At 39.1% G+C, this 72089-nt stretch overlaps 2 protein-coding genes and 1 long non-coding RNA gene across 3 annotated transcripts in view; 2 read left to right on the top strand and 1 right to left on the bottom strand.

Annotated features, from left to right (window-relative positions):
• Positions 1-12525, top strand: part of LOC138150660 (uncharacterized) — a 21978-nt gene extending 9453 nt beyond the window's left edge. The window contains exons 4-5 of the long non-coding RNA XR_011165612.1: positions 12009-12172; positions 12204-12525. This is a non-coding gene — a long non-coding RNA (uncharacterized lncRNA). The remainder of the gene's footprint in view (positions 1-12008; positions 12173-12203) is intronic.
• A 25086-nt stretch (positions 12526-37611) lies between these two features.
• On the top strand, positions 37612-67828 carry LOC138150566 (fibrous sheath-interacting protein 2-like). The gene is made up of 4 exons (XM_069073992.1): positions 37612-47508; positions 49395-49943; positions 52221-52318; positions 67728-67828. The coding sequence occupies exons 1-4, from the start codon at positions 37954-37956 to the stop codon at positions 67735-67737; spliced, it is 10212 nt and encodes a 3403-aa protein (XP_068930093.1). The 5' UTR covers positions 37612-37953; the 3' UTR covers positions 67738-67828.
• Positions 67829-70832: 3004 nt separating this feature from the next.
• The window catches only part of RBMX2 (RNA binding motif protein X-linked 2), an 18522-nt gene continuing 17265 nt past the window's right edge, over positions 70833-72089 (bottom strand). The window contains exon 6 of the mRNA XM_069074063.1: positions 70833-71447. Within this exon, the coding sequence (XP_068930164.1) occupies positions 70945-71447 (503 nt within the window). The 3' untranslated portion in view covers positions 70833-70944. The remainder of the gene's footprint in view (positions 71448-72089) is intronic.

The following is a 72089-nucleotide window of genomic DNA, read 5'->3' as shown; positions in this document are numbered from 1 at the left end:
TAGATTTACTGTTGTACTTACAAAACTTCTGCTACTCACCTGACCTGATTTTGAAATTTGCTATAAAAGGAAATGGATAATCACAGTATTTCACAGCAGTGTCAAAACTCGTCCCTTCAACGGCACAGAATGATCTGACCTGTTAATCAGCGAAAAGCTCTCTTCACTTTGATTCTAAGCACAAGTCCTATCTGAGGCGATCATGTAGTAAATACTGTTCCATATTTTTCACAGGGTACCATAAGGCTCAGAATTAGCCAGTATAGCAGCAAGCACCCTGGCATACCCAGGATGGCTGCTAGCATAGGTTCTTAGATCTGCTTTTTTAAAGGAAAGCAACTCAAAATGGGTTAACAATCTTACTTTAATCAATCAAACATCAGAGAATACAAACAGAAGTTACAAGCAGACAGAGAGACAGATCAGCAGACAGGGCTTCACACTGTCTGACCATTACATCCATACCTAATCACAGTTACCAGAGAGGAAAGCACCAACATCTGGGTTTTCAAAGCCAGGGGGCTCAATGGCTGCCCAGAGTCTCATCTGACCAAATCATAGAACTCTTCCCAAATTGAGCCCCAAAGCAAAACCTCACATCAGGGTATATATAGCCTTCTCCTGGGTCAGAGAATGTCACAACCCTCTTGACCCACTGCCCAATCACAAAGTAACAAGGTATGGGTGTTCCTGAAAAACAAGCCTCCCTCTACAGGCTCCAGGTGAGTACATTCAGACTATTAGGGGGCAGAGTATATTCTCAAATCAAGGAAGGTTCTCAGAGTCACTTAAGCCTATCAAAGGGCCAAGGGGCAGGGAAGATCTTCAGATTCTCATTCCCATAACAGCCAGGTAGGAACACTACCGGTTCAGAAAAGAAACAGCTTGGGTGGCTAGGTGGCCCAATGAATAGAGCACCAGCCCTAGAGTCAGGAGAACCTGAGTTCAAATTCAGTCTCAGACACTTAACACTTACTAGCCGTGTGACCTTGGACAAGTCACTTAACCCCAATTCCCCTGCCTTCCCCCCTGCAAAAAACAAATAAAAAAAGAAAAGTAAAGAAATAGCACAATGGAGAAAAAGAGTCAAGAGGATCTTACCTTAAGCCATTATCAAGGCCGTCACCTCAACTTTTCCCAGGGACAGATATCCACCTGTAGTAGACTGCAGTCCATGCCATTTTCTCCTTTACTGATGGACTATTGATTTAATGGACACTTCAGACAATCATTCCTGTAATGAAATTATAGCCCCAACAGTTTTTACCTCATATAGCAAAATTATACTAATCACAGCTTAGGACTTGAATATTATTAGTTTTCCCATGTTTCTCTAACATTTACACGAAATTATTTATAAATTATCCATTACTTATAATTTAAACTAACCACATTCTAGAGTTTCATACATACAGCAAATACCTGATACCTTCAATACATATTAATGTATTGAAGCCACATCTTTAAACCACATTTTCATAATTTTTATAAGTGACAGCCAACAATTTTCAAATGAAAACTCATTTTATTATAGTAAACTTGTGAATTCTCCACTTTGACAAGGGGTGGGAGAGGGGATCCTATTTTCTCAGTTATATAGTTTCTCAGACTTTAGTCATTTAGATTTTGAAACATTCAGTCAGTACCGCTGATAAGATCTTACGACTGACTGCCTGAATCCAAAGTCTCAAGGGACCTCACAGATAAGAATATCTCAAAGAGTCTTTGCAACTTTTTTCTGGTCAATTATGATTATAACTGTTTGTTTTTAAACAAATATGCATCATTAAACATTTAAAAGTTTTCAAATATCTATTTGTATCACATCATATCAACAGCTCAGTTTGTAATCTAAGGGCACCCAGATGAAAAGAGGAATTATTTGTCTAACAGCATTTCTGATGCAATGGTTTCACACAACATTTCTGGTTCAATGTTATATATTTAAAACATGAAACAAAACTTTTTACCAGTCAGATGACATCAATTCAGCCAAATGCATTTCCAGATTATCTTATACAGAAAATCATTAAGCTTTTTACCTTTGGCATTTTGTATTAGTCACATCCAAAACCTGGTATAGAGTTATCAAGTATGGAACAATTACATCCAATGAAAGAACAATAGTCAACTTTCTATAGTACTTACCATATACCAGGTACTGTGTTCAGTACTTCACAATCCTTAGATCATCTGATCCTTATAACAACCCTGGAAGGTGGACTCCATCATTATTTTCCTCTCTATAGATCAGGAAACTGAGGTAAACAGAGATAAGATAACTTTCTTAATATCACACAGCTAATAAATTTCTGGAAAGGAGTGTAACTCAGGTTTCCTTTAATTTTTGCAGCATTTTTTTTGCACTTGATGCCACAATTAATATGAGATCACATTTTACCACACCATAATTTAGTTACAGGACAAATTTCAACCAAATCAAATCTGGATTTACAACCACAATATCAAAATCTCAGTTTTCCAGGACTATGATAAGTCATCTGTGCTTTAAAATTTAGAGCTCAGAGTTAAAAGCTCATTTACAAAGGTTCATGGTAGCACTTTGATATTTCCATAAACTTTTTATTTATTTTCGCTCAGATATCACCCAAAGAGCCAAACAAGTTCCTTTCATGTTCATAACCTGGCCTCATCCTCCCTCCCCCTGAGGATTTTCAGTTTTAATGCTGAGCAAAAGATAGGGAGAGATTCCAAGTGGCAGCCTTGCATTCCCATCCTGTTGTCTTGGAGCTCACGAGATTCTAAAAACTGCAGAATATGCTCCCAGAATAGTCTTTCATGAGTAGCGTGCTGTATTTCCTAACCATATCCCAAATTATTTAAATAATCTTTATTTTATAGAATTTCTCCTTTGCAACTCAGCACAGAATTTTTCACAATCCCAATTAATTGCAATACCGTTACCCTTTTAGGTTCCTGAGAGCTTACAAATGGTTTCTTTCTAATTTTCTTTGGTGATTTTACTTCTAGTTTACCTAAAAAATTCTGTTATGTAAAGCTTTGAAAGTTCTACCTCAGCCTTCCCAAAAGATATTTCCAGTTCCTGGTCATCTCCCTATTTCCCATCACTGTGAATATCTATCCAGGGTCTAGGCCCAGGCGATGGTGGGGGTGGAGTAAGGGGTTGTTCCATACAGACTCTTCTTTGGTTTAAATCACCTTTTCCATTCCTTAGTTAAAATTTACTCATTTTTAAGTTGCTCCTTGATTTAAACAGGATTTTCTTTTTTTTATAATCTCTCTTTTTTATTTTTTAGTTTACATCATTCATTTCCACAAGATTTTGAGTTACAAATTTTCTCCCCATTTTTCCTTACCCACCATCTCAAAACAGCGATCCCACTGAATATCCCCTCCCCCAATCTGCTCTCTCCCATATTTTTCCCCATCTCCCCTCAGACTTTCCAGTAGGGCACGGTGGATCTCTATGCCCCAGTGCCTGTATATCTCATTTCCCAGTTACATGTAAAATAATAATAATAATAATAATAATATGTATATATTTTTAAACATTTGATTTTAAAACTTTGAATTCCAGATTCTTTCCCTTCCTCCCTCGTTACCCACCCTCACTAGTAAGATAAGCAATTCAATATAGGTTGTACATATGTAGCTATGCAATACATTTCCATAGTGGATATATTGTGAAGGACTGACTATATTTCCCTCCACTCTATCCCACCCCTCACTTGTTCTATTCTCTACTTTGATCCTGTCCCTTTTCAAAAGTTGGTGCTTCCAAATTCCCTCCACCCAGCCTCCCTTCCTTCCATTATCCCGCCTCTCTTTCCTCTACTTCTACTCTGCCGTAGGGTGAGATACTCTGTTTAGTGTGTATGTCATTCCCTCCCTAAGCTGAATTTAATGAGATTAAGGTTGACTCATTCCCTTTTGCCTTCCTGTTCTTCCCCTCCATTGAAACAGTTTTCCCTTGCCTCTTCTATATAAGATAATTTACTCCATTCTGTCTCTCCCCATGTCCTCTCATTATATTCCTCTCTGACCTCTTAATTTCACCTTTTAAGTATCATCCCTTCCTATTCAGTTAGTCCTGTGCCCTCTATGTATACCTGTATACATATATACACACACACTCACATATGTATTCATATGCCCATATACCCTCCTATATAGATATATATATGTATGTATGTATACATATATACATACATTTCTATTCCCTTCAACTATTCTCATACTGAGAAAAGTTTCATAAGTTACAATTATTGTTTTTCCATGTAGGAATATAGGTAGTTCAACTTTGATAAGTTCCTTATGATTTCTTTTCCCTGTTTACCTTCTCATGCTTCTCTTGCTTCTTGCATCTGAATGTCAGATTTTCTATTCAACTCTGGTTTTTTCATCAAGAATGCTTGAAAGTCCTCTATTCCATTGAATGACCATATTTTCCCCTTAAACATAGTACTCAGTTTTGCTGGGTAGGTGATTCTTGGTTTTAATCCCAGCTCCTTTGACCTCTGGAATATCATATTCCAAGCCCTTCGATCCCTCAGTGTGGAAGCTGCCAGATTCTGAGTTATCCTAATTGTGTTTCCACAGTATTGAAATTGTTTCTGCCTGGCTGCTTGTAATATTTTCTCCTTGATCTGGGAACTCTGGAACCTGGCTATAATATTCCTAGGAGTTTTCTTTTGGGGAGCTTTTTCAGGAGGTGATCAGTAGATTCTTTCAACCTCTATTTTGCCCTCTGGTTCTAAAACATCAGGGCAATTTTCCTTGAGAATTTCTTGATGGATGATTTCTAAGTTCTTTTTTTTTATCGTGGCTTTCAGGTAGTCCAGTAATTTTTAAATTATCTCCTGGGTCTATTTTCCAGGTCAGTGGTTTTTCCAATGAGATATTTCACATTGCCTTCTATTTTTTCATTTGTTTGGATCTGTTTAATAGTATATTGATTTCTCATAAAGTCACTAGCTTCCATTTGCTCCAGTCTAATTCTGAAGGAATGATTTTCTTCAATGAGCTTTTGAGATTCTTTTTCCATATGGCAAATTCAGGTTTTTAAGGTATTCTTCTCCTCGTTGTCTTTTTGATCCTTTTTTGCCATCTGAGTTACTCTATTTTTTAAGGTGTTATTTTCTTCAGTCAGGTCGTTGACTCTCATTTCATAATTTTCTTGCATCGTTCTCATTTCTCTTCCCAATTTTTCTTCCACTTCTCTTATTTGGTTTTCAAAAACCTTTTTAAGCTCCTCTATGGCCTGTAACCAACTCGTATTTTTCTTGTAAGCTTTTGGTGCAGGAGTTTTGATTTCATTGTCTTCCTCCTGTTCCATGCTTTGATCCTTTTTGTCCCCAAAATAGGAGTCTGACGTTGGAATGCTCTGTTTGCTTTGCTTCCTTTGCTTATTCATGTTGCCACTCAATTACTTGACTTTTGAGCCTTTTGCCACAATAGAACTCTGCTACCAGAAAGGTGAGATTTATGCCAAATACTGGGGTTTTTGCAGCTGCTGGAGGTATTAGTTGGGTGACTTCTCTGAAGCCTCCACACGCTCTGGCAGACTGCTCACGCACCCCAGGACCTCCACCCTAGACAGCAATCCAGATCCAAGCAGGCTAAAGCAAGAGTGATTAACCCTTAGACTGGTTGCTTGATCCCCCTACAATCTGCAGACCAGGAGCTCTGAAGCAGCTAAAAGGCAGGCAGCTGCACAGCCGCAGTGCCTCAGCTGCTTCTTGCCCTGGGGGCAAAGGCTGAATTTCACTCCCAAATTCCCAGGTCCCAAAGTCCACACTGCACTGACCTCTCACTTTGTCCTTAGCATCTATGTGTTGATAATTCTGGAAAACACCACAGCTGCTGGTGATCTGAAGTCCCTCCAGCCAGTGGTTGGTCAGGCCACCCTGAGGCTAAAACCTCAGGCTTGAGTGGGGCTGGGGTGCTTCTCTCTGTCATATTGTGGGTTCTGTAACTCCAAAGTTTGTTCAGAGTCACCTTTTACATGAATTGGAGGTGGTGGAAGCAGGAACCCCATGGAAGTCCTGTTTCTACTCTACCATCTTGACTCCACCCCTTTAAACAAGATTTTCCCTTTTCATGGTCAAGAAAAGGTTCATAAGACATGACTATTAAGTTCTATCTAAATTTAAAATGCAAACTTCATGCCTAATTTTTTTCTTCCCTCTGGGATTACTACCTTCCTTCATTACAGTAAAACAATAGATTTATCATCATCAGAGAAAAAGTAGTCTAAGCACTGTTTACTCCTAAAACTTTTACATAATTCTTATTTTTCCTTAAAATAAATTTTATAAAATGGGACCCCAAAACTCATTAAGATATGTTTGGCTTCTGCTAAATGACTTATCAGATAGGATAAAGAGAATCGAATGAGTTCCTGGAATTACCCTAAGTCCCAGGAGTTCTCCCCTGCAATCTTTTTTTTTTTTTGCTTTTTTTTTGGAAGGCAATTGGGGTTAAATGACTTGCCCAAAGTCAAACTGCTAGTAATTATGTCAAGTGTCTGAGGCCAGATTTGAACTCAGGTCCTCCTGACTCCAGGGCCAGTGCTCTATTCACTGCGCCACCTAGCCACCCCTCTCCCCTGCAATCTTAAAATGATTAATCTGTATTATTCTCCAAAGTCCTTAGTGATTAATCTGTAATCTCCAAACCTCTAAAATCTATTAAGATGTTTTTAGCAGTTACTACAATTTGCAGTCTTAATTCATACATAATGCCACAAATTCCTACAAACTAGGAAAAAGTTCTCCTTTCTTTATCTAACTTTATCTCTGTAACTCCATGCTGACCAAAGCTGAAATAAGAGAGAAAGTATATTGAAGGGCTTTTTTTCTTAGTAACCTAATCTTTGCCTGAAAGTCTAAAGTGGGAGTTAGTCCTGCTTACTGGCATCAGATTACAGAAGTTTGGGGAAACTGCTTCAATTATGAAACTTCATTAATCTTCTCCAGTATACTAAACTCTTTGGCTGCAACCTTTCAGCAGTTTTTCTGGCTGGCTGCATTTTCCCCTAAGAAATGTTTTCAAGCTAACAGAATCTACAAACACTAAACATGATACAATTCAAAGATTTTTTTCTGAGAATTTTACAAAGACATAAAAGCAGATAAAATGATAAGACACAAAAGGTTAGTGTGCACAGTTTTCCAAAACTTGCAGTAATTAAAGGTCCCTTTTTCAGGTAAATATTGGGACCCATTTGGATTTTATACATTTTAGTATAATTTGAGATTTCCTTGTCCCCTTAAACAGAATATGTCTTCCCCAGCAGTGTGGGGCTAAACCTTACCTTAGCTCAAAACGATTTGAAATCAAGGGGGAAGTCTTACCTCTAGGACAGTCTTCTGTAAAACTAAGATGCAATCCTGGAAGTTGGAGTTCTTTCTCAGTCTGACTGGCTTCAAAAACTGTCATGGTGAAATCTGAAATAATTGAGAAAACAATGGTTCAAGCTTCAGAGCATATCAGTTTATTAATATTAAGCAATGCATACTATTAACCTAAAAGTTTGGTTAAAGGAGATAGGCTAGGAGATATGCAAATTCATATTGTTTATTCCCTTGAAGCTAGACAAAGCTAGCAAACTTGCATGTACAAGGAGCCCAAACCTAAGTTCCGACTGCCTGAACAAAAGAATGAGAAAGCTTAAATACATTTTAGAACCATCCCAATTCATGGGATCATCATAACTCAAATTTATGATCTCCATAAGTGTTTAATCATTATATGAGAAAGGAATATTCTTAATTGAATAGATAATAAATACAATAAAATAAGAAAGTTGACAAAGTGTCAATTGAAATTATGCCTCAGGATATCTGTTTTCTTTACCATTAACATGCCATAACATGGTATATGTCCAAAAATATTAAGATAAGAAAAAGTCCCATTATTCAAGTTAGTGTCTCAGGTTAAGGGTCTCATCCTTAATGGCCATAAAGTCAGCTCCATCTGGCTTTGTTGACATAGGAAGAGTTTACTCAGAGAACAAAGAAACTGTTAGGTTTAGGCTCTTCTTCTGGTTGATTAGTTTAGGCCCTGGCTTTTATTGAGGTTATTAAATTGATATTAAATGATTTTCACTACCAATGACATAAATCGGATCCAGGCCTCCTCAGCTTTGTACTGGACCCTGAATGCAGGGGGAAACAAATTTTTATGTGTTAAAAGAAAATAATTAACTTCAATTAACAGGATACAAGAAATCTGATTTCTACTTGGAGGAAAGATTAGGAGATTTTCTAGTTGGGAGTGGGATGAATGAGTTTCAAGAGGAGAAGCAGGGGAGAGCAAGCAGGAAGGCTTGTCAAGATGTGAAACAGGATATCACTCAATTTCCATGATTAGTAAGCAGGTAGAATTTACAGGAAAATGAAACTGAAATCTCAGAATGGAATCAGTTTCATAAGATGGAGTCATTCTGGCTCACACAGTTCCCACAGTCTCTCACTTTAACAATAGTAGTCCTCTTTGTGTTTGGTAAAATTCCCATCCTTTGTGTGCATTCTCTCAGAATGGTGGAGAAGATGAATTTTATCTCAAATACCATTTGCTCTCTTCTCCTGTGAAGTTCAGTGCCCTCTTACTAACCTCATCACAGCCCACTAGCAGAGTCTGGGCTCCCCAGGTAGTACACATCAGTATCTATTCCCTTAGTTTCACTAAAACTTAATTCTCTTATGTCTCAGTCTCTCCCACCCCTTTCCTTTTGAGATGATCATTGCCAATCTCAGATAAATTCACTCATACTGAGGTATTAATGGTTTAAGGTACTACCTTCTAGGGGGAAAGTTGCATTTTTGCTTTAACCTAAAATCTCAGCATTCTACTGGTAGGAATTTTAGCAGTTGAAAAGTGTGGACCATACCAGGTAACACTTGCTGATGCCCTGTTATCTAAAGAAAATTCAACACACCAACAAACAAAAACTCATTGGTTCACCTGTGAGAGCCCAGTTAGGGGAAAGGGTTAGGACTATAATTATAAACAAATCATTGTGGAAATTGTTATGATATGTGCAGTTTGGTGGTAGATGAGAGCCAGAGGGCAAACCTTCCAAGAGGAGGATATAGGGCTTAGTTTGAAAGGACTGAAGGGAAGTTGAATGCCCAAGTAAGCACCAGCTCCCTAGTGGTCAGAGACCACAGGGTGTAAACCATTGTGTAGATGCAGAGGGAAGGCTCAGACTCAGCCCCAGCTCTAGGAGACAACTTGACCTCATCTGAGCTGGGAGTCCTTTTAGGAGCAGGGAAGGATTGGTACTTTTTCCTGTCTGGAATGTTTAGCAGAATAGTGAGAAAGGACCCCAGTTAAGCTATCTAGAACAAGGGTGTAGGTTAAAAACTGTGGTCAGAAATGCAGATTTGGTCTGTTAAGTGACAAAGAACCTATGATTTTGAGGAAAGATATGAAGCAGTCAAATGGTGGTCTATTTGATTGGCAGTTGGGAAGCAGATTAGGAGGCAGAAGAGGCAGCAAGCAAAAAGCTCCTTAAGGAGAAGTCTGGAATGAGTTAAAAGTAGCCCACAAAATGGCAAACATAGGGAAGAATGGGTACCTCCAAAAGATGCAGCTAGTAATGCTTAGTGGGATTGGGTAAGAAGTGGAAGCTTCAGCATTACTCCAAGGATGTGGATTTGAGGTAAAGCAAGAATGTGATGTTGCCAATAGGAATAGGAAGACCAGATGATAGGGTCTTAGATCTAGAACAAGAAGGGGCCCTGGAAGTCATTTAATCCAACCTCCTCATTTTACAGAGGAGGAAACTGAGGTCCAGGTAGAAGAGATTTGCCCAAGATCACACAGTTAATAAGCATCAGAAGTGTGATTTGAACCCAGATCCTCTGATAGCAGAACCAGGGCTCTTTCCACTGTATCACACTGGCTCCTTAGCAAAAGGTGGATTAGTAGAAAGGGCAGAAGTTTGGTCTTTGCCAGTTTGTTTCCTCATCTGTAAACTGTGGATAATAATAGCACGGGCCTCCCAAGGTTGCTGTAAAGATAAAATGAGATATTTGCAAAATGCTTAGCATAGTGCCTAGCACTTAGTAGGTGCTCAAAAAATGCTTGTTTAAAAAAATCAAGGAAAGGTAGCCTGCAGACAATGGGGACATGTGCTGAAGTAGGGCGTGGAGAAGACAAGCTCAGAGCTTGATTTATGGCTATATACACATACATAGGGATAGAAACTGCAAAGAAGTCCTTCTCCCCTTTCTTTGAAGTTCTAGGGGTATTGTATAAATTTGCATAAAGGGAAACTGAGGCACAGAGTTCTGAGCATAATCAATTTATTAGCAAGACTAGCAATTGCCAATAAAAGGGATCCAAGGCTTCTTAGTAGCCAAGGATAAACTGAGGGGTTTATCAAGAACGTTTTTAGAGTCAACCAAGAGGAACAAATCAAAATGCACATTCATGAGATTAATGAATATTTATTATATTATTGCATATTCATAAGATTTATAAGAATAGGGAAGTAGGTTGATTTGTAACATTTGGGCTCTAGGCATTCCCAGCTCCATGTGACTTTAATTAAATCAAAGCTCAGCTTTTTCATTGCCTTGGGTATCTTTGATTAATAAAGCAACTCATTGATTATGAAAGCACGATGGAGTGTTTTCTAAGTTTTCATGAGTCTAAATGAAGAATTAACTTGCATACAAGAAGAGGAACTTGAACTCACACAGAAAGAGGGAGCTCTTACAAAACAAGGAACTTGGGTTCACAAGAGTGGAGAAGTACAACACTAACAACTTACTAATCAAAGCTAACTTAATTAAGTTTAATAATTCATAGCAGGCCTTAGTGAAAAATCAAGTCCGATTATAATGATTGAACACAATTCCCAATTTGCATTTCTCAGGCAGTAGGGGTAAAAGAGTACATCAGTATATATGATCCTACAGGCAATGAGGAGTCCCTGGAGCTCCTTATATAGAGGAGTGACTTGCTCAGATGAGGACTTTAGGAACATCACTTTGGCCTCTATGTGGAGGACAGAGTGGAAAGGGAGGAGGCAAGGCAAGGCAAGGAGACCAAACAGGAGGCAGTACAATGATCCAAGGGAGGGAGGAGGAAGGGCCTGAACTAGGCCTGGGGCAGAGTGAGTCATCTGACACATGCTGTTGGAAACAATATTTGGCAACTGCTTGAATCTGGAAAAGCCAAGAGTCCAGTCATAACGCAGAGTAGCAAACCATCTAGAAAGCCAGTAGTGATCTCTACAGAAGAAGGAAGCTTCTACCTGATTCTCAGCAGCTGCCACCCACTGGGGTAAAATAGAATAAATCTAATCCAGCTTCCACACAACAGCTAGCCCTTCAAATGTCTGAAGACTGCTGTCATGTACTCCCTTCCCTTTTCAAGCCTAAACATTCCCAGTTTCTTTAATCTGTCCTCATGTAGCATGATCTCTAGACTCTTCAATCCTCTTCTTTATTGTCTTTTGGACACTTACCAGCTTATCCATAGCAAAACAATCCCATTTAGCTTATCAAATATGGATTTGGACAGGTTGGGCTCTGAGGTCCCTTCCTACTCTGAGATTCTATAATTTTATGATTATCTTGAGTCTGGTTAAAAATTGGATACAAGGTAAAAGTTATTGTGTTCATCAAATGCTATGGTGGAACCCCATGGAATTTAAGGGAATATCTCATCCCTATGGCAAACCATTTCTGTATGTTCCTAGTTGGGGTGGGGGTCAGGGTGTGGCAGTTAAAGGGTGACTGGATGCCCCATACTGCTTACACAGTGACCTGAACAACAGTTGTCTACCACAGAGACCCGAATCTACTTGAAAGGGCACCCAAATCTACTTGAAAGGGCAAGAGGGACCTTGAGAAAGAAGATTTTTCTCTTCTTTGTGAACTTCTAACACTCCCCCAAATATAAAAACAAGCAAGCCTTAGATTCAACAATGAGGACCCTGGAAGGAAGATGTCTAGCGTTTTGGTCGCTGAAGCAAAAAACTCAACAATGATTCCTTGTTTGTTTTTCAGGCAACATCACCTCCTGCAAAATGGCCTACAAGAAAAAGTATGTATGAAAGGATGTAAGGGGAAAACAAGGTGGCAATTTGATTTTCTGTTGGGTTATACTGTAAAAAGCAATGCAGCAGATCACCTCATTCATGACAGTCATTTGATCACCCCTCTGTCCAGATGTCACTCTAGTCTCTCTCCCTCCGTTCAGAGCAACTGTTGCTGCTGGAGAGAGACAAGAGGTTTGTTTGCCAAGGACCAATATCATGTCTAGGAAAGACACATGCCACTTCCTAAGAGAAGCCATGGGGTCTCTAGGAAGGTTTAAGGGACCAGACAGCCACCAGATGTCCAAAGCCCACCCTGACCTCATGCCAGGATGCCAACAATGTCTTTGTAGACTGTAACAGCAACTTGGTATTGGATGCTCAGCCTCTCCTGGGGAATTCCCTGACAAATGGGCAGGATGCCCAGGTCTGCTCTGATATCAAGTTTCAGAGGGGTAAGGGCAAGATTGTCCAGACAAGGCAGCATCTAATAGTGGAAAGAGAATGTCAGATTTGGAGTCACAAGAGCTGGGTTCCAGGCCCATCTCTACCATGTTTGTGTCATGTGACTAGGTAGGTGGTTAACCTAGACTCTCGAAGCCTCTGTTTGAAATCTGGGAATAATGATACTTATATTACCTATCACCCAACACTGCTGGGAGGAAATGATTTTGTAAACTTTAATATTCTCTATAAATATGAACTATTGTTTCTTGAAGTTGGGACTAGGATCAGGATGATCCCTAAATCTTGAATTAGGAAAGAGGAGGAGAAACAAGGGAGCAGCATCTACTCTGACATCTTGACATACCCATCCTCACACACACAGACCTGATATAAACATACAAGGTATCCTTAAACAATGACAGATGCTGGTGCCAGAAGTCTAGCTTTTATCTTTATGGGAATGCATAGCCATCAAATTTCATAATGGTAAGTCAGGGGGAAAGAGAATTCTTATTTATCAAATTTCCTTTCACCCACAACTTTTTAGGAATATATCTGTTTCATATTGCTTTCTGTATAGCCAATCTAAAAACATCAGTGTAGGTCTGCCCTCTGTTGCCTCTGGAATTTAGAAAACAATATATCTTTAATTCCCCAGGTCTAGTAAGAGTAGATTCCTACAACCATCTGGCTTTATCCATGCACTTTTCAGATTTATCTCTAGGAATTTTCCTTTTAGAGTACATCTATACAAGACAAGTATATTGGCCCACAGGGTTCTTCTATACACAATACATCCAGGAGCACAGCAGATGATAAAATGCCCTGGGAACTTTTGGTTCACAGCCAACCCACATGACCCTATTCTAGGCCACTTATTAGTCATAGCTGCTATGTGCCAGTTTAAGATTTACATGGTGCTTCCATCCATTAGCTCATTTGGTCCAGAACAGGACTAGGAAGGTTCTTAATCTCCAACTTCTACCAACTCAATTTTCCATTCTCACAAACTACCAACTACCTTCCATTCAGAAAACTTGGACTGCCTTTTTGATCTGCTGTTTGACCCAGAGGCATCTGGCCTGGTTCAGATACACCTATAGATACATATGAGTAGAAATCTAGCTACAGATGTAGATGTATATGGAGTATACATGTATAAGTACATGTGTATTTAGTTAAATATTCATCTACAAATCTACATATATAGACATATATGAGTGTGTGTGTGCAGAACACAGGCAGACAGAAGGATGCCAGGCACCTGGCTTCAGAGGCCACTGAGCCACTCATCGAGGCACTCCTGTCTTACCTCAGCAAGACAGGCTCTTAGCTGCAAGTCACTTTACCACATGAGACATCTCTGTGATGGCCAGAAGCCTCCCCAGTATGCTAGAACTTACGTTGAAAAGAAATGTCCTCCTTATTTATATTTTCAAGTGAAGTTTGGATTGTAACTTTAAGAAGTATTGCCCAGGCCAGGCACCCTACTTTCTTACCAAGTCCTTTTTTCCTTTTTTTTAACCACAGCAGAGATGCAAAATTCATTTTTCCCTATTCTTTTGCCTTTAAAAGAACCCAGTCAAAAAAAATTGAAGTCTTTTACCCAGAGTAAGTCTTTTTCCACCTGAGTGAAAAAACTCAGCTTTCTTATAGGCCTGGAGATGGAAGATCTTTATTTCTTCTTATAACAGTGTCCCAAAAAATTATAGTGAAGTTTTAAGCTTTAAGATTTAATATCTTAAAACAACACCAAGACTTTTGGGACACCGTGTATAATGACCATACTAATGATAGCTAGCATTTATATAACACTTTAAGGTTTACAGAGCACTTAAGAAATATTATCTCATTTTTCCTCACAACAGACCTGAGAGATAGGTGCTGTTATTATTCCCAATTTTAAAGATGAAGACACTGAGGCAGACAGAGATCAAGTGATTTGCCCATGACCATACTACTACTAAGTGAGGCCATACTTGAATTCTGGTCTTCCTGACTCCAGGTCTAATGCTCTATCTACTGTACTACTAACTACATTGTAATGGCAAAATTATGATTTGGTAAACATTGTATCTACTAGATACTTGGCTAATAATAGTGTTTGTTCAGTAATTTGAATGAATTGTAATTTTACTTGTTTGAGTACTCCCTTTACCCATACAGTTTACAACTTTCTCACACTGTAGTAGATGATTTTCTGAGTCACTTGTAGCCCAGATCTATCATCAAGTACTTGATCTCTTGGTGATGAGTGCCAATGAACTTGGTCAGCCTGATCCTTAGACAACAGCCATGCAGGCCATCACTAGCCAGCACTTGAAACCTTCCAGCTCAGTATGACCTGACAGAGCTGGTACTCTGCTGTTATAGTCTTTGAGGACCCAGGGTTACCTCTGAACCAAGAAGAGGGACTTTAGTGGAGGCATTCTGGGTAATGAAAATAGAGGAACTGTTTTAAAAATAGAGAAAATGATGGGGCAGCCAGGTAGCACAGCGAGTAAGAGCACTGGCCTGTATCAGCAATGCCATATTCACAATGCCTATGGAAATTACAGATATGCTGATATAATTATCCATCACAAAATACATCATGCTTGCCATATGGGGGAATAAGCTAGAAAATTTATTAAAATACCAAAAGACTGAGTCCCAAAACCAGAAAGTGAAAGCCATTAGAGTAGTTATGAAATTGGCACAGGTAGATAAAGTAGAAAGCACCCACATTCTCAAGCCTTTAAAACAGAACAGGCTACCTCAGGCAAAGGTCCTCCTCTCCCCACTCACAGCAACCACCCAGCGTCCCGGAAACGCGCTCCCAGCAGCTCCAGCCCTTGGTAGTCCTCAGCAGGAGTCCTTAGCAGAAATTCTGGCTGACTCAAAAAGGGCTTCGCGCTGCCGCTGCCTCTGCTGCTGCTGCCACTGTCGCCGCCACTGCTAGCCACCACAGGAACTCTAGCTTGGCTTCCGCTTCCTCTTGCTCCGCCCCTTCCTGCTACATCAGCAAGTCCAATGGGGCATGGAAGATCTTTAAATCCCATAACCCTTACATGGCCCCAGAGTCGGGATGACCTGGGATCGAATCCTGGGCTCAGACACTTAGCACCCACCCAGAAACACCTGGCCGTGTAACCTTGAGCAAGTTACTTAACCCCAATTTCTTAGGGGCAGCCAGGTGGCTCAGCAAGTAAGAGTACTGGCCCCAGAGTCAGGATGACCTGGGATCAAATCTGGGCTCAGATACTTAGCACCACACCCAGAAATAACTGGCTGTGTAACCTTGAGCAAGTTACTTAACCCCAGTTGCTTTTAAAAAAAATAGAGAAAATGAGGTTCAGAGAAGTTACCCAGCTAGTAGAAGACAGAGCCAGAACTCAGACCCAGGTCATCAGACGCAAGTTCAGTCTGTCATGGAATAGAAATCATAGATTACTTAACAGGGAGATTCATTTTAGAAAATGCAAGTAGAGCTAACTTGAGTCCAGGCTCCAGAGTTCCTCTTCCATGATTCTCTTCAGACTGAATCCTCTTCTAAACTGTGAATTTATTGTAGCTTCTTCTAGTGTGCCTTCTGTGATCAGGAATGTGCAAGGTAAGTGTAGCAGCAAGCACCCCAGCGTCCCCAGGGTTGCTGCCACCACAGGTTCTTGGATCTGCTTTGATAAAGGAAAGCAACTCAAAATGGGTTAACAAGCTTACTTTAATCAGTCAGATATGTATCGTTCACCTAGTTCAGGGGAAAAAGGTCAGCACCCCGAACTTCAGAGTATACAGACAGAATTATCAAGACAGAGAACAAAATCAAGTAGACAGTTTCCAAACTGTCCAACCATTACATCCATACCTAATCAACATCTGGGTCTCATCTGATCAAATCACAGAACACTTCTCAAAGTGAGCCCCAAAACAAAGCTACACATCAGGGCTTATATAGCCTTCTCTTGGCTCAGAAAATGTAACAACCTTATTGATCCACTGGCCAATCAAAAAGTATCTACTGAAAAACAAGCCTCCCTCCCCAGGCTTCTGGTGCACTTTAGCCTAGGGGCAGGGAAGATCTTAAAAATTTACATTTCCATTACAGTAAGTCACTTTGTACACACGAAGCCCATGAATGTTTTCATTCTCTGTCCATTCCTATCTGCTTTCTTTGCAGATATCTGCTGAAGAATTAAATACCATACTTCAAAATGTAATGACCTGGGTTGTAGCTACGGTGACCAGTATTTTATATCCAGCCATCACAATGTATGAAGAAAGGTTGCGTACAAATATATACCCACTCTCTGATGACTCGGTTCTCTCATCGGGGAGCTCAAGTTTCTGTAGTACTTGCAGTGACGAATTTCCATACAGAGCTTATTCTGCGGCCACAGCTAAAAAGATCAGCTGTACAGATGTCAGCTCAAAGACAGTGAACTTACCTACAGTGCCAGAAGGGCAACCCATGGTAACAAAAATATCAAGACCTACCCAAATTGAAACCACCATCTTGAAAGGAACATATTCCAACAAGAAGGGACAAACAGTAGCTCAGTTTAAGTATAACAAAATGGGAATGAGCTATGATGTCCCCAAGGTAAGAAGCTGTAAGTCTGACAGTCAACTTTTCTCTCCAGTTGAAGTAGGAGAGAAGAAGGATGCTGCTACAGAAACAGAAGAATTGCCTACAGAAGAAAAAGAAAAACCTGTTACTGAGATGAATGAATTAAAAAACGTTTTTGTTAATTTTAAATGTCACCTAAAAGAAGAAACAGAACTGATTCTGGAAAACATTTTTCAAGAAATACTATCTGATTTAGCTCAAGCAATTCCCTCTCTCTCTGCTGTTACAGCTGAAGTTTTTGTTGACCATCTTGAAACTGGCAAAGAAAGTGTGCTCTCCAGTGTAGATGTCAGCTCGGCAGCAGCAGATATTGTTGAGAATATGCTTGATAAGCTGCAGTCTGCAGTTGAAAAGAAATGCATTGAAATCTTTTCACAAGAAGACCTGTCAGTCACCTTCAAGCCAGGTTTGTCTTCCAGTGAGGAATATTTTTTTAGCAAACCAGAAGAGCCTTTTAAAGCAACAGTCTCTGGTTCTCTGGAACCAATGTGTGACATTGCAGAGGACATGGTGCATGTTATTTTAGAAAAGTTGATGACATTTGCAGCTTCCAGGACAAGTAGATTGCCTCAGGAAAAAGAAACAAAAGCAACAGAAGTTACTGTTGAGAAGCAAGATGTTGAAAAGTCACCCGAAAAGTATAGTGAAGTATCCACACAAGTCAGTACTTGCACAGTGACTATTCCTATGCCTATGTCTGTGCCCATGCCTGTGCCCGTGCCCATGCCTGTTCCCATGCCTATGCCCATGCCTATGCCTACACCTAGTCCTATGCCTATGCCTACACCAATGCCTGTGCCTATGCCTGTTCCTAGTACTGAATCTGATGTTGTTAGTGTAATTGTAAAAGAAGAAATCCAGAACTTAGTGTCAAACATTTTTTCACAGTCTTCTGTGGTTCGTTATGTTGAAGAAGCCATCAGCACCGTATTGGGTTATATACAAACTGAACTTGACAATGAAAGACTAATTGCATCTGAAGAAACCATAATGGTCCTGAAGCTACTTGATGAAATCTTCACTGAACTGAATGAGGAAGAAGGAGGAGGAGAAGAAAAAGAAGAAGACAACGACGAAGACGTAGAAGTGCACATAGATATTAGTCAAAGGAAACGTCCCAGACTGAAAAGCCCTACTCTTCTTAAGGAAGAATACAGGCTCACAGGCACAACAGTGTCAAAGGTTGGTCCCCGGTCTGGAAAACCATTTCTACCTGTTAATGTTCCTGGCATGGTCTTTTATTCAGAAGATGATAATGAAGAAATAGACAAAATGGTGGAAAGTGTCCTTGTGTCATCTTTTAAAGATCAGAAATCACTATTGCAAGAACAGGCTATGAAAGAACAGTTTAAGAGGGAAGTTACCAATCTTGGACACAAGAGAAAAGTCAAATCACCTACAAAACCTGCTTCCCATGGCAAAATAGCATTTCGTAAGTGGGGAGTAGAGTCTGAATTACAAACTTCTTCAAGTGAAGACAAACTTTCAGAAGAAGTAAAGCCAAAAAAACAAATGTTCGGTTTTAGCCAGGATGAAAAACATCAAATACAGAAAGCATCAGAAAATATTGTTGCAGACATTCTAACTGACATACTCATAGAAATGATAACCATGTCCCCTAGTCAGATGAGCTATAGCAATGTTAAAGAAACTTCATCTTTTGCCTCTGAAATGCCTCAGGAATTGTCTCCTGAAGAATGGATGGACCAAGTTAGGAATGAGATGTTCTCCACATCAGAAATCAATGTAGTGGCTAATGACATGACAGATGCAGTGTTAAAAATACTTCATACAGCTTCATCATGTCAACTTTCAGATGTTAACAAAGATTCCAGTACTACCTCACTTTATCAGTCCTCTGTAGATGCTGCAGATACTCCCCCTGAGATCAGAGAAATATATGAAATTCCTCAGATTGCCCCATTGGTGCCCAAAGAGCCACTGAAAATATGGTTTGAGAGTGAGAAGAAGATGAAATCTCTTTTCAGTATAGAGCAAGCACAACCTCTCTGGTTTGAATCTCCAGCAACTGAAGAAGCACCTGAAGCTGGTAATGTTAGTAAAGAGATCATCCGCACAATCTTTAAAAAGCTGAAATCATTTGTTTTTCCAAAATTGCAAAAGTTCTTTAGGCCAAGGCACTTTGAAATAACTTCAATTTTCCAGAGACCTTCAAGCAGAGACCAAACACCTGCCCCTTCATGCTCAAAACTGTTCTCACCCTCAAAACTTCAATCACAGCTTAGTGCTTATACAACAAAAGTTGTGAACATTGTTTTAGGTGCTATTCACAGTGAATTGGAAGCCAATAAAAAGAAAAAAAATGTCAGGGAAACTGAGCCCCCAATAACCTTTGTAGAGGGAGGTGATTTTCCTCTCTCTGATAAAGAACTGGAATCTGTAGTATCAAATCTCAATGATGATATTATGGCAAGTTCATTAGTAACATGCATTTGTGAGATGTTATCTGGTGGAAGTACTGATAAAAAGGATCCTGTCTTTCCATCAGACATGCCAATGCCTGACACTTTTGTTGAAACTGATTATATTGATGATGTACAGGGACGATCAACAAGTTGTCAATGTAAAAAAACAATTTCCTGTCATTCCTCTAGTTTTCAAGCGAAGGTTCCTTTTCAATCTCAAAAATGTCCAGTTATTCCTTGTGTCCTCCATAGTGCATTTAGTGGGAAGAATTTCAATGAGGCAGCCAGATCTCAAGTATTAGAAAGAATTGGTAATGCATTATTTGAAATGTTGAACAAAATAATGGGAGAACCTCTGCTCCCTAGTTTGAGTCATTTATCTGTTCATGAAGAGTGTACTGATGAGAGTTTGAGAGCAGCCCCAGCACTGCATTCTAATATTCAGGTAGTTTCTAATGTAATTCTTGAAGACATCCTTGGAAAATTATGTTCTGAGATGGATAACAAACCCCCCAGTCCAGAAATTAGGAGTATCTCAAGTGATCTAGATGGGGACAGCCCATATCCTACTGTAGTGGTGGAGGAAGTGGCCAAGTACACGGATGAAATGTTTTATATGATGTCTGATAACATCCAGGAAGACAGTAACGAGGCATCTAGCCATAAGATAAAAAATGCTGATCCTTCTCGGAGATCAAGCACACTAGGATTCCATAGAAATAATCTGAAAATGGTGGCTTTGGATATTCTTAAAACTGTTTTTAATAAATTAGAGGGCTTTGCCAATTTAAATTTGCGGCCAGGAGGTACTACAAGAAGTGAAAACTGTGGCTGGATGTCACCTCAAGCCAGTACATCAGCCACAGTGGAAACTCATGATGATCATCTGCAATCCACTTTACATATAAATGCCAAAAAGGTATCAAGTGCCATTTTGAAGGCTATTCAGATAGAATTAAATGGAAACCCACCAGATTCTGAGACAAAAGTCAGCAGTCCAACTCAAGAAAAAGTGGTGATCAAAAATCTGGTCAATTTAATTTTAGATGCTGTGTCTCCAGAAATATTTCAAGAATGTGAGTCTGAAGAGAGAGGTATTGAATATTACCGATATAAGCCAGTCTATGGCAATTTTCTTCCTGGGGGTGCTGAATCAGATGCATTTTTGGAAGACTCTGAACAAGCAGAGAAGGAGGAAGAGCCACCAGGTGATGAAGATAAGGATACTGTTAAGCAATGGGTTTTAGAAAAAACCTTAAAAAAGATTGAGGTGGAACTGAAAGAACCAGAGAAGTCACCCCTATTGCCAATCATACGAAATGTTTTAAATGAAATTTTCCAGAATGCTTTAGTTAATCAACTCAACGTACGTCCTCTCTCTCATTCCCATTTGTGTGGCATTTCTCACTCTGCAGGGCAACCTGTCACCAAAACATTCTTTCAATTCATGGATAAAACTATGGGCACTTTGGTGTCTGAAACAGATGTAACTATTGTTGCAAACGACGTTGTTAAGACTGTGTTTCAAAAGCTTTATTCTGCCGCCAGGACAGAAAGGAATACAAACAAAAGTAGGTACAAAACTATCACATTTTCAGCCAATGCTTCTTTTTGTGAACAAAGTAATCAAAGAAAGACATCTGTGTTTCCAACAGCACTGAATAGAGAATCACATCCGCTACATACTTCCTCCAGTGCTGAGAGACTGACTAAAGTCAGTGTAGTTGAAGATATTGTACAAACAGTCATAAGCAATTTGGAATCTTTTGCTACTTCTAAAGTCAAATCTCTCTTTTATCCTCCAGTTAGCCTTACCACCTCCAGGGCTTTACCTACACCCCAACAACCTCCTTCATTACGCAAAGAATTATTACCTGCAAAAGATGTCCATCCTCCCAACGAGGAAATTTCTTATCCCTCAATGGATCTTAGTAGACCAGAAAATATGACCTCAGCTTATCAGTTATCTGTCCCTAAACTAAATAAATATGCAACAGAAGTGGCTAGGAAAATCTTGCAAGGAATCAAGCAAGAGCTAAACAAAGAATTAGAAAATCCTGTAGTAACTCATAACATTGTCGTATCTGAAAATATTGCAAGTCAGGTTGTTAATACTGTTTTAGATATTGTATCTACCAAAGGCAAATCTGATAAACTGGAGAAAGATAATAGCTCAGATCTGCAAGAAGGCATTGTAGAAAAACTGTTTAATAAAACAGAATATCGAAAAGAACTTCAATTTCAAATACAAGGTATTATTGAAAGTATTTTAAGTGACATTTGTGGGAAAAAATTGGATCAGAATTATATCCCATTTTCCCCAGCCACTCTTCATGAGGATAACGTAGGAGCTAAAAATCCAGGAGGAAGCCCTGAAGTGGTAATTGAATGTAAAAATGACAGTAACCCAAAACTTTCAATTCCTAAATCAGATGTTATTATGATTGCTAATGATATGGTAAACATAGTGCTTCAGAACCTCAGTTCTGCTGTTATAGTTGGCAGAAATATAAAGGAGCCCATCTCGGAACATTTACCACTGAAGTCCCTTTGTGATATGATTCCAAAAACAGAAAGTGAGCCTCTTGCTCTTAGGGATATAACAGAAGGAAAAATAGGAAGCAGTCTTTCTGATGTAGGAAAGAAAAAGACCAATGTTGTAAGGGTGAAATCTCCTCATGATGATGATGAGCAAATGCCAGTAGCAAAGACAGATGATGCCAGTCAATCTCTTTTTGACCGATGTGAAGAAAATGCTGATTATATTACTAAAAACATTCTGAATAGATTAGAATCTTTTGCCACAGAAAGAGTAGACGCTTTAATTAGCATTGATTCACAGACTAAAGACAAATTCTTTGTTGTCACTGAACTTTCCAGTCACCTACAGGATGAAGGTCACTTTCTTGCACCAGGCCAAGTCCAGGCAAATATGAAGGCCTTGAAATTAACTACAACCAAAGCTCTTCTTGGCCAGAATCTCAGAGATACTTCACTAGCCAGTTACAAAGAAAATACTGCATCTGCAAGTCACCTGTCACAAACCAATCTTAGGGAGTATGCTGACACAATTGCTAGTACTGTATTAACAATTATTAAAAATGATTTAGACATAGAGATGCAAAAGATGTCTTCTTACCCAAATAATGCTTCATTTCGAGAAAATATCATAGCAACTGAAATGGTAAACAACCTATTAAAGATATTTGGTGATAAAAGAGCTTTAAGAGAAGGGTCATCTTTATCAAAGCTCCAAATAGCTCTGCAAAATGAAGTGCTATTGGAAGAAAGCCATGATAAAAACACTGGAATATCTCTTCTTTCAAAATACCCATTGAAACAAAGCTCATTGGGTTCTGAAAATGCAAGTCAGAGAAGAGTTTTGGAGGAAATATTTATGAGAAATGGTGAGTACAGACAGGAAAAAACTGCCCCAATATTCAGCGCAGTTGAAGATGTTTTAAATAAGGTGAATCAGCGAATAACAGAAGATATGAGCCATTTACCTCCTTTTAATGGACTCTCTCACCTTATATCTGAATCAAAAATGAAAACATCAAATGGGGCTCCCAAAAAATCTTTTCAATCCAATATTAGTATTGTAGCAAATGACATAGTTGATGGTGTATTTGGTAAAATGTACTCTGTTGTTGTGACATCCATATATGAGAATGGTGAAACAGAGAGAGAAGTGACTGCAACTGGCAATAAAGATATATTGGTGGCAAAAACACCATGTTTCAGTGTATCTAAATTGTCAGAAAAAAGGAGTGAACCTTCTCAGGCCTTAATGCCTCAAACTTATCCTCATTCGAGTGTTAAAAATATATTGTTGGAAGATACTTTATTGCACTGTTCTCCATTGAGAGTGGGTGAAGATTTGGTGCAAATGGTTCTTAATAAGATCATATCTTTTGCTTCCTTGAACCTAGAAGAATACTCTTCCCCTGATGTTCCATCTGATGGTGTCCCATCTTCCCAGCAACACATGGCTAAAACCAGCCCCAAACCAGGTCTTAGGAGCAATTTAAAAACAAGCTTGAAACTCAGCTCAGTGCAGAAATGTAAGGCAAAATCCCAGGCAATATCTGGTAATTCTAAGGGGAAAGGGAAGGCCAAAATACCCATAGAAGAAAAAATTCCATTGAGAGGAAGTCGTTCCAAGTCTCTCCTCAGCTTTTCACATGCCTTATCGACAGGAGATGCCAAAACCTCCCCCATGCAAGCAAAATTGCCTATATATGAGCTAAAAAACTATGCCAAATATATAGTGAGTAACATCCTAGAAACCATTGTAAATGAATTCCAACGGGTGAAATGCAGTAAAATGATGATTGATATAAGTTTGCCACATTCTGACCAAATTGCAGCAGCAAGTGAACTAGTTAATACAGTTTTGCAAGGATTGTATTCCTCTGATTCAAATAGCTTCACTTATCAGATTAAATCTGCACACTTGGAAGATGTCAAATTTTCAGAAAGGAAGTTAGGTACAGAGTCTTTTTCCAAACCTCAGGCCTATTTTTTCTTAGAGAATGTTTCTTCACAGCTAGAACAAATTTTTCCTAAAGAAGGTATTTTTAAGAAAATGTTTGATAAATGGCAAACAGAGTCAAATGACATGGAAAATGAAAAATATAAGCTACTAATGTTTGCCGAAAATGTCTTGAGTGAAATCTTAATGAAAGTGAAAGAGTTAGAATGTTCTGTTTCCCTCCTAAAGATGCCCCCTATTGAAGCTTGTGAAAGTATTTTCTGTAATAATTTTAAAAGAACACCTGCTAGTGTTGATGATTGCAAAGCACAAATTAATTTGTTTGGCAGAGAAATTGTTGAAATTCTGTTTGAAAAATTACAATTGTGTTTTTTGACTGAGATGACCATTCTTGATAATCAGGAAACTCTAGCAAGAAAAAAAGAGCAGATTAATAATTGGACTAAATATTTTTCCCCAACTGGACAGCTCTTTAGCAATGTACCTTCCTATAGTACAAAACTGAAGGATCGGATCTCTTTGAATTCTAATAGCAGAATTGCTATAGAGATTGTTGAGAATGTGTTACATACCTTGGAAGCATTTGTAGATTTGCAATTTAAGCATATCTCTAAATATGAATTTTCTGAAATTATGAAAATACCTATTGAAAATTTTTATCCTGCCCAGCAGAGACCACTTAATAGGAGAATATTGCCAAAATTACAACCACTGAATGATTTTCCTGATGAATCAAAGTTAAGTAGTATTATCACAAAGGAAAAGACACAAAAAACACTTTTTCAGGTTCATTCATTCCATTCACAACTGCGTACTTATGCAATTAATACTGTTAGTGGCATGCTAAGTATAATTAAGTGCAAGCTAGACAAAGAAATCGGCCAAGTGGAACAATCTCCAATTACTATCTTAGAAGAAAACATGGTAGCAAGTGAAATCATTAGTAACTTAATGGATCAGTGTGTTCATTTCAATGATTCTATGTTTGAAAATATACCTAAGGAAAGTCCAGTTCGAGGAGCTGAAAATACTTACACTGTTCACCAAGTTGAAGTGGCAGCTAGCATGAAAATGTCCAATAGCAAGTTAAAAGAAGTCACTGTTCGGGAAAGCATTCCACCTTTTCAAGTGCCGGGTACAGTGATTTTTTCAGAGAAAGAATTAGGAAAATATAATAGGAATTCATCTAATCTTAGCTCATATGTCAGATACTCTGCAGGAGACATTTCTAGATCTTCAGGCACAGTGGTCATGCCTGAATCAGAACCAGGACCAAGCTCTGGTAGAAGAGAAGGACAAAATAAATCCTCAAGGAGACACAATTTTAACTATTTTGAACAAGATTCCATGAGACAAGAGAGTTCTCTTCCAGAAGGAAGTGTCTTACAAAAACTGTTCAAGAAAAACAGTGAATCTGTGGTATTGAAAGAAATTATACCATTTAGGGACCTAGAAGGGAATGAGGACGAACCAAGAACATTTCACTGTGAGCAACTAAAACCAAATATTAAGCCAAAGAATATCCATACGACTGTTAGTCCACTAAAAATATGTCTTGCTGCTGAAAATATTGTCAACACTGTTCTGTCTTGCTATGGCCTGGAGACCCAGGCACATACAACAGGGAGCAACATAGAGACAATCAAACCATTTTTCATATCAAAGTCACAATCATTATCCACTATTTCTTTACAATCTATGGACCAGGACGAGAGTGGTGATTTGCTTAGAACATGGGAAAAAAGAGTCCAATCTGCCAATGAAAAAGAATTTAAAAGCCATGAAAATTCACTACTTCGTGGAATTGAAGATTATACTTTACTTGAAAAGTGGGAAAACAAAACATTTCCAAGGGCAGATAAAATGGAAACTTTGAAAACATCTGAAGTCATTACTTTTGCTGATTATGAACTGGGTCCATCTGAAATCAGCCAGATAGCAAGACATGTCACCATGTCTGTGGTCACACATTTCAAGAATCTCCAAAGTAGAGGTAAGTTATCATTTAATTTCAACAAACTAACTAAAGAACTATAACCACATTAGGAAAAAATAGCTAACAATCAGCTTTAAAAAATACTTATCAAGCACTTAGTATGTCCTAGGCATTACGCTAAATGCTGGCAATAAAAAAGAGGAAGGTGGCAAAAGCAACTCCTGCCCCCAAGGAGGTCACATCTTAGTATGTAAATAGTCAGGTACATACATGTACAACTAGGTATAGAGGAGAGGTAAGATAAGCCTAAGAGAGGAAGGTTCTAGCAGCATGTTTTGTGTGTAAGACCAGTGTAACTGGTAATGAACAAGACCGAAGAAGATAAGACAGTGGGAGTTAAATCGCAGAGGCAATCTGTTGGAAAAGATGTAAGGGAATGGGATCAAGGGTCTTTGTAGAGAAGTTAGTCTTATCAAAGAGAACTGGCATCTCTGCATCCAAGACTGGAATGAAAGAGATAGAGGGAAAGCTGTCTAAGTGATATGAAATAAAGATGAAGAGAGAAGATAGAGCTCTCAAAGAATGGCCTATTTTTTCACTTAAGTATAAGGTGAGGTCCTCAGCTGAGATGGTAGGCAAGGGGTACCACTGGGAGACTTGAGAAATGAGAAACTTTATAACAGCTGCTGTGGATTGTGAACTGGGAGAAAAAAAGGACTACCTTGCTATAGTAAGGGCCTAGTTGAAATTAGATAACAAATTTGTAGCATATAATAGGTATTATAATTAGATAATATAAATTTTGTGTAATCAGCATAATTTCATTATTTCCTCCAGCTCCATTCAGCAGCACATAAATATCAAGGAAGGAGGTAGATAGTAAAAATAATCTGGGCTTGGGGTTTGGCGAGGCATGATTAGCAACAGGAGATTCAAAGTGTAGTGTAGAGTTGAATCGGTCCACTAATGGGTTAGGATAGGAAAGGGAGGAGAGTGTAGCCAGTGTAGGGGTAAGCCTGGAAAAGAACTGGAGGGTGGAGGGATTGGAGGTCATGATGAGGACAAAGAACAAGATTAGGGATCCTGAGGCATAGGAAAGATGGAATGATAAAAGATTGTGATCAGATAGAGGAATTTCAGGATTCATGAACTTGGAAGTGGAACATTTGTGGGTGATGGCAATAGTTTACTTAATGTGTCACCTCCCGTTCACAGTCTACGATCTAGCCTAATAGACCTACTGGCTGTTTCCCAAATTTAGAACTTTATCTTTCACCTCTAGACTCCTACACAGGCTGTCAACCATTCCTAGAATGCACTCCCTCATCACTTCCATCTCTTAGAATCAATTTCTAGCTTCCTTTAAGGGTTCAGTTCATATACCATCTCCTATAGGAAGCTTTTCTTGATCTCCTTATTGTTAGTACTCCCTCCTTACTCCCAAAATTACTATGTATATGTATTTATTTAAATGTTGTATTCTCCCGCCTACCCTCCAGTAGACATAAGCTCCTTGTATCCAGGGATTATTTTTCATTTTGTCTTTGTATTCCCATTGTCTAGCACAATGCCTTTGCATGTAATTGGTGCCCAAGACATACTTGTTGTAATGGTCTGGATTGGTGTTGCTTATCTTGTCTAATCCCCTGTGTATTTTTCTGTTTTTAACCAATACAAAATAGTTTTAATGATTACTGCTTGAGTTTAAGCGATTGAGATTTGGTAACCCATGCCCACTTTTCCCCACTTTTCTTCATTACTTCCCTTGAGATTCTAGACTTTTTCTTCCTTCCAATGAATTTTATCATTTTGTCTAATTCTATGATAAAATCAGTAATTTGGTTGGTTTAGTGCCAAATCTGTAAAATAATTCAGTTAGTATCATTTTAAAATTATTTTATATTTTTATTATATTGTCCAAACATGAAAATCTAATATCTCTCCATTTATCTTCCTTTATTTCTTTAACAAGTGTTTTATAGTTGTATTTGCATAAATCCTAAATGTCTTGGTAAGCAAACACTCAGTGTATGCATTTTGTAGATATTTTCAGTGGATTTTTTTCCTAGCATTTTCTCCCAATTTTTGTTAGTACCATGTAGAAATGCTAATGATTTTTACAGATTTTGTAACCTACTTCACTGAAGCTATTAATTATTTTGATTAGTTTCTTCACTGATTCTCTGGGGTTTTCTATGTAAATTAATATATCATCCGAAAATAAGGTTAATTTTTGCCTCCTTTTTGCTGACATTTTTACTTTTCCTTTCTCCATCTTGTCATATTCGTGTAGCTAGCATTTCTAGAACAATGCCCAAGACAATAGGGAAATAGGGCAACCTTGATTTGATAACCTTGTATTTATTGAGAAAGCTGGAAGTACTTCTTCATTTCAAGTAATACTAGTCCATGGTTTAAGATAAATGCTTTTGGTCATATCTTTTACAGGCCCTTCCATACCTATATGTGTTGTGTTTTGAAGATTTCTTCTTTCACATGCATCCCTTTCACTCCCTTCCCATAGCCATCACCCTAATTACCTCTCACCAGAAATACTTCAATAGCCTGCCGGTTGGTCTTCCTGCCTCATCTCTCCACACCCTATCTTCCACACAGTTGCCAAAGTTATTTTCCTAAAGCACAGGCCAGACATAACACTCCTCTACTCAACAAACTCTGTTGGCTTCCTGTTACTTCTAGGACCAAATATAAAATCCTTTGTTTGGCATTTAAAGCTATTCACAACCTGGTCCAGTGGAACACCATTCCAGTATTATTGTATGTTACACTCTTCATATCCCACTCATCTATCTTTGCTGGCCCATTTGCTATTCCTCCACTTCCTGGCCCTGTACCTTTCTTTGTGCTGGCAATTCCCCTTGCCTGGAATGTTTTCCCTCCTTATCACCACCTCTTAAAATCCCTGCTTCCTTTAGGACTCAACTTAAGTGCCACCTCTTCCAGGAGGACTTTCCTGGTCCCTCTAGCCATGCTTTCCCTCCAAGGCTACCTTTCATGTGTTCTATATTTATCTCCTGTATACCAATTTATCTATTATGTTATCACTTGCATTAGAATGTAAGATCTTCGAGGGCAGAGATGATATTTCCTTTTTCTCTGTATCCTCTACACTTAGCACAAGACCTGGCACATAGAAATTTTTAATAACTGCTTGTTGAATAGTTGTACATTATGATATAATTCTTCTTTTGAGGATTGCTTTAGCTGCATACAAAAAATTCATGTGTTGTCTCGTAATCCTCTTTAATAGTTATTTATTGTTCATATGATGTTATTACCCACTTGTTATTCAGAATGTTGGTACTTAATCTCTACTTAGACCTTATCTTTTGCTTATGTCCCCATATTAATTGCTATTTTATTGTGTTATGATCTATAAAGAATGTGTTTATATTTCTACCTTTTCATATTTATTTATAATTTCCTTATACATGATCAGTTGTAAGCATACTAAATGATGATGTGAAATATCATATTATTTAATATTCTCATTCAAAGGATAACAAAAGTCTTTCAAATCTATTTTCTAACAAGCCTGTTCAGCAGTTTTCCCCTTTCTTTTTCTTTTTTTTTTTTTTGCTTTTTGGAAGGGGTAAGGCAGGGCAATTGGGGTTGAGTGACTTGCCCAAGGTCACACAGCTAGTAAGTGTTAAGTGTCTGAGGTTGGATTTTAACTCAGGTCCTCCTGACTCCAGGGCCGGTGTTCTATCCACTGCACCACCTAGCTGCCCCTGTTTTTCTTCCTGAAAACTTATCCAGCTCAGAAAGAGGAACACTATCTGACGGTCGTATTACTATCTATTTTTTGCCATTTAAGTCAGCTTTTCCTTTAAGTATTTATATACTATTGTACTTGTTGCATTTTTTCCCAAAAAACTGCTGCCTTTTTGTTCTAGTCTTTCATTTTTACTCTGCCTTTATGTTTTTAATGTGTTTCTTATATGTGGCAAATTGTGAAGTTTTGTATTCTTCCATTTTCTTTCATTTTTATTAGGAAATTTAAACCACTTGTATTTGTTTATTATTGGTAAGCTTTTGTTTTCTGCCACTTAATCCTTTTACATTGATTCTCTCCACTCTTTTTGTACTTCTTTTAAGTTCATAATTAAGCTGTGAGATTAGTTTTGCGTAGAGTAAATTGATTCTAGTCTTTTCCTACAGATTCCTCTCACTTTCTTCCCATTACTCTGACCCATCTTAAGGTCCTCAAATTTATTTTCATTATATTCTTTTCTTTAAAAAAATTTTTCCAACAGCAAAAATCTACCTTCTTTCCCACACACACACACACACACACACACACACACACACACACACATTGAAAAAGAAAGAAAAAAGCCTGTTAACAAATAAGCAAAACAAATTTCTTTATTAGCCAGGTCCAAAACAAAAAATTGTCTCATTTTGCATTCTGAATCTTTCACCTCTCTAAAGGGAGGTGAGTGGCATATTTCATCTTAGTCCTCTGAAATCATGGTTGGTCATTACATTGACAAGAGTTCCTACTTCTTTCAAAGTTGTTTGCACTTAGCCTATTGTTGTCATTACATAAATTGTTCCCCTGAGTCTGCTCATTTCACTTTGCATCAGATCACATAAGTCTTCCCAGGTTTCTCTGAAAACACCCCCTCTATCATTTTTTACAACACAATGTTATTGCATCAAATTTTATACTGTAAGTTGTTCCATTATTCCCCAGTTGATGGGTACTCTTCAGTTTCCAATTCTTCGCCACCTTAAAAAGAGCTATGAATATTTTTGTACATTAATATTTAAAGTTTGTTTTGCTTAGGAATAATCTTATCCCTTCATCTTTTATTGTTGTTTACTCATTTTCAGTCATGTCTGACTCTTTGTGACCCTATTTGGGATTTTCTTGGCAAAGATATGGGAGTGGCTTGACATTTCCTTCTTCAGCTCATTTTACAGATGAGGAAACTGAGGCAAACAGGGTTAAGTGACTTGCCCAGGGTCACACAGCTAGTACATGTCTGAGACTAGATTTGAACTCAGGTCTTCCTAACTCTAGAGCCAGCACTCTACCCACTGTACTACCTAACTGCCCTTATCCTTTAATCTACCTTCCCTCTAATTCTCTTCTCTTCTTTCCCTCCTATTTCCTTGTTGAGTGAAAGGTATTTCTGTACCCAACTGTATATGTTTATGTGTATGTAATCTTCCATCCTTTGACCAGTTAAGAAACGTGAGGTTCAAGTGTCAGCTTCTCTTACCACCCCTTTTTCCTTGTTTGTATGGGCTTCTACTTGCTCATATTGATTATGTGAGATACATGTCCCTAACCTTCCTCTCCCTTTCCACCCCATTGTATTTACTTTTCTCCTTCCCTTTTCATTCTTCTTTTTTAAAAATAATCGATGTCTTTATTTACTTTTAGCTTACAACATTCAGTTTTATAATCTCTCAAGTTTCAAATTTTCTCCTCCCCCTCCCTCCCATAGCAGCATGCAATCAAATATAGGTTCTACAAATACCTTCACATTGAACATGAGTCATGTTGTAAAGGATTATAACCACTGGCTGAACAATGAAAAAGAAGGGATAAAAACAAAACGAAACAAAACACAAATGAGAGAGAGCAAATAGTTTTCTTCAATCTGCAGATCTGTAGTTTTTTCTCTGGTTGTGGATATTCCTTTCCATCATGAATCTTTTGTAGTTGTCTTCTAACCTTGTATTGCTGAGAGGAGCCTAGTCTATCAAAGTTAGTCATCACACATACAATGTGTCTGTAATTGTGTACAAAATTCTCCTGGTTCTGCTCTCCTCACTCAGCATCAGTTTATATCAGCCTCTCCAAGTTATTATGAAATCCGTCTGTTACTCATTTCTTATAGCATTATAGTATAATAGTATCGTATAGTATATCTTATAGTATTCCATTACATTCATATACCACAACTTGTTTAGCCATTCCCCAATTGATGAGCATCTCCTTGACTTCCAATTCTTTGCCACCACAAAAAGAGCTACTATAAATATTTTTGTGCATATGGGTCTTCTTCCCACTTCTGTGATTTCTTTGGGATACAGCCCCAGAAGTGGTATTGCTGGGTCAAAGGGTATGTGCTTATTTATAGCCCTTTGGGCATAGTTCCAAATTGCTCTCCAGAGTGGTTGGATTAGTTCACAACTCCACCAGCAATGCATTAGTGTTCCAATTTTTCCATATCCTCTCCAGCATTTATCATTTTCCTGTTTTGTCATCTTAGCCAATCTGACCGGTGAGATGTGGTACCTCAGAGTTGTTTTGATTTGCATTTCTCCTTTTCATTCTTCTAAGATCAGAAAGACTAATAAGACCAATCCTAAGTCCTCTGTCTAAATTAGACTCACTCTGTGATCCCTGATGACAGTCAGATTGGTCACATGTATCATCTCCCCAAATGCAAGCAATTTACGCTTGTTTAGTCCCTTATGGTTGTTTGTCTATGTTTACCTTTTTTGTGTTTCTCTTAACTCATGTGTTCATACTTCAGAGTATATACCTTGCCATCAGGAATCCTTGGAAGTTCCCTATTTCATAAAAGGCATATTTTTCCCTTGTAAGGTTATATTCAATTTGCTGGATAAGTTATTCTTAGCTATAAGGCTACATCTTTTGTCTTCTGGAATATTGTAATCCAAGTTCTCTACTACTTTGTTAAATCATGTGTGATCCTGTGACTCCCAAATACTTTTATTCTTTCTTTTTTTTGCTTTTTTTTGAGGGGCAATTGGGGTTAAGCGACTTGCCCAAGGTCACATAGCTAGTTTTTGTGTTAAGTGTCTGAAGCTGTATTTGAACTTAGGTCCTCCTGACTCCAGGGCCGGTGCTCTATTCACTGCACTACCTAGACGCCCCTTACTCTTTCTTTTTAGCTGATTTTATAGTATTTTTTCTTTGACCTTTTTAGCTTTGGGTTATAACATTTTGAGGAGTTTTCATTTGGGGGTTTATTTCAGGAGGTGACCAGTGGATTCTTTCTATTTACACTTTGCTCTCTGGCTCTAAGACATCTGGGCAGTTTTGTCTTAAGATTTCTTGAAATGGTCCAGGGTGGTGGGCCCAAGATGGGGGAAACTCCCCCAAGACTCAGGGACTCCCCTGAGCTCTCCACAAAACTCCTCCAAACAACTTTAATGCCTCAAAACAAATTCTGGAGCAGCAGAACCCATCAGAGGATGAGATGAAACAATTTTCCAACCCAAGACAATCTAGAAGTTCAGCAGGAAAGATCTGTTGCACTGGGGTGAGAATGGAGTGCAGTCCAGCACAAGTCTCACTCCAGCAAATAAACAGTAGTCCTTGGGAGCAACTGAATCAGAAGCAGTAGGGCAGTTTCCAGAACTCTCAACCCACAGATGGTAAAGGGATCAGACAACTGGATAGAAGGAGATTACAGGTCCCTTTGCTGGCACCAGGGGCAGGACTCTGTTGCATTGACCATACTTGGATCTGGGTCATGATCCTGATTCTTTGGCACAGGGTGTGGAGAAGCACTAGCATACCAGAGCTTGTAGCTGCAGGAGAGCTAGGACCCTACTCCCAGCTCCAGGGCAGAAAAGAACACTTATGGTAACTCACAGACCAGAGAACAGGTCAGGAAAATAGTAGACACCTCTGCTTAGATCATACCACCTTTGAAGAACCAAAAACTTACAGGTTCCCAGAATTATCTCTGAAAACCACTATACAAAAAACCCAAAGTTTGAGAAGTGCTGCCTCCACTTCTGAAACAGAATGCCACTTTAGGAAAGAGTTAAAAGTCAAGAAATAGGCTGGAAAATTAGTAAACAACAGAAAAAACCTGACTAGAGAAAGCTACTGTGGTGACAGGGAGTATCAAAAAACAAACTCAGAAAAAGACAACAAAGTCAAAACTTCTATATCTAAAGCCTCAAGAAAAAAATATGAATTGGCCTCAAGCCATGGAAGAGATCAAAAAGAATTTTAAAAATCAAATAAGAGAGGTAGAGGAAAAATTGGGAAGAGAAATGAGAATGATGCTAGAAAATCATGAAAGAGTCCAATAACTTGGTAAAGGAGGCACAAAAAAATATTGAAAAAAATAATACCTTAAAAACACAGAATAGGCCAGATAGAGCACAAAATGGAGCACAAAAATCTAAGGAAGAGAATTGCCTTGTAAAGCAGAATTGGCCAAATGGGAAGATACACAAAAATTCACCAGAGGAGAACTCCTTAAAAATATTTCTTAAAATATTACATATAGGCTTTTTTGGGTCATGCCTTGCAAATTGTACTATGATTCCTACATTTTTTTCCCCTTAATCTATTTTGGGATGAGTTGGTTTTGCTGTGCAATACCTTATTTTTCTTTTATTTTTTTCAATCTTTTAACTTTTTAAAAATATTTCTTATTGTCTTCTATGTAGCCCATTCTAATTTCCAGGGAGTTTTTCTTGGGAAGGTTTTGTACCTCATGTGCCAAGGTGTTAATTCACTTTCTAATTCTTCTTCCTTAGCATTTCTTTTCTCATTATTTTTTCCAATTTTTACAGGAATCTAGTTGACTCTGCCCAAACTGTATTTTTCTCTGAGATTTTGCATGTAGATGTTTTGGAGCCATTCTTTTCTTTTAGATTTGTGTCTTGAGCATCCCTATCTCCATAATAGCTTTTTATAGTGGGATTATTTTTTTCATTCTTCCAGGCCTATTTCATGATTTGTTAGGGACAGGGTCTACAAACTTCTGAAGGGAATGTTTGGCTGGTCCTACAGTTGCTTTCTTAGGGTATAGAACATCTGCATGTTTTCAGTGCTCTGAAATATTTGCAGGGCAAAGTTTGATTGCCCCCCACCCCCACTGTGAACTCTGCAAGTTCTGATGTGGATTCTTGTCAGAGCAATAGGCCTGTGGACTTGTCCTTGTTTGGAAGTTTCAGTAGACTGCTGCTGGACTCAGTCACTATCAGCTAGCTGAAAAGTTCTGCTGGTTCAGTGACAGAACTGTAGGCTCTCCTTTGGTCTGAGATTCCTGTCCTGATTATTTCACTGAAGTCTTCAGATTAGGCTGGATTGATATTTAACTGATATTTAACTGCCTTCCTAGGGTCTAAGCCACACATCTGCTTCTTGCTTCAGAATTTAATCCTTTCTTGGTACACAGCCTGGGGCCTCTTACCACTCCTCACTCTAGGCACAAATCCCCTCTTCAGTCTTCCCTGGATCTATGACCAATATTACCATATTGGGTAGTGAGCAACAAAGCTGCCAGATGGTACCTGTTCCTACACCATGCACAAGTTTAAGTCCCTACTGGATTCAGGACCTCTTTTTGCCCTGGTGCAAAGTCTTTACCTGTGTTGGAGTGCTCTGCATCACATTACTGGTCAGGCCTTGTCTCCAGTATCCTTGTCTGTCAGCCTACACTGACCTGGGCTGGAAAAATTACTTACTGTGATTTTTTTCTTTGATGTTCCAAGAAGGATTCTGTATGACACACTTTCTATTTATTTGGAATTTTTTTCTAAGGGGTGGAGGCAAGCTTGCTGCACTTCTTCCTGCTACTCTATCATCTTGGTTTGGCTCCTTCTTTTTTAAAAAATATTTTTTAATTAGCTAAGACAGATGGCTTCCCACCCTCATCTCATACCCTACCTCCAATTGAGAACATAAGAAAAACAAAACCTATGACAAATGTGTATAGTAAATCAAAACAAATTTCCAAATTGGCCATGTCCAAAAAATATCTGTCTCATTCTGTACTCTGTGCCTTCGCCTCTCTTTCAGAAGGTAGGTAGATGCTTCATCATTAGTCTTCTGGAATTCTGGTTAGTCTTTACACTGATAAGTGTTCAGCACAATAGTATTCCATCACATTTATATGCCATAACTTGTTCATACATTCACCAATATATAGGTGTTCCTTCAGATTCCTGTTCTTTGCCACCTTAAAGAGATTCATAAATATGAGTGTTGTGTATCCTTAGAGTTTGTTTTGCTTAGGGTTAATACGTCTCTTAATCTACCTTCCTTCTAATTCTCCATTCTCCTCTTTCCCTCCTATTTCTTTTTTTGACTCAATTTTTTTAATGTCAAATTCTCTTCCCTTCTCCCCTACCCCCCCACCCATTGAGAAGAAAAATAAAAACCATTATAAATATGTTATAGATATGCAAAAAATCACTAATTAGCCATGTTACAAGAAAAAAATCAAGAAATAGAAGAAAATGTGCTTTAATCTTCACTCTAAGCCCATTGATTCTCTTTCTGGAGGTATGTTCATGAGTCCTTTGGAATTGTGATTGGTCATTGTGTTGATCAGAGTTACTAAGTCTTTCAGAGTTGATTACCTTTACAATACTGTTATTACTATTATAGATTGTTCTTCTGGTTCTGCTCACTTCACTCTGTATCAGCTCATAGAAGTCTTCCTAGTTTTTTCTGAAACCATTCCTTACATCACTTCTTACAGTATAATAGTATTCCATCACATTCATATACCATAACTTCTTCAACCATTCCCCAATTGATAGGCATTCTCTCAGTTTCCAATTCTTTGCCACCACAAAAAGAGCTGCTATAAATATTTTTGTGCATATGGGCCATTTTCCTCTTTCTTTGATCTCTTTGGGGTATAGACCTAGTAATAGTATCTGTGGATCAAAACTGTATATCTTGCATGTACACTTTAATAGCTTTTGGTTTCCCTCCAATTTCCTTATTGAGTGAAAGCTATTTTTGTACCCACCTGTTTGCATCTGTGTATTCTTCCTCCTTCTGACCAGCTCAGATTAGGTTCCAGTGTCAACCACTCCCCTCCATCCCCTGCTCCTTGTTTGTATAGATATTCATTTGTGCACTTTGATTGTGTGAAATCATTTTCCCTAACCTTCCTATGGTCCCCTCCAGCTTATCATCATGCATTTATTTAGTACCTACTATGTGCTACGCACCATGCTAAGCAATGAGGGCATAAAGATCCTGTGATATCTAAGGGTCTTCCTTGCCAGCTCCAAATTCTATGATTTTATTCTACCCAAGAGGTCCATATTAAACCTTACCACTTATATTCTGTAGGTGAAAAAACTTGAGGCACTAAGCAGTTATATTCTACTCTATAACTGGAGATCATAGAATGTCAGATCTGGAAGATGGACCAGACTTAGGTTCAAATCCTGCCTCTGATGCTTACTATCTGGGCAGTTTGCTTACTCTGCCTGGGTATGAACTTTCTCCTCTGTAAAATTAAGAGATTAGACTAGGTGGCTTCTGAAATCCCATCTAGTTTTAGATCAAGGATCCAATGTATGACCCTAGGCAAGTCACTTCAGTAGTCCCAGAGCCTCAGTCTCCTTCTCTGTAAAGTGAAGGAGTTGGCCTTTTGGTCTCTGAGATCCCTATCAACTCTAGATTCTATGATCCTCTGATCTATAAGGTCTCTTCTGGCCCTAACATTTCCATGATAGCTAGTGATTTAGTGTCCATAGGTACTTGTGAACAGTACCAATACTTGAATTACAGAAATTTTTTATTTCTACTAGCCTTTTTGATTACCCTCTCAGCTAAAAGATAAAAAGGTACAACAATAGAGGGGGAAGCAGGAGGTAAGAAGAGAAATGGAAAATGGAAGAAAACTCATTCATCTCTTTGCTAACATTTAAGTTTTTTTAATAATATACAGTAAACTGTTCATATGTTTAAAAAAAACAATATTTTTGAATGTTACACAATTTCCTGGCTACATGCTAAAAATCACAATGCTTTCTGTTTAAGGTTCCTGTGGTGAAAAGGTACCTGTTGTTTCTTCACTATCAAGAAAAAAACTAGATCCAAAGAGGCCTCTGAGAAGTAGGCAAACTGAATCTTCTTTAAATGATTTTTGTGAATATCTCACTGACTCTGTTATTTTCCATATAATTTCAAGTGTTTCAGATGGTACCGAAGATAGCAGAGCAAAGCTGAAATACCTTGGAAATAAAATTTCAGCATTTGAGAAATTCATTTCAGTTAATTCTGAAATGTTAGGAACCCAAGGATCCAAGAATAGATCAATTCTCATTGATGACATTGCTTTCAGTGTTTTTGAAATTATTATTCAAATCCTATCTAATGGTAACATTTTAAAGGAAGATGTTACTGAGCATGATGTTTCACTGCAAACAAAATACATTTATTCTCCAGATATTGCTACCATAGACATTGATGATCTCTTTCAAGATCTCCTATCAGGAGTGACTCATGTGCTGACAAAAGAAATAGGAATTAATAACCAATGTAATACTAAAGGGAAATCCACTCCCATGTTTAAAAGTCAGAGTGTTCCTATTTCCCGGAAAACTAGACCCATAGAAAGAGAGGTAAGCCAAAGAAGCTGGGACCCATCACTTACTCAAAGAACAGATCAACTTGTCCAGAAAAATAATATCAGTTCTGTGGCATCTAAATTAGACAGTCTACTAAGGAGCCTAAAAAGTCATGAATCTAAAGAAATGGTGAATAAAATTTTTAATATTGTCTTAGATTTATTTTTGCCAGATGAATGCCAAAGTGGGGTTTTGGACTCTGTCAAAGCATCAACAAGACATTTTTTTGACTCTTCAGAGAAACAGCCTAATAACCTAGGCTTATCTCCCAAATCCATATTCCTCCTCAATGTTGTGTGTGAGAAACTTATAAGAACACTTTTGGAAAAATGTACAACCACAGATAAACTGACAGGTAGCCCTATTTCTGAGGAATTGTCTACTGCAGAACAGCAGCTTTTTAATGTAATCCAAAGTGTAGATGAGGAAGGTTATAGAGAGGGAAAAGTGAGCCTGGAGCAAGCTGAGCCATTTCAAGCAGAAGACTACGTGTCAGACTTTGTGTTGCAACAGCTGGCTGAAAGTGAGCAAGAGTTGCTTTCCTCAGAATCAATGCTGAGTGTAATTTCCCATGGCTTGGTAAAATCCCTGATGGAAAAGCTGTCAAACAGCATACAGGCAGCCCCCCCTAAACCCCAATATGCCAATAAGCTTTTAAAGTACAATGCAAGGGAAAGATTGTCCAATGCCCAAGAGGCACCACCAGCAAAAGGCCTCATGCGATCCAGGGACAAATTCACATCAGAGAGTCATCTTCAAATAATCGGCTCCAAAATTAGACCACCCTTTAAGCAGTTTTCTGATTCCTCTATGAAAAAACTGGGGAGGAAAGAATTAAAAATTAAAACAGTTCCCAAAATGCTGCAATCAGGCCAACTCAGTACAGGTGTTTACTCAGCCACATTTTTGGAGGACATTATTTCTGACCTGTTTTCTTCTATTTATACTTCATTGTATGACCGAGATGAAAATGTCACAGAGGAGCAGCTCAGTGAGATGAATACATTAATTATCAATTCCGTGGTGAATGCATTTAATAAGGCTCAAGTCTCTGTGCTCCGGAATGCTGAAGAAAGGTTGTGTTTTCCACCTGTACAGAAAGAAGCTGTGACCAAAATTGTTGACTCCGTTTATAATGAAGTTTTGCAGGAATATGAATCAAAAATGACTTACATTAATGAGAACGATGCAGCTGATGACCTCAACTTATTAGCTGAGCGGACAACCAATGCCGTGCTGGCTGAGATTTTAGACTACCAACTTCCATCATGCTTTGTGGAAAGACTCACTCCTGAATCATACTACCCCCTCAAAGTTGAAAATGTCCTTGAGAAGCTTCAAGAGAACTTGAGGGAGTTCAGTTCCCAAATTCAGCAGCCTTCAGCAGGATATACTACCATGTTGCCTCACTCATTTTTAGAGGATGTTATTAGAAAGCTGTTATCACAGATCATCCCTCCATCATCTAGTGATGTTTGGTCTATGGAAAAGAAATATTTAATGAGCTCAGACTTTAATGAAATGTCTGCTTGCATAATTAACAAGGTTATGTCAGCCATTTCTAAACACAAAATTTGGCTCACCAAATATGATCATCAATATTTATATTCAGAAAGAAATCTCCAAACGATGGTTGACTCAGTATACAATAATATTTTGCAAATCTCAGGATCTCACTCATCAATACAGAAAAGTATAACAAGCCAAAGTCCTGTCATTGTTGACAGAATAGCCAGTTTTATTATTCAAGAGATTACTGAAAGTCATCTTCAGCCCTTTTTGTTTGGGGACAGTTCCTCTCAATCAACAGCTGCCACTGACAAAGTGTCCACCATGGTTAAGAATATTCTCAATGAAGTGACAGGGCTGCAAAGACCCCCTACAGCATCCTCTCTAAGCATGGGGGTTTACCCTGCTGAATTTGTGGAAGAAATTGTCGCTAGACTCTTATCAAAAATCTTCAGCCCAAAAGTGAAAACTAGAGCAGAACTAAACAATGTGACACACAAAATTGTAGATTCCATAAATGCTCACTTTGACCGAGCCAAAGTCCGAGTGGTACGCCATGATGAAGCACAGCCTTTTCCACCTCTGAATATCGATATTGTGGATGAATTGGTAGACTCTGTCTACTGTAATGTCCTGAAACAGCATGGACTAGATCCTACAGGTGAGCAAGAAGAACCAATGAGGACTGACATTTTTGTTGAAAATCTTACCAGTTTAATTGTAGCAGCAATTTCTGATTATCTTCTTCATCCCCTTTTTTCTGGAGAGCTCTCTGCTTCTTCATATTCTGCTTTGACAGCAGAAAACATTGTGCAAGAAGTCCTAAGTGGAATCAGCAAAACTAGCAAACAAAGCCAGAGCCTGTCTCCATATAATACCTTACTGCCTTACACTTTCTTAGAAGACATGATAAGAGTGCTCCTATCTCGAATCTTTCCTGCAGCTTCTGGGGTGGTTCCATATCAAGAAGATCTAAAAGATACATCTGGAGTTAATTTCAATGAAGTTGCTTCAAAGCTAATCAGCGATATCCGCAAGAAAATTTCAAAGCACGAAATTCGATTTTCCAAAGATGCAGAAGAACCACAATATATTTATTCAGAAAATGATGTCCAAAATCTTGTTGACTCTGTTTTCAAAAACATCTTGCAAAACTCTGGCTCTCAAGAAGCAATAGAACAAGAGATAGCAAGTAATGACAATGCTTTCATTGATCGAGTAGCTGGTTTTATCATTAGAAATATTTGTCAGCAACACCTTCAGCCATTTGTGTCCAGAAAGACATTTCCTCCACCTCCAATGTACCATGTTGGTGGGCGAAGGCAGTTGTTACAGTTTTATGCTGGTGTTTATTCTGCAACATTTTTGGGAGAAGTAGTCTCTGGGGTTTTATCCAAAATCTTTTACAAGGTAGTGGGTGTTGCATATGCCAAAATAATAAGAGAACCTGAAAGTGAATTGGAGGAGACAGCTATTCAACTCATAAATTCAGTAGCACAGGAGTTTGAAAAAGCAGAAGTAAGAATTCTAGGAAATGCTGAAGAGGAATTAGGTTTGCCACCAGTAGATAGGGATGTCATCATTAAGATAATCGACACAGCTTTCAACAAAGTTTTGCAAGAATATGACTCAAACCTAACACTTGAAAAAGATTTTTTTAATGACACAAAGACCTTGGCAGAAAGGATAGCCAAAATCATTCTGGCAGAAATCTTTGATTTTCAGCTCCAACCAGACTTGGTCGCAAGGCTACCATTCAAATCTCTGTCAAATCTCGATGCTGATGTTTTGCTTAAGAAAGTTCAGTTTGAAATTAACCAACCAAAATCTCAGAGACAGACTTCGACAATATATACAACTATGTTATCACATACTCATCTGGAAAAGATAGTCACCCAGCTTTTATCACAGATGTCCTCACACTCCAGCACAGAAGATACAGTTACTTCAAAGCCTGATTTAAATAAAACTGTTGTGAAATTGATCAGTGAAATCATGGCCATCATTTCCAAACATGCTATCTGGATTACAAAGCATGGAAATGAAAAACAAAGTATGATTTCAGAAACAGATATTGAGAATATGGTGGAATCCATTTATGCTGACATTTCACGTTCAAATCTCTACCAGTCTCTTACAAAAGATAAAAAAGACATAAGTAATATACCTGTTTCCAAAATAGCAAGCTTCATAATCAAAGAAATTTTTAACCATCATCTTCAGTCATTTTTATCTCAAGAGCAAACCCTTTCTCAATCTACAGCTGACTTAACTAGGAAAGAGACTTACAAAGATGTAGAAATTGACCCCAAAGAATTGTCTCTCATTATTAACTCAGCTATATTTTTGGAGGAAGTAATTTCTGAGCTTTTATGCAAAATCCTTTATGCATTCTCACATAATTTCATCTCATCTGAGGATCCAAAGTCTAAAGCCAAAGTTACTGACATTGTTACAAAATTAGTACAATCAATTGTGCTCGAGTTTGCGGCATCTCAGATTTTGGTTGCTGCAAATTTTGATGAAAATCTGTGTTTTTCTGAAGGGTATAAAGAAATGGTTAGTAAGATAGTCAACTTAATTTATGAAAAAATAACAGATGACTATAAATCTCTGGATCTCCTTTATACAGACATAGAACATGACACTAATAATTTTGGACGGAAAATATATAATTTACTTTTGGGAGAAATTTATGATTATCAAGTACAGGGATTAATTTCTGGGACATTATCTTTGTCCACCTATTCTTCACTTAGAGCCAAGAACATTATTCGAAATGTGTTAAATGTTATTTGTAAAGAAAGCCATTGTTTGCCATCTTTCATTACTGTGTTACCTCGTTCTCTTTTGGAAGATATGGTTTCCAAACTTTTAGGTCATATTTTTCCTTCTTCTGAAGCTAGGGTTCAAATAAAAGAACAAGAGGCACCACCTGATGATTTTATGTCTGCAGCTTCGAGACTGACTGATGCTATTATAGCTGAAATTTCTGAACACGAAATTAGACTGACCACTGCAGAGGAGAATGCCTCACATATGAATCTGGAAACTATTGAAAGCATAGTCGACTCAATTTGCAAAAATATTTTTAAGAAAGCTGAATTCCAAGCTGAAGTCCAGAAAGAGGAGAGTGAGAAGGGAGGCACATTCCTCACCAAAATAGCTGGCTTCATTATGAAAGAAATTGTAGATCATCATCTCCAGCCATTCTTACATGAGGATGACTCTGATTCTGGTGAAGCTTCTGATAAACAGTCTGTTGTTGATGTTCTTGAGCAAGAAAAAGACCAACCATGCATACCCCAGCCTTCCCTCTACTCAGCAACATTTTTAGAAGATGTTATTTTTGATCTTGTTAGAAAATTGTACCCTATCCCAAAAACTCCTGAGTATGATGAAGACGAAAGCACAACAGAGACCAACCTTGTGGGCATGGCTATCAAATTAGTAAATTCTCTAATAGGTGAATTTCGAAAAAGTGACATTAAGGTTCTCCCCAATGCTGAAGAATTGTTTTCTTTTCCACCAGTAGATAAAGAAACTATTGATAAAGTGTCTGGTTCTGTGTATGATGAGGTTGTTAAAAAATTTAGATCTGAGGATACTCATCATGATGAAGAAGAAAGCAATATTTGTATTGAAATGATAACCAACATAGCAAAGAAGGCAATCTCAGGTTTCAAGGTTAAGCCTCTTTTTTCCGGAGACTGGTTTTCCCCTTTCTTTTCATTTCTAGAACCGGATAACATCACCCAAAGAGTCCAGTATCTGCCACCAAAGATTTCATTTGATAAAGATATAGGGGATGCTCCTATCAAAGATTCTTCACTAAAAGATTCCATTGCAGTTGTAAATCTAGCTAGAAATATAAAAGATGAAACAGATCTGGGCACAATAAGTGCAAAGAAGTGTGAAGAGAAGGTTGAAACTATACCTAGAAACGATGACCAGGATTCAATGTTCATTTCTTTAGCTAGTACAATGAAAACTAAAATGTGTGCCCTGGAATCTGCAGACTGGGATATAACTGACACAATGGAAAGTGAGAAAAAGACGAGTAAGAGCCCAACTAGCAAAGATGAAGACAAGGATTCAATAAAATTCATTTCTGTAGCCACAGGTACTAAAAGTAATATAAAACCTCACCAGGACCATGGTTGGAAAACATCAGATCAAAAGAGTGATGAGAGTTCAGCCAAAGAAGACAAAGTGGATGAGTACAAGGAAGAGTCAATAAAAGTCTTTGCAGTTATGAAAAGCAGAAAGGGGATCCCAGAACCAGATTTCAAGAGAACACCTAAGAAAAGCAGTATAAAGAAGAAAGAACACCATTTGGCTGCTGAAAACGATGAGGAGCCAATACGATGCATTTCTCCCGTACAAAGTAAGAAAACACCAGAACCAGTTTTGAAATCACCAAGTAGTAAAAAGTTTGAAGAAAAGAAAAAAGACATTTCAGTTGGGACAGATGATGATGAAGTGGCATTTAAGCTCACTCCTGCAGTCACTGCAGTGAAAAGTGCTTTACACGATCCAAATTTCAAACCATCCTTTAAAAGCAAGAAAGAGAGTTGTGTTCAAACAGATATTGAAAATGACTTAATAGTGTATTATGAAAATTTTGACAAAGTGGATGCGAATATTTATGGTAATGTTTTAGAAATGTCTACTCAGACATCACTGGATGATGCCCGGTACACGAATGTTATTCCTATCCAAACAGCACATGCTGAGAATCTTGGCCAACCTTCATCAGTGGCTTCATTGCAACCAGTTCACCAGGATGTTCCTGACAAAGGCAAAGAGGTGAAGAAACACCCTCCTGTTGATACCAAAACATCATCCTCTTCACCTGAAATGAAATCGGGTATTTTTTCAGCTAGGTTTTTAGAAGATGTTGTCACTGAGATTGTAAACAAACTGATCTTTTCTTCTTCACCAGAAACTTGTGAAGAGTGTAAAAAAGTTCAGGATGACGTAAATCAGACTGAGCTCTATGAAACAGCAATGAAACTGATTGATTCCTTATTAAAAGAGTTTTCTGAAGCCCGAATTAGGGTGTTTAGACCCACTGAAGAAAAGCAACCTTTGCCCCAGGAATCTCAAGTATTGATTGAGGAGAAAGTGCCAGACGAGCATAGTTCTTTTACATGGGAAGGACCAACTGTCCAGAGAACACCCTCACCGCCTAAAATGCCACCTGTGCCCCAAAAAATCTTGGTTGATAGGGGATCATGTACAGACACACAACATTACATTGATAATATGCCACCGGTGGATAAAACATTGGTCAGTAAGGTCGTACACTCCTCTCTCTGTAATGTTTTGCATGAATACAGATCTCAAGACTCAATTTGCAAAGACATCAATGATAGTGATAAGTTAGCCAAAAGATTAGCTGGTGCTGTAATAGAAGAAATGTTTCAGCATCAGCTCAGCCTACTACTACAGGATGAATTTCCCACTGAAGTGTGCATCCCTCTGGAATCTAAGGATGTTGTTACAAAAGTACAAAGAGTCGCCAAAAAACACACCAAAGAATGTCAAACTTCCTCACCATATACCATCATGCTGCCTCATGAATTCTTGGAAGAGATGATTTCATCCCTTCTAGCCAAAATTTTCCCATCAGGAACTGAAAAAGGTCTAGATTCAGAAGGTGACAGTCTTTTTACCGAACTGAACTTCATTCAAATGAAATTAGTCAGCAGGGTTATGACAGAGATATCAAAAGATGAAGATATGATAATACAATATGTTGAGTGCTTACACCCCAATGACAATGAAGTAATTCAGGTAGTGGTTCAGTCTGTTTACAGTAATCTTTTGCCACAGTTTGGCTCTCAAGAGGTTATACAGAATTGTGCAACAAGTGGATGCAGAATGCTTTCTGAAAGCATAGCTGACCTAGTTATACGAGAGGTTGCTGGCAATCAGCTGCAGACATACTTTTCTGGAGAGTTAACACCCCACCAATGTGCCGAAGTTGACAATGTTGTTGAAAATATTCTTAAAGATATCTCCAAGAGCCCAGCAAGTCTTCCAGCTAAACAAACCTATGATCATAAATTGCCTTTGAACATCCTAGAAGAAATTGCTGTACAGTTTTTATCCCGACTTTTGTCTGTGTTCCCTATGATAGAGAGGGAAAGAACTAAGGCTTTGGAGGCTGAATTGGAAAAAATTACTAACAAAATAATAACATCACTGAAAGAGTTTATATCGACAAGTCCAATTAAAGTTGTACAGCAGCCTGATGAACCTCCCACATTGCCTAAAGAAGATAACAAGGCTATTGAAAAAGTAGTTGATAATGTTTATGATAGTGTTTTAAAACACTCTGGCTCTCACACTTCTATATATAAAGATTTGCTAGGGAAGAGCAATGTTCTAGCTGATATAATAGCCTTCTTAATGGTCAAGGAAATTTCCAACCCCGAATTTCGGTCTCATGTGGAAAAAATCCCTTGTGAGGAAAAACGTTCTCTGGGAGAAAGAATCCCTCTTGAGAAAAAAATTTCTGGGGAAGAAAAAATCCCCCATGAAGAAAAATTCTCTCCAGAAGAAAGAATCCCTCGGGAGGAAAAATTCTTTCAGGAGGAAAGAATCCCTCGGGAGGAAAAATTCTCTCATAAGGAAAGAGTCCCTCTTGGGGAAAAATTGTCTCATGAGGAAAGGATGTCTTGGGGGGAAAGGTTCCATCGTGAACAAAGAATCTTTTCTCGTGAGGAAAGAATCACTAATGAAGAACAAATCTTTTCCTCTCATGAGGAAAAATTACCTTGTGAGAAAGACACATCAGGTCCTCAGCTGGCACTAGAAGCTGTCAAAATTATGGAAAAAGTCCTTAAAATTCTTGATGACATTAAGTCACGGAAGAAGCCTTCAACCCCCAAAACTCCAGTGTTGAATGCCTCCTTTTTGGAGGAAACATTGGCATTATTTCTAGCAAAAATAGTCAAGTTGCCCTGTGTTGCAACCAAAGAGGCAAAAAGCTTATCCAAACCTGAACTGAATAAAATTGCATCTCAACTGACAAAATCAGTGGCTGCTGAAATTTCTAAAAGTAACATTAGTCTTGTGGCTGCTGACCCTGAAGTGCAATTCATGAACCCAGAAAATATTGAAATGATTTCTCAGGTTGTTGATTCAGTTTATAGTAATGTTTTGCGACAATCTGGAACCCAAGAGGAATTCTTTCATGATGTAAAAAGTATGAATGGATTTTTCCCCAAAAAAGTAGCTAGTTTAATAATCAGTGAGATTTCTCATTGTCCCCCAGAATCTGTTAGTTCCCATAGTTCATCCACTGATGTCTTCAGTGACCTGGATGTTGACCGAATTGTTGAAAAAGCCAGTGAGCATGCCACAAAAATGGGCTCTGTGCTATCAAGAGAAGAGAATATTGAGGGAGATGACCTGCAAGTTAAAATTGTCCCTCACCTTGGAAATAAGCCGATCAGAATAGATCCAGCCATCGTTTCTCAACACTTGGCAGTAATTTCACTCAAAACTCAGCCACTGGAAAAACTGAAGAAGCAGTGTTTGTCAAGAACTGGACACAGTCTAGCAGAGCTAAGAAGAGCTTCAATAAGTGGGAAGAGCTACTCCTCAGAAACGGCTGACATAGAATCAAGGAAAAAGGAAAGACGGATCTCTTTGGATAAAACAGGACGGTTGAATGCAAGGCCCTTTGAGGTAAGCAAAAAAAGCAATGGCCAAAAAAAAATATGAGCAGACATTGCCACTGCTATTGCTTTTGTTTGTAAATTACAGTTGACTATGTAACTTGGCACGGTCAGAGAATGAGGTGTTTAGGTAACCACATATTCTGCTTAAGCCAGAATTACTACAACCAAGTGTGATGCTGAAGTAACAAACTTGGCTTCCAGAAACCTTGTGTGAGGCTCACTCTTATTACTTTAGCATCAAACCATGTACAGTGTGGCCTTCCACTTTTCAAAGAATGGAAACATTTCAATAAGATGTAACACTCAAGGGGCGGCCAGGTAGCACAGCGAGTAAGAGCACTGGCTCCAGTGTTGAGAAGACCTGGAGATCAAATCCCGGGCTCAGACACTTAGCACCCACCCAGAAACACCTGGCCGTGTAACCTTGAGCAAGTTACTTAACCCCAATTGCTTAGGGGCAGCCAGGTGGCTCAGTGAGTAAGAGCACTGGCTCCAGTGTCGGGATGACCTGGATCAAATCCGGTCTCAGATACTCAGCACCACACCCAGAAATAACTGGCCGTGTAACCTTGAGCAAGTTACTTAACCCCAATTGCTTTAAAAAAAAAAAAAGATTTCTGTTTCAGGAGCAAAGTAACAAGACTGGAAAAGTAAGTTAACCTCTCTGAATGTCAGTTTCTTCATCTATAAAATGGGACAGAATACCAACAGCACTTAACTCACAGGGTTATGATTATCAAATGCAATAATGTATTAAAACAATTTGAAACCTTAATGTGCAATAGAAATGCTAGTGATGATGATTATTACAAAAGATACTTAGGGCACCATTTATCTTAAAGCTAGCTCTTGCTGCTACAAAGTGGTACTAAGAGCCAGAATTACATTTTTAAGTAACTTAGAGGTTCATCATCAGCAAAAATCCATGAAAGTAGAACAAAATTAGGTGTTAGGAGCCTAGACCTAGAGCTGGAAGGGTCCTCCAAGACCAACCCCCTCATTTTACAGAGGGGGAAACTGAAGCCCAAGGAGCAGAAGTGACTTTCCCAAGATCACACAGAAGATCCTAGCCCTAGAGTTAATAGGGATCTCAAAGGCTACCAATCTAACCTCTCATTTTACACATGAGCAAGCTAAAGCTCAAGGAGGTTAAGCAACATAACTCTCATTTCTATAGTGCTTTAATGTTTTTGAAGTGCTTTCCTCAAACAATCCCAGGGGACAGATAAAAACAAGGGAATTGGGGCAGCTAGGTGGTGCAGTAAATAGAGCACCAGCCCTGAAGTCAGGAGGACCTGGGTTCAAATCCAACCTCAGACACTTAACACTAGCCCTGTGACCTTGGACAGGTCACTTCCTCCTGCAAAAAGCAAAAAGAAAGTTTTAAAAATGTAGTTCTTTCTCTGACAGAGGATAGCATTTTTCACCATAGGTTCTTCAGAATTATCTGACAATAAATTGTGCCAGATCTACATTGGTGACAGCAATGACAGGAACACTGGGAGTTCCCCTAATGAGATTAGAAGTGCAAAACTTGAACTAGGTGATCTCTAAGGTGCCTCTAAGCTCTTATGCATAGCACATATCTTGGTTATGGACAAGATAAAAATTAGGAGAAAAAAGCCACAATTCATGTTAGTACTCTGTGTATCAAACAAATTAATAAATTAACATTATCATGAATATGGAAAAAATGTAGGAACATGAAACATTCTTTATACATGTCATGTTTCTTAGAAATACTAGTGTACTAGTAAACATTATTTGACAGTAAATCATTTTACTAAATTAAAACTAGAACTCATGTGCAAATCACTGTATGGCAATAAAAGCCTGAGGGGAAAAATACCCTAAGACATTTATTTGAAATATTCACAATCTCTTTAATTTCAGGCCGCTTGCAGGAACTCATTTCAGAATATAAGAAAGCCTGATATCAGCAAAGTGGAACTCTTAAAAGATGTCCGGAGCAAAAAGGACCTCATTATTCGTCTGGTTGCCCATGATATTGATGAAGAAGAGACAGAGAATAGAGAGGATGATGGCTTAATCTCTAGTGAGGAAGAACTTGGTTTCCGAGAAGTTGTTTTAAAAGAAGAGTATGCCTTTGATCTAATGGATATGACTATAAAAGATGAGGAAGAGGAGAAAGTCCCAGAAAGTGAAGTCAGCTTACCCAAGTCTTCACTGAGCTCCAGTAGCCTGAAGAAACTATTATCCATAAGCAAGTGTTGTCAAGCTACTTCTACTACCACACCAGAAAGTATTAAAGGCTCTCCAAGTCAAATCAAGGAACCAAGAACCCAAGAAGTGCCAGAGGAGCCAAATGAGCCAGAAATCCCAGAAGTGCCAATAACTGTCGCAGAAAATGAAGTATTTACCCAAGTAACATCCTTGTCAACGATCAAGTCTTTTGAGTTAGAAGAAAAGTCCAAGTCCTCTGTAAGTGACAAATGTGACCATAAGTTACTTTAGCTGTCTTATAATGGTGGTCAGTTCTTTGATTTTGGAGAACTGAAGCCTCTCAATCCTAAGAGGGGCACCTTTGAATTGGCGGAAGTTAATATGTTCCTAGGCAACCTTCCCCTGATTATGATCTCCAAGGTTCCTTTCATGTCTGAAATTTAGTGATTTCACAATGTCACCCCAGTGCCAATTATATTATCATATTGTAAACAATTCCTTCACTAAATCCTCCTCTGATCCTTCACTGGGACATGAAGGTACAAGCCCAGTGACAGATGGGAAGTGACTGTTGTCTGAGACCTAATTTAGATAATTCCTAGAGACTCAGAGTCAGGTTGGCCACAGAGGGATGACATTTTATCCAAAGCATCTCCCAGAGAAATCAAAATCCATGTCAGCAAAAGGAGCCCCTTACCCTTATCCCCAACAAAATCCTATATCCTTAAAGTAGTGAAGTAAGCTGTAGATGCTTAAAAGATGAATCGACACTGACCTTACTTAGCTGGAGAGAAAGAAACATGGAAATTGAGGCCTTGAGAAAAAACAGCAGGATGTAGTAGATAAAGCTCTAGCCTTGGAGTTAGGAAGCCCTGGGTTTAAATCCTCTCAGACTTCACTTCTCTGTGCCTCATTTTCCTCTTCTAAAGCTGTAGCCCTGTGATGATCCTAAGAAGCATTAGAAAAATAGAAAATGGGGTTGCCCTGAGCCAAGTGTAAAAAAATCATCTCCAAGAAGGCCTCCCATCCCACTTGGGCTCCACTCTGGAGTTGTAGAGTGCTGAGTTTTCTGGACAGGAATTTTCTGCAAGACAGAGTCAGGAGGGTGGAGATCTGTTGTAATGTAATGCCAAGCAAAGGCAACTTCCCAAGGTTCAAAATACCAGCATAGGTGCTCTCCATTTTATTCAGTGACAAATTAAGAACAGAGGGAATCAAAATATGACATCATTCAAAATACAGCATTTACTAAGTGTGATTAAATAATCTCCAAGTACTACCCTACCCCAGGACCTTACATTCATTTAATCAATCACAAAGTCCCTGTTCTACTACTCCACCCCTAGGCTGTACCTTCATTTAGTCCATCACAAAGCCCCTCTTCTCAAATGGAGATTAGTTTCCAATCATAAGTAAAGTACATTCATTTGTTCAATCATAGAACACAAAAAGGTCAAAAGTTCCCCACCCCTGGATCACAATTGAATCTACCCCAGAGTTACAACAAGTTTAAGCACAGCCCTTAATACCCAAATGGAGGTCTTTTCTTCATCTAGACATCAGGCAAGTTCTCAGCAATCTTAGTTCCTGGGGAGACAAAGCTTAGCAAGGCCACAAGATACATTGCCAGTCTCTTCATTAATTCATCCTCTGTCTGCAGAACAGTCCTAGGACCCCTGAAAACATTAGCAAAACCCTCTCCCAGGATTTCTGTAAACATACAACAAGAAAATCCTTCTTCAGGGCTTCTGAACCAACAGAAAGGTTCCCAGACCCCTGCAACAACAGCACTGTCCTTCACCAGTGGACAGTATTCACTCTCTGTCTGCAGGACAGTCTCAGGAGCTCTGAACCAACAGCCAGGTTCCAGAACTTCCTCAACAACAGGACTGTCTTTCACCAGTGGACAAATCTGGCAAAACAACATCAAAACAGACAGACAAAGTACCAGCAAAACAGCCATGTCTCCTCAGTCCTTGGCAGCTCCGGGGGCAGGTCTCAAAAGTCCAGGGTGATTCAAAGTGGCCCTCAGCAATCCTCTCAGTCTCTCTCTCTGGTTCCATGAGGGTGCTGCTTCCAAAAAGTTCTTCTGCCTCTCTCCTGTGTCTCTCCAAATCTATGTCACCAGCTCCTCCCAATTCAGGACTTTCTTTTCACATCAACAAATCCATCCCACAGTGGGATTAACAAGCTCTGGGTTTTAACACAATCAAACCAAAAACCAAGCCAATACAGGGGAATCTTTAAATGCCATTGCTATTACATCTGTCTAGCTAAGCCCCACCCCAAATCCGATGCCCCAGACCATTCATCCTTTTTCCCCATTTTCTTGCCCTCCTCATACAGGGTTTATTTTGGTCTCTTGCGCTTTTACCTTTTCTGTGTTGTTCCCACCAGTATCTCACATGACTCAATAACATTAGAAGTGCTCAGAAGGGCTAGAGCTATCTGGGCAGTTAAGGGTATTTCTATGATAGATTTTCATTTGACTTGCTTAAAACTGCTTTGACGCTTTTCTTGTCCTTTTTTTTTCAGAAAGTAGATGTGGAAACCATTGTTGCAGAACCTGCACATTATGTGATACACAGAACTATGAGCTCATACTCGTACAACCAAGACATGCTTTTCGAAGGGTATGGTATTCAGGTTTTTTTTTTTTAAATAAGTTTATTTTGACCTCCTGTGATAAGCACAAGTCTAATGTGTAAACAGCATAAGAAAAAGACATTAGAAGAGCAAGCACAAGGGAATCCCCCAAAGAGATTGTAAATCAGCCTAATGTCCCTCACCTTCTGTTCTTTAGCCTTTATTAAGCTCATGTTGAAAGATATCCACATTGCCTTTAGCCCTCTAGTGACCAAATCATCTTACTGGTTTCTGTGATCCCCTTTGAATGTCATTTCTCTTTCATGTGAACTTGCTGCTGTTATTGCTGTCTCTAATTACATAGTTGTAGTCAGTGTGTACACTGATTCATCAGTTGGCATCACTTTATACCTTTCTATATGAAAGAAATATGAAATACAACTTGGAAATATGTTGAAGGTAGATTATGGAAGGCTTTAAATGGCAGGCTTTGTATTTTATCCTAGAGGCTAGAGGGAATCATTGAAGACCTTTGAGCCAGACAGTGATATCGGAAGACTCCTTTAGCTGAAAGTCAGAAACTTTTGTTCTCTATAATATAACCATTGAACCTATCACTCTTCCATCTAGGACTCCCTATTTTGGCTACATTGTGGTAGTTTACTGTTTTTGTGTTTCTGTGAAGGTAGCAGAATTTGTTTTCTGAATTTATTTGGGGGTATTTGAGTATTTATTGAGTATTTTTAATACCCAAATGTGGACTGTTTTTGAGAACATTCCATGAAGGTTTGGCTAAGTGAGAATTCACTTACCTAAACTTGACTAATTTTCCCAGACTCTGTTCATGTCTATTATTCCTTTCCTGTTTATCAGTTACCTTCTTTTAAAATGTACTTGCTATGCTATGCTGTTAAGTGGATAATATCAGTATACTTTCCTTACGAATGGTGCATTTCAGCATGTGGTCCCCATGTTTCTATCTCATAATGCTTAGTCATTTGAATTCAGCCTTGCCTGATTATCATGATTAGAGCTTCAGATTTTCTGGAACTGACAGAAGCACTTTTTGGAGCCAGGCCTGTGTCTTCTCCAACTTCTATTAGAGAGCTAATGGTAGCTAGGGAAGCTCCCTCCTTTAATGTAACTTTTTTTGCCATTTATAATCTCGGAGGGTTGTTTGGGGACACTGAGAGATTAGGGACTACTCCTCCAGGGTCATACTGTTGGTATATGTCAAAGACAGGACTTACCTGAAGCACAGAAAAGCTTATTCCAATTTTCCATATTAAATCTGTGTCTTTTGGTGTTAGGTATGTTTTCCAAATGTACTCTATGGTTATCTTGGATTTTTTTGAATCGATTCTGTTTAATAGCAGAAGTCAATTCATTTATAGTCAAAGTTATAATTGCTAAATATGATTCTGCCATAATCTGCTAAATTGTAAGTTTTTATAAGTAAGGAAGGTGCTCTCCCTTCATCCTCTGGAGTTAGTCTAAATCTGTGTAAACATGTGCATGGGAGAACATGCTCATTGATCACCAAACATGGACCCTAAATTCCTACTACTTCCTCTCAAAGTTTTTTAGTGCTCTCAGTCTTTCCCCTTTCACTCCTTTCCTAAACGGAAGTGCTGCTTTGGCCTTATCTGCTCTTTCCTCTTCCTCAATTATCCATTTTTTTCTAACACCTGCAATAAAAGAAGTCTATTTTCTCATTCCTCTTTGCCTTTTACTTTGATGCAATTGGGAATTCTGTTGTAATATATGTATACATATATACATGTGTATATATGTATATATGCATACTTCCACATATGAGTATATCTATCCATTTCACCAAACACACATTCATATACCTATACTTGTCCTTTACTCTTTCTTCCCCCCCAACCCTCAGCCTGTTGGTAGCCTTTAGTTGTCAGTTGAGACAACCTGGCTGCTGCCTTGCTATTTGTTCATTGAGCCAAAGCCACTGTTTCCTAGATGATGATGATGATGGTGATGATGATGATGATGATGATGATGATGAAAGGGGAAGAATATTCAATTTTATTATCTATCATTCTAGTGACTCTGCCGTTTGTTTCCTTTTACCCTGAGACAACTATAGATCATGCCACTCCCTACCACTTGTGTTTTGCTAACCCTGTATAATATTTAAATCTAAACCTCATTTTTAGCCAGCCCACCCCGAAGTTCATAATTGATTTGCACATCAAAGGTCCTAGCTAAGGGTGTCCTCCTTTACCAGTAGAAGTTCTTGGTTGATTTGCACATCAAAGACCTTATTGTGGCTTCTTTTTTCCTGTAATTTTTTTTAATCTTAGATGAATAATTGGTGTTCTTTGATGAGCGATGCTTTTCATCTGATCCACTTGTAAAATCTTCTCTTTGTCAGGGGAGCCCTAGTGTTACACGTTAGTGTGTTTGGGTAAGATGAATTTGGCATTCTTACCTGTTAGTGTCTCATATGTTGCCTATTCTATAGCCTGTCCTTTGATCTTCCCATAATTGAGGTTTTCCTTGTTATTATTTCAGCCTGCCAGTTATCAGAGAAACATTTATTAAGTGCATACAATGTGCAAGGCACTGTACTAAGCACTAGGGATCCAAAAAAAAAAAACCATTCCCTTCAAGGAGCTTACAATCTAATGGAGGAAGACAACCCACAGGATAAGCCACAAAGCAAGGTGGGGAGGGGAACCAGGGAAGGCACCCCATGAAGAGGCAGAGTGGAAAAGTCAGAGAAGTCCCCAAGTACAGGCACGTGAGAAATGATTTCCTGAAATGTGGTGTCCAGGGGCGTCCTCTCTTCACATTTTTGAGGACGTGTGACGGTTCACCACTTGCCTCTCCACAGTCTGTCATCTTGCTCCACCATCTTTCCTCTTGCATCCCCAAATCTCCCTCCAGATGACTTTCCATCACGTTTTGCAGCCTTTGGGGATTTTAATAGAACAATTCGATTTCTTATTAGCTCCTGAATTTTGTCTATTTTCCACAGGACTGTCAATATTCATTTTCATTATCATTCTGTCTTGTTCCTTTTTTTTGGCAGGGGGAGGGGGAGAATGCCTAATGAGCAGTATCAGGAATTCTTTATTTCCCTTTAAGTGTTTATTATTAAATTTGATGAGTTTTGTGAAATTTGTGAAAGTTCTGGCTTCATTTGGGGACCACTGTTGATACTACTTTGTCCTTTTTTCCTTCTGTTATCTTTTCTTTGAACTCCTTCAATGCAGAAAATATATTCATCATGTTTCTGGGATTATTTGTCGTCCTCGTTCATTTCCTTAACCATTCCTTTTCCCTTTTTGAGAGGCCATTATCTTTGCAGGATCTTTGATTATCCTTTCTTCTTACCTCTTCTCCCTCACCTTTTAGACATTTTGAGATATTTCTGCCTCTATTCTTATGGAGGGTATTGGGGATCTGGGCTTTCTAATACCATCTTTTGAAAAGGTAGAAACTCTCAATTGTACCAGTATTTAAGTAGCAATCTAAGTGAAAAGAAGAATTGTTTAGTGGGAAAAGCACAGGCTTTGGAGAGAAAGGAAGTGGATTTGATTCATGCCTGTGCTATTTACTGGGTCCTCCTCTGTAAAATACAGGGAGAGGATTAGAGGATCTTGAAGGCTCCTTCAAGCTCTAAATGCTCTGATCTGATTTTTATGCCGTCAACAACAGTATAAAGCAGACGAAATTCCATACCATGTCCTCTCAAGCACCAGGCAACCAGGGCCATTTAGATACCTTGGCTATATAAAACCCTTCTCCCCGCTGTGGTTTCCTTTCCTGGTATGCCCCTTCTTCCAGATCTTTCCCTCCTGTCTAGTACCCAGAGCACCTTCTGGGAGGGAGAGAGGAGCTTTGCCCACCAGCTCCTCCTCTGCCAGGCCCCACCCTCCATTCCCTACAGGGATGCAGCCCCTGGGCTGAGGTTTACTTCCTCCGTTTCACCTGGTGGCTGCACCCCAGGTGAGTATCCCCTCCTACTTGCCTCAAGTGCTAAATGCCAAACCACCCCAATGGTTAGCAACTAGGACTTAAAATAATAGTAAGTACTTTGGAATTGGCAGTAACAGAGGTGAGAGAAGATGCAGATAAATCTAAACCAAGGTTAATCCAGGTATCACTGTAATTTGTTTCTACAACATTCTGCTTGGCTTGGGACCTGGAAGGGAACATTTTTGTCATGATTTGACTATATCAATACTTGACAAGTTGCTCTTTTAAATAATATGTAATTCTTTCCTTTACTGACTAAATGGAAAATGAAACTTTCTCTTTTTTTTCTAGAAAAGACAACGCAGGATTGAGCAAGAAAACAACTGACAGTTAGATTACTTTTTTAAATTTTAATTAGAGTATATTTAAGAAACATTGTCAGTGCTTTGATACCTTTTAAATTTGAAGTTATTAAATAATACTAATAATATACATAAAATATTTCAAAATATACATTATTTAATCCTTATTAGTCCTCCCTCCATGCCTTAGTATACTGTCTTCATGATCTGTTATGGCTGAAAACATTGATTTCTGCAAGGTCAAGTTTCTAATGAGGTTTCTCATACTCTTAACTAGGGAAGGTCTTGGAGGTCAGAAGCTGTTACTAAACCTGTCTTTGAAGCCCAAGAGCCAAGTATTACCTTCATGTTATGCTAAAGCATTGAGGGAAGACTTCAGTACAAGAATACTTATAGGAATACTCATGTTTATATAGCACTTGAATGTTTATAACCAAGCACCTTACAAGGAAGGTGGTACATTCGTGATGATTACTATTTTGAAGATGAGGAAATGAAGCCCCAGAGAAGGGAAGGGACTTGTCCAATGTCACTTAGGAAAGAAGGAAGGAAGGAAGGGTTAGAGCCTTGGCTGTAAGATATGAATTTATCTAAATATCTTAACTCGGGGCTTTTACGCTCTAGAAAAGAGTTATTAAGGTAGCAGAGCTGGTAATTTCATGAAACTTAAGTCCAGTAGGGGAGCTTTTGAACTTTCCACTTGACTCACTTCTTAAGGCTGCCAGAGTAGAAATCTTCAGAATGCCAACAGTTTGCCTTTTCAGAAGTGAATAATTTATACACACAACTCACAGTCAACACAGCAGTGGCTTGTTTGTCTGAACCATTATTATGATATGCTAAATGTTGCCACAGTTTGACTTTACAACAACTAAGCTCTCATGGCAAATATTTGAGTATTCTAATACTTGAATGGAAATATTGGAAGTATCATTGCTAGTCTGAGGGTTGTATTGCTTCCCATTGAAATGTAAAAAAATCCAAGAGTTAGGAAGGCCTCTGGAATTGTAGGTATATCCTCTGGGGGTGAGCCATGGAAGGACATGGACAAGAATGGCCTAGGTTGTGAGGGTGAGGCTGGATTAAGATCTGGATTAATGGAGGGAACACATCTGTGGATAAGATCACAGATCCATAGAAAAAGTAGAGAATCAAACATTCAGGGTAACTGTCACATATAGTTTCGCCAACATTAGTGGTGTGGACTTGGAGGCAAGGGAGAAGGGAGGACAGGGGTATAGGCCAAGGAAGAATATCTGTAGTCTGAAGCAGTTAAAGTAGCCAAAAATCAGTAATTGGGGAGGGAGGAGATGAAAGAAGACAGATGACCTCTTTTTTTCTACAGTCAGCCTGCACAGTATTGAGGACCACACCTCTTTAGGCTGCAGGTTTAGTCTGGAGAGATTCCAATTTAACAGACTTAAGCACCCAGTAATTCAGGTTGTGGGATGTTGGGCAATGTTTCTATCACCAGGCGTGATAGAAATTTGGTCACTTTTCAGGCAGGGATCTTAGACTTACAACTTTGTGTTTTGCTCACAGTGTATCTGGAAGAGTCCAAGACACTAGATGAAACAAGCAGCCTTCAGGTATGTATTTCAAAGTCACACCTAAGAGTGGAGGGTGAGGTGAGAACAAAACAGCAGAGTTGGCTTGAAGCAAATACAGCCAATATGACTTGGAGGTCACTGAAAAGAGCCTTCCTGACTCTCCTGTGACCTGAAAGTCCATGATTGCCAAATGCTGTCCCCTGTAGAGAGCCATCCCATTAATAAGAGCTACCATTTGGCCAGGCAGTCCTCACAGGAGCACCAGAGAAATCTCAAGATTCCAGTTTTATAGTTGAAGTAACAAACTAAGGGGAAAGACCTGATGATGGTCATTGCTGATAGTGGAATTTGGTACCCACTCTGGCTGTCATTCTCCTCCGTATATGTCAAGGTGACCTGATTATTTTTACAAGGTCTGCCTTCCTTTTTTGTTGTTTAAAAAGTTTAATCAGGGGCGGCTAGGTGGTGCAGTGAGTAGAGCGCCTGGAGTCAGGAGGACCTGAGTTCAAATTTGACCTCAGACACTTAACACACACAAACAAAAAACCTAGCTATGTAACCTTGGACAAGTTACTTAAACCCAATTGCCCTCCAAAAAGCAAAAAAAAAAAAGTTTAATTTTGGGGGGTGGCTAGGTGGCACAGTGAATAGAGCACTGGCCCTGGAGTCAGGAGGACCTGAGTTCAAATCTGGCCTCAGACACTTAACACAAAAAACTAGCTGTGTGACCGTGGACAAGTCACTTAACACCGATTGCCCTCCAAAAAAAAAAGTTTAATTTTTTTTCAATTGACAAACTTTTATTTTCTTTCCCTCTCCTAATTGAAGAAAAAAAAGGGAAAAACAAAACTCTTGTGACAAATTTTCCAAGCAAAACAAATTCCTCATATTGGCCATGCCCAAAAAGTATCTAGCTGATCCTGCGCCCTGAGCTCATCCACACTGTCAAGTGGGCGGCCTACTTCACCATGGTCTTCTGGAATCATGGTTGCTCATATTTGCATTGCTCCAAGTTTTTAAAGCTTCCAAAGTAGTTTGTCTTTACAATGTTGTAGAAATTGTTTTCTTCAGTTTTCATATTCAATGACCTTGCTTTAGAGTGTCCATGACCCCAGTTAAAGCACCCAGTGTTCTCCCCTCTGTTAAAAGCTGCTCAGAAAAGAAACTATTGTCATTGAGCCCTTCCTATAAATGAGCAGGAAGGTATTGCTTTATCTAAAGGAATTCCCATTTGTACTGTATGTATAATTGGGGAATAGAAGGCTTTATTTATTGTCTTAAGAAAGGAGTTTCAAGCATCAGTGAGTGAAGGATGAGGGCATTTGAGTCCATTCCTGGGCATGTAAGATGAAATATTTGCAGGTAAGGGTAGCCCTAGCTGCTTCCTTTGGACAAGTGCTTTCTAAGATCCTTTCTCCCCTAGGCAGTTTATAAAAGCAGCGCTAGATTGCTGCTTACATGTTTGTGAACTGGTTTCACACTACAGATCTCTGTGTGCCATAGTAGTCTGTCATAGATTGCTTACTGTGGGGCTGGGTTCCTTTTCTGCTGTGTGTGGTGGGGGCATGCAGGATGGGTTGTATTGTGTACTGCTGAAGGTCTTAAAGGGCTGGGCACTGATGATATTGGGTCCTAAGGGCAGTGGCGGCTGCGTCTTTGATAACTCCTGAGCCCTTCCGTGGTGTCTACAGAAGGCCCATGGTAGAGGTCACAGGACTTCAGTATCTCGTACTAGGGAAGAAATTGATGTTTTCTTTTTTTATTTTGGTTAAGTTTATCACCGTCAACGAAGAAACCAAGTCACCCTCGAAGACCTCCAAGGAGGGCACACCAAGTATGTGACATGGTCTTCAAATATTAATTAAAGTTCCCACTATGTTTCCTTTGAAGATTTGTGATCCTTTCTCTTCCATGGTTGCTGTCCCTGGGGCCAAAGTGGCAGAAGCCTTCCCTTTTGTTAGCAGGTCCCCCAGTAAACAAAGTTATTTAGTCTCTCTCTGATTTAGGCTTTTTACTAATTCAGACAGGGCTTCCCTTCTCCCATTCCAAGAGATTATGGGATTCAGATCCTTGATCCCATCTAATTTAAAATTCCTCAATTTACAGAAGAAATGAAAATGCCTTACTCATGGTCACATAGCTAAAACTCAGTAGAGATGAGATTTGAATCCAGGTAGTCAGTCTGAAAATGCAGGGCAGTGGATGCTGGTACTCCTGTGAATGGTTTCACTTGCTATTATATAAGATCATGTGTGTAGAAAGGGTTGGGGTTTCCTGTCTCAGGATCTCTTAATAAGTGGAGGTAATTGCTTGCAGAGAGGTTTAAATGTAGAATGAAAGCAATTAATGAATAAGTTTAGTTCCAATGCAGTCTGGTTGTAAGGATATGAGAAGTCATGTCGTGCCAAAAAGATGGTCAGAAGATGTCAGAGAAAGAAAGCAGAGGCAGGGCCAAGATAATTGTACTGAAAAGCAATTATATGGAGGTGAGAAATTGTAGTTGTAGGCAGTGTAAGTGTGCATGTGAAGAATATAGGTGTAACTTGGTTATGGAAGGGTTTGACAGGAGGCAGAGTTCCTTTCATAAGGGGGGGAAGGGAGAAGAGGGGGGCAGAGAGAGACAGAGACACACACCAGTATTTCATTTCACCAAGGTTCTGAAAGTCAACTCTGAGGAAGAGAGAGAGAGAGAGAGACCAGTATTACATTTCATCATAGTTTTGTTCTGAAAGTCAACTGGGAGGGAGAGGGAGGGAGGGAGGAAGAGGGAGAGAAAGGGATGGAGGAGGGAGGGAGGAGAGAGGAGAGGGAGAGGATGGAGAGAGGAGAGAGGGAGAGAGTAGTATTTAATTTCATCATTTTTTCTGTTCTGAAAGTCAACTGAGAGACAGAGACACACAGACCAATATTTCATTTCATCACGGATTTATTTTGAAAGTCAACTAAGAGAGGAAGAGAGATACACACACACACCAGTATTTCATTTCATCACGATTTTTTTCTGAAACAACTTTGAGAGAGAAAGATAAACCAGTATTTTATTTCATCATGATTTTGTTCTGAAAGTCAACTTTGAGAGAGACTGATCAGTATTTCATTTCATCATTGTTTTCCTCTAAAAGTTGAGAGGAGAGGAAGGAAGGAGGGAGAGGAAGAGAAGAAGGAAGGCAGAGAGAGGGGGCAGGAGAGAGAAAATGAGAATTGTTTCATTTCATTATGGGTTTGTTCTGAAACTCAACTTTTGAGGGGGGGGAGGGAGAGGGAGGCAGAGAGGGGGAGAGGCGAGACAGAGACAGGGGAGGGAATATTTCATTTCATCACGGATGTGAGAGAGAGAGAGAGAGAGAGAGAGAGAGAGAAGTGTTTCATTTCATCATGGTTTTGTTCTGAAAGCCAAATTTGAGAGAGGGATCAAGTTTAGAAACAGTGATGGTCTTAGAACCCTGTATTTTCACATCAGCTTAAGGGATTCAAGATAACATACCTTAAGGTAATCCACACACCCTCATTTTAGAGATCCCACCAGGGTCTAGAGAGGAAAAGGGACTTAGCTAAGAATACCACTTCGGCCAGGGAATCTAGGGCGGTCTCCAAGTAGGAGATTTGGCTCTCCAAGTCTCGGATATCTGCGTACACTTGGGAGGTGAGGGCTTCAAAATGACTATTTTCTTGTAGTTCCGTGGTTCCCATTGCTGCTGAACCTGCTATGCCTAGACCTGAATTATTCCTGAACCTGCAGGGGTTATGGTAGAGTATGGGTTAAGGGGCCCATGAGGAGTTTGATCAGCGTCCGGAGGTGGGTTGAGGACTGGGTTGGGACCCGTGGGAGTAAGATCCCTTGGCACCGGAGTGCACTGAATAGTGAACAAGGCTCCGGGATCCCTTCCTACAACATAAAATCTAATTCCCCAGGTCCTCCCCGTTTTCCAAGTTTGTTTAGTCCAATTTAAAACCCTGATGACAACCAGGTTACATGATTTAGGGTGTTACAATGAAATGAAATATGGTGGTCACAGTTGCCACTGGAGACCAACTCAGCAATGGTGACACAATCCCAATTGATAGAGTGATATTTCCCGGTCCCCCCACAATCGGGAGACCCATCCTCAGGGCAGACATATAACTGGGTTGACCAAAGGCTGCTTTTCTGCTCCACAAGCAGCACCATCGGTCCCCACAAAATACATGCCTGTGTAGGGAAACAACATAAATCTGGGGCTAAGCAGGGTACAGAGATCAAAGGAAAGGGTGGGCTGGCCATGAGTCACATTTTTTAAATTAGAGTCCCATCAATTGTCCTAGTAAGAGTTCAAGAGTCCAAAGTGGGAGTGTAGGGGTTAGGACCAATGAAAGGCAAGAGTGCTAGAAGCAGGAACATCACAACAGGCTCTTGGTTTTCAATTGTAAGTCACTGGTGGGTTCTGCCACTCACAGGTCTGGAGAGCTGGGAGGAGTCGTCACTGACGTGGGAGCGGTGAATCCAGGCTTTCCTTCCAGTCACTTTAACAGCAGATGGGGTAGTCAGTATAATCTGGTATGGGCCAGTCCAACGGGGCTCAAGTGAGGAGTCTCGAGGTAGTTTGCGGGTGGGCACTCAATCTCTGATATTCACTGAGTGTGCAGGATCTTAGGGTGGCACCTGATACACTGCCCTAACCAAGTTTTGGACGTCTCAAGGAGCCTGGAGGGACTTGAGAAGTAAATCATTAACAGTCATACATAACAGCATTCAACACCCGAAATACAATAGGAGGTGGGGTGCTGAACAGAATCTCAAAAAGAAAAGTAATTTTACACATATGTATTCAGTTACAAATATTAACACTTGCTTAGATGATAGAATAATTACAAATTCAGATTAAAACAGCAAGTTCTTCTCTGCTTTACAATTTGTTACATCAGGGTCTCTTAGAATCACACTAGAGATTTTAAAAATTCCTTATAAAGGTATTTTCCTTCAAAACAGTTTCAATGATCACTAAACGTTTGTGAAGGAAGTTAATTGAAAACTTTTAAAATGATCTTAAGCAGTTTGCATAAACTTTCTGTACATAGTCTAATTCTAGATGAAAAATAATATTAGATTTTCCAATAAGCTAACATAAAAAAACTCATATCTTTTACTGATCACTTGCTCTGAGCAGAGAAACCTGTTACAGAAGGAAAAAAGGCAGGGACATGTGACATTCCAAATATGCCAGGAGAAAACGTCCTTGGCTCTGTGTAAATTCAGGTACAGTTACAGATATTCCATCTCATGCAGCATCTGTTCCACCTCATAGCTAGATTCAGGAATAGGTGGGAAACATTCCTTTTCAAAGGAACCTCATGGATAAACTGAGCCAGGAGGGATCCCATTCCAGAAAGAGGCTAAGATTGTCCCTTCAGCCGTTACCAAATGTAGACTTCCACCTGTTAACAGCACAGGATCACATTCCTCTGAGTAGCTAGTGGCATTTCCTCTCAGATGCTGATTTAATACAGACAACTATACCCAAATTCAGACTCAAAATAAAATTTAGTTATGGTCCCAAGTGCCTTTTTACCTTAAACAACAAGCCTCACCAATCACAACTTAGAGTCAGTTATAATTACTTCTATTCTCATGGGGCTGTGATGAACAATAAAAATGTATCAGATTTTATAATGTAAGGAATTCCTTTTCCTTCTAAAATATAAAAGCCAATTTATAAAAATCCTTTTTGATCTTTGCAACTTCTTAACAAGTTAGGTTCATTTAAAACTTCCTTTCTCAGGTTGAATGACCTTGCCTGGAAATAATTTCTAGAGAACTTAACAGTTTTACAACATAAGGAAAAATTTATATGAGTTGTAAGCAGGAGAGACTGCTCTGAATGGGCAGAATTAGTCAAACAAATTTTCATACAATAATCAATAAACAATTTTAGGTTTTAACATTAAAACATTAGCCCAAAATAGCTTAGTTAACAGTTTTACAAGTTTTTCTGAATAGCAGATATACATATTTAAAGTAACACTACGGGTCTTACACAATTTTCTCCTCACTCAGGTTTTACAATATACAGTGTAGAAATACGACAATAATATAAACTACAAGATGACATTACATTAATTGCCTTTTCAAGTTACATATAAGAATGATTGATCTTACCAAGTAAAGATGCTAGTTGACTTCTGACCTCATTTTCTCCTCTCTTTTTCTCATCTCCCCACTTTATAGATGAATTAAGACTCAGGGTTAAATGATTTATTCTAGGTCACACAATCAGTCAGGGGAGGGTTCAGAACACACTGTTTCTTACTGACAAGTTTTTTTTTTAAGCTTCCAAGCATATCGCTTTATTAAGCAATGCACACCAATTACATAACAAATCTTTTCCAGGCCTTCCTCAATTTTGCTCCCAGATACAGGGGGAGACACACTTTGATGCATTAAAAACCATCAAATAAGTCCAATTAATTAAAAGAAAAATTAACCAGGCTGGGGCGGCTAAGTGCCACAGTGAATAGAGCACCAGCCCTGGAGTCAGGATGACCTGAATTCAAATCCGGCCTCAGACACTTAACACAAAAACTGGCCATGTGACCCTGGGCAAGTCACTTAACCCCAATTGCCTCTCCAAAACAACAACAACCACAACAAATAATTTAACCAGGCTACAAAATTAGGCAATCTGATTTCTAAATGGAGGAAAGATTTGGAGCTTTCCAAGTTGGGAAAGGGAATGTGAACAAATGCAGTAGCCTAAAATCAGAAAATTTGGTGTTCCATTCCCTTCAAGTGTCTGTATTCAATCAAAGAAACATGGAAACAATAACTGAGTAATCAGTAAAGGGCCAGTTAACCAAGCTGGTGACCTTAAACTTCGGTTTTTGTAGTGCCAAATAGTAATCAGAATGAATTCAATTACCTGGATCTACATTCCCAATGATGTTGTATAGTTCTCTTTCTGTGACCCAGGAAAGGGTTAAGTGTTAGTCCTATTTCAAAGTGCAGCTTGAAAACCTACTTCTCTTTGATCCTTGAAGTGACCCCTTTTCCCTTAGACAGATTTTTGGGGAGAAATTTCCCATTCTCTTTCTGTCCATTTGTCTTTCTACTTCGAGAACTTTGGCCGGAGTTCATGGAGTAAAAAGAGAAGTGTTTTTTGTCTTTTTTTTTATTGGCCAGCAGCCATTCTTTAAGAGATTATCAATCTTTCTAGCTCAGGTACAGCATTCTTTTGGCTGCTTGGGTGCATTTGGCTTACAGAGTGGCAGATTTAAAATTTCTTTAAACAGACAGAATATACAAAAAAACCGCAGCAGGGCAAAAGGGAGAAGATTTCCTCTTTTCTACCTGCCAGTATCTCAGAGACAGGATATACACAAAACAACACCAGTGTCATCTAGCAAAAATTCACAAACAAATAGACAGTTTAAGATACAGCAACACTTTAACAGCAAACACAAAATTCATAAGAGAGGGAAAAGAGAAAAAAAAAACAGAAACTGGGCACTCAGTCAGCATCCTGACCTTGGAGGCCTGTAGGGGCCGTACTGCCTTGTCCAGCTTAGGCTCCTACCTTTACCTGGGGCTGAGAGAAAGAGTTCTTGGTGATCACCCCCTAGGCACTTTCACAGACTGAGTACTCACCGAACAGAACACTCTTGGATGGAATTGAAAGAATTTGGATAGGACTCAGGTTCTGGTCCGCTCAGGGAAGCAATTCGAGCCTGGGACCAAGGAATTTCACTCGGTGGCCTCCCCTAGGTCAGACTGCTCTCCTGGCCCTCCAGGGAGCCTGATCCAGCTGTCAAAACAGAGCCAAAGGCTATCTTGGTGGAACCTCCATCTGTAATGGACACCGAGACATAACAGGACAGCTAGGCCAATTATAATTTGATAGGAGTGTTTATTAACCAGCCGGGGCTGCCTCTCAGACCAGAAAGACAGTAGCAAGCTTTCTGTTAGACATAATTTTATAGACAATGTGATTGCTAGCAACAGAACATGTTTCTAAGGGGTTAGCATTGTTTCCATTGAAGTGGAGCTTTCTCAGTATTATTCTTATCGAAGCAAAACATTCTCAGTATTATTCCTATTGAAACAAAGCCTTAGTATTATTTCTACTGAAGCAATACAGACCTGAATCTGTGGGAATCTGTGGCATGTTTTTAGCAACACGGGTGAAACATTTCTTTACTATTGGAGCCTATTAGGTGGTTTCCAAGGAACCCAGTAGGGGTCCCCTCTAGCAGGTTTAAGGAGGCTCTAGTGTATAATTTCTGGTGGGCATTTCAAAACCAAGAGTCACCTACCCAGCTAACCAGAGTATCATGTTTCAGGGGAAAATATGGTCATTCAGTGAAATAGAAGACTTTCAAGCATTCTTGCTAAAAAAAAACCAGAGTTGAATAGAAAATTTGACATTCAGATACAAGAAGCAAGAGAAGGTAAACAGGGAAAAGAAATCATAAGGAACTTATCAAAGTTGAACTATTAACATTCCTATTACATGGAAAAACAATAATTGTAACTTATGAAACTTTTCTCAGTAGTTGAATCTTATTGACTCACTGGCCAATCAAGAAGTATCTACTGAAAAACAAGCCTCCCACCCCAGGCTCCAGGTGTACTTTAGCCTAGGGGCAGGGAAGATCTTAAAAATTTACATTCCCATCACACCTGGGGATCAAATCTGGGCTCAGATACTTAGCACCACACCCAGAAATAACTGGCCATGTAACCTTGAGCAAGTTACTTAATCCCAACTGCTTTAAGGAAAAAAAAAATACATGGAGGCAGGAGGTGGTGTATCCAGACTGGGGAAGAGTTTAGTTAGTACAGCTTGAGAAAAACAGAGAAAACTGTGTGAAGGGGAGGTGCACAAAATAAAGCTGTAATACCAAGTTCAGGAATTTGTATTTCATCCCAGACTAGGCAAACATGCTGTTGAGCAGAGAAGCAACATGGCCAGACCTATGGTTTAGACAGATTACTTGGGCAGCTGTGTGAAGGATGGATCAGAGTGAGGAGAGACCAGAGGCAAAAAGAGCAGGTAGAAGGACCTAGACTAGCTTTGTGGCAGTGGGAATGGAAAGGAAGGGATGGATAGGACAAATATTGTAAAGGTAACATGGCAACTGATTTGTTGGGGAGGGAGGGGTAATCCAGCATGACTCCCTGGTTTCAAGCCTATGTGACTAACAGATGCTGGACCAAAGAGCAGGTTTGGATAGAGATGGATTCCTTTTTGGACACTTGGAGTTTGAGGGGCAAGAAAAGGCAGCCATGAGAGGCCAATTTGGCCTGGGATTAGGATGTATGAAGGGACACATGTAAAATAAGACCAGAGAAGTAAATTGACAAAAGATTGTGGAATGCTAATGCTCCCTCCTACCCAGGTTTATCTTAAAACTCACATAAGGAAACCTCTGAACATGCTTTGTAAAACATGAAACCCTAGAGAAAAGAAATGACAAAGTAAGAGAGGAAAGGGCTAAGAGTAGGAGATGCTTCCAGGTAAGCTAGGTTCGAGCAGCCCAAGGCCTAGCTTTGCTCATAGAGGAGTTAAAAAGGGTCTGAAAGCTCTAACCTAGCTATTCACACTTCCTTTGATGTCTGTCTACAGGAACTCCTAGAGCCCAAGTTTCCAAACGGTTTTCCAAAGTGCTTAAGAAGGTGTCTTCAGCTCTGTCAAGGGTATTTTCTCAATCAAGCCCCACTACTGACCACTTAAGCAGGAGGACAAGCCTTGAAAATGCTGTACGTACTTAATGTCAAAGAAAATTAAATATATTTTAAAACAGTCAGGGTGTGTCAAAGGAGTGGATAGATAAACTGGAGTAGCTGAAGCCTGCCTGCAGGGCTTAAGGGGGAGGGAGCATTTGTTTCCTCATCGATAAAAAGGGTTCTGAGAAAAGTGCACTCTAGACAAGAGAGCTTTCTATCCTAAGCATTTCAGAATTCCCTAAGGGGTAAGGTAACAGGAGAGGTGATGACAAAAACCAGAGCTTTGTATTTCAAAACAACTTGGTGACCTGCCCAGCTTCACACAATAATATGCACAACACTAGCCCAAGTACACAATTTGCAAAAATGCAATAAAAGCTCCCCCCCCCCCACACACACACACACACAGAGCTTATACTAGAGACTATAGGGGAGAGGAGACTAACCTAACACACAGGAAATGTGGTATAATGGAAAGAAGACAGGCCCCTAGGCTTCAGTGCTGGCTCTATTTACTAGTTGAATGACCCGGTCGATCTTTCTGGACCTCAAAACTGCCCCATCTCTAAAAAGAGGGATCTAAAGCCCCTTCCTGCTCTAACATTGTAGAATTAGAGAACAATATAAGGCAGTGTATTAGCAAGCTAAGACCCTGTCAAGAAGACGGGTTCAAATCCTACCTGACACATACTGACTATAACCTCAGGCAACATAGACGAATTGCCTATCTGCATCAGTGGAGAAAATTCATACCCAAAGAATTTCCCAAGCTGACAAAATTACAGGTCAAGAGTTAAAAGAAAATCATTAAATGCTAGGTACTATAGGAAATCAGACAAAGAGAAGTTGATGTAGACTGAAAGAAAAGAAAGAGCTTTATGAAGCACTCAAATTGGGCCTTTGTGCAATACAGAGGTTTCCACAGGTAAGGCCCCACTTTTCACTGTAGCTATCCTTTCGTTCAGTGGTTAAATAATTTTAACATATGCAATCAGGAAATGTTAAAATCTGTAAGAAATGTTCATTTACTCAAAGGACTGAACAAAGCACCAAGAAGATTTGAATCTCCTCTTTTTTAGGATCAGCTTTGTCTTCCAAACTCTACCTATGAGCTACCCTTGGGAATATCCAATTCAGTTTTGTAAAGCCCATCACTTGGTACAATGCTGCTGAATCAACCTTTTATGAAATCCATCTAATGTAATTGAGGAATTATTTTGGATGGCTTTCCAATGAAAGAAGAATCTCTTCCTTGCCATAAGAAAGCAAAAACCAAGCAAGTTACCAACATCTCGTTCCCAGTGGTGTTACTTTGCTCTCCTAAGTGACTAAACTACAGCAGGAGCTTATTTATCAACAGAAAGACATCTGACTATCCCTTTGTTTTCCACCCAGACTTGTGATTTCACTAGCATAGGGAATTCCCAGTGAGAAAACCCATTCTACCAATGTAGACTGGCACCTATTCTGCAACTTAGTGTCTTAGAGAATTGCATAGAGCACTAAGAGGTTAAAGGAGCTTATAAAAGATCACACAGTATGTGTCAGTGGGTAGCACTTGAACCCAGGTCCTCCTGAGTCAGGTCCCTAGAGGTCAGCTTTCTAGAGATCCACCATTTCTCCATCTGTTACGTCTAAAAATGCTTTTCAGAGGCAGAGACTATCATCACTACTACAATCTTTAGTCATCATCCCTCGATGTCCATAAATAAATGCTCATTAACTCTATTACTTGGGGCTCAGGAGAGTTCATTCTGAAGGTCTCTTCATAATTAATATATGCAATAAGCTCATTTTATAAGACTAACCTGGAGGAAAAAAACCTGGTATGAAAGAGCCCTAGCCATGGAGTCAAAGGGCCCAGGTTCAAAATACTTACTAGCATCGAGCATATTACATGCTACTTACTATCAGTGTAAGTTTGAGCAAGTCCCAATCTTTGAGCTTTGATCTCCTTCTCTACAAAATGAGGGGGTTGAACTTGATGGTTTCTGATGTTCCTTCCAGCTCCAGAGTCTACAATCCTACAACTCAGGGCATAACTGTACCACTATAATGTTGGAATAGAGGCTGCAACCCTAAAATGAGAAAAGATTGAAAGAAATTATATAGGTAGACATTGAAAAATAATGATTAACAGGCCACATTCCATTTTTATACAAGCCAGATCTGAAGAGAACAGTGGGTCTGTATTTGACCATTTCAAATGAATTACAGAGTAGAGGCAGCATGTCACAGTACGTAAGAGAGCTGGCCCAGCAAGTGGGAAGCCCTGGGTTCAAGTCCTGCCTCTGACCTATCCTGGCAATGTGAACCTTGACAAGGTCACTTCACCTCAGGCAGCTCTTGAAGATTAAACTGAAGAGAAAATGCTTACCTATATAGGTTAAGAAAGTTTCACTGGTTGGGAACTCCCTTTATGAATAAAATCTCAGGTCCAGTCCCTCTCCCTGTCCCTATCTTCCAGAAGTTAAGGTTCTACCTATACTTTCATGACATACTGTTGTGGGTCACAGTCAGATCCCCAAGTGGAATGGGTTAGGTTAAGAGGGGTCTGTAGCCAGCCACTCCCATTCACAAAGTATTAGTTAGCTTCTAGGAATTCCCAAGCCCTGTCAAAGAGGGGAAAAACAGAAAAGTCCAAGCAGAAAGAGAGCTTAGATAGTCCAACTCTCTTACTTGAAGGAGGAAAGCAAAGGTCTGAGAAGGGTAATGACTGACCAGCATCATGCAGCTAATAAGTCAAAGAACTAAAACTTGAATTCAGGCTGCCTGGCTCTTTCCACACCACCATGTCCTAAACCTTGTCTGGACTCCTTTGGCAGTGTAAAAAAAGCCTACAGACCCCTTCTCAGGATAATATTTTGAAATGCATAAAATACAATACATAGGATTGCAAAGGGAAACAATTATATTGAATTACAGCTATTAAGAACTCCTGTACTTCACTTACATTTGGAGGGTCTACAGCATTCTGATTATACTACTCAAGAAAGCAAGGGAATTTAGGAGCAGAGACTTTATTTACAAAAATAATAACAGCTTAGCACAGGGGAGATAGTTTTTTAAATGAATCTTCGTTTCTAGGGTAATAGAAATCAGGCTAAGCCACACATTCAACTGGACCTGTGTCGACTTGAAGAAGGTGGTTCCCGATCCCTGGAATGACAGTCTTTCTCAAAGCTTCGGGACTTGTGTTTGTGCCTCTTCTTAGACCTGCTTTCAGAACGCTCATCACGGTGGTGTGAGCGCTTTTCAGAACTTCGGCTTCTATCCCGATATTTGCTCTTTTCCCTCCTTTTTTCCTTCCTGCTGGAGCTGCTTGAAGACTTCTTATGCCATGGCTTTTCCTTCTTCTTTAAATCCCTCCTGGAGGTTTCTGCTTTCTCAAGCTGACCTCGTGGGAGCACAGGTGACACACTTGAGTATTTCTGACCTTCCCGCCGCTCTGGACTGGAGCCCTTCTCCAGGCTTACAGTGGCAGATTTCTCAAAGCTTATGTCTTCCTTTCCCTTTTTAGTCTTGTATCGGGATGCTGTGGAGGATGATGCAGGCATTTCCTGCTTTTCCATACTCATTCTACCATCTCTGTCTTTTTTCTTTCTTTTTTCTTTTTTGTCTGAAAGAATAATTATATCAATGATGAAGAGGCAGTTCTATCTTCTGTACATACACAGAAAACACAGAAACCACAGTTCATGAACAAGAATAATATTCAGAAGGAAAGTATCCTGGCAGCAAAAGCAAGCAGCAAACAAACAACTTCTTTATACTAAATATCTTCAAGGAGCTCCAGGAGTAGGAAAATTAATATTTCTAATCTTCTTTGTGTCAAAATGATAGATGAACTAAATATATACAAAAGATTAGTCTCTGATAAACCTCTAGAAAATAAAACTCAGGGAAAGGATTAATTACTTAACAAAAAGATTTGTGAACATTGATGAGAATTAGATTCAGGCCAAAATTTCACACCACATACCTCAGTGAATGATGAAAGACTTGACATTAAATAACAAACTATTTTTTAAACTATGAAAGAAAAAGGAATATGAGATGAATTTTTTCGTATCTGACAAATATAAGGAATCATTAGAGACAAGATAGATGTGTTTGATCACATTAAAATAAAAATTCTTACAACAAAAAAACATAATTGGATAAAAAGATTTGAAAACTATCGCAAATATGACAGATAAAACAATATAAAAATTATATATACAGGGGCAGCTAGGTGGCACAGTGAAGAGAGCACCGGTCC

Source organism: Petaurus breviceps, unplaced genomic scaffold (genome assembly GCF_028583685.1).
Source record: "Petaurus breviceps papuanus isolate PSGF00001 unplaced genomic scaffold, PetGlider_PUasm1.0 90881, whole genome shotgun sequence".
Classification (NCBI taxonomy): Eukaryota; Metazoa; Chordata; class Mammalia; order Diprotodontia; family Petauridae; genus Petaurus; species Petaurus breviceps.
The sequence above is the reverse complement of the archived record's forward strand: the minus strand, read 5'-3'. Positions and strand labels throughout refer to the sequence as shown.

What these genes read in the sequence shown, in the direction of transcription:
- LOC138150566 (XM_069073992.1), top strand. Translation starts at nt 37,954, where the DNA reads ATGTTAGGAACCCAAGGATCCAAGAATAGATCAATTCTCATTGATGAC. An exon ending in TGAATGCAAGGCCCTTTGAG is followed by an intron (nt 47,509 to 49,394) that starts GTAAGCAAAAAA and finishes CTTTAATTTCAG; the next exon opens with GCCGCTTGCAGGAACTCATT. An exon ending in AAGAAAAGTCCAAGTCCTCT is followed by an intron (nt 49,944 to 52,220) that starts GTAAGTGACAAA and finishes TTTTTTTTTCAG; the next exon opens with AAAGTAGATGTGGAAACCAT.